The sequence below is a fragment of the Marmota monax genome, unplaced genomic scaffold (genome assembly GCF_021218885.2).
Source record: "Marmota monax isolate L192 unplaced genomic scaffold, Marmota_monax_Labrador192_F-V1.1 WCK01_AAM20220418_F8-fsc00230, whole genome shotgun sequence".
Classification (NCBI taxonomy): Eukaryota; Metazoa; Chordata; class Mammalia; order Rodentia; family Sciuridae; genus Marmota; species Marmota monax.
Window position 1 is genome coordinate 28,279 of NW_026693365.1, and position 69,974 is coordinate 98,252.

At 57.2% G+C, this 69,974-nt stretch overlaps 1 protein-coding gene across 1 annotated transcript; it reads left to right on the forward strand.

The window, feature by feature from the left end:
* Window positions 1-34,046: 34,046 nt before the first annotated feature.
* On the forward strand, window positions 34,047-35,488 carry LOC124101173 (olfactory receptor 9S13-like). The gene has a single exon (XM_046456957.2). The coding sequence runs from the start codon at window positions 34,047-34,049 to the stop codon at window positions 35,007-35,009; it is 963 nt and encodes a 320-aa protein (XP_046312913.1). The 3' UTR covers window positions 35,010-35,488.
* The last annotated feature ends 34,486 nt before the right edge of the window (window positions 35,489-69,974 follow it).

The following is a 69,974-nucleotide window of genomic DNA, read 5'->3' on the forward strand; positions in this document are numbered from 1 at the left end:
TGTGCACCAGAGCCAGCCTTTCTGCCACCCCTGGGAAGCTAGAGTCTGCCCAGTGACTCCGACTTCAGTGGTTTCGAGCCATCATTCTCCCATGAAGCCCCCACCTGGTTGGCTTCATTGATTCTGATTACCTAAGAGTCTGCCTTCCTTGCCCTCGGATACAGTCCCAGGTCCCCAGAGGCTTTACCTTTCCTCCGTCTGCTCAGCCCAGCTGTGCAACCTGGATGTGTCGCTGCCAGCTCAAAACCTCCTCTTTATGCAGGGGCTGGGGACCAGGAAGGAAACGTCACCTGCCTGAACTGTCAAACTGAATATCTCATTCCCAGCCAGAGGACTGTGGGCTTTTGTAGCCCTGCGGGCAGCAGAGTTACGGGATCAACTTGTGAGACTTGGATCCAAGATCAAATTGAGAGAAAAGCATCCTTGTGCAGTCTGTTTCTACAGCATTCAGGACTGAGAATCAACCTTGGCACTTGGAACAAACCCACAAGAGAGCGGGTGTCTGCCACTGGACCCATGGAAGCTTCCTGTCCTGGGGTAGTGTGGGTGAGCCCAGAGCTGCCCCAGCAGTCCAGCTGGCAGGAGTCACAGAATGACTGTTGAGCAAAGTCACAGGCAGAAAGTGTGGGGCTGAGCTGGACCTGTCTCCAAACCAGAGCTTTGGGGCTTATGCAGAGCCTGTCTCTAGTCTGGAAGGAGAGTGTCCCAGCCCAAGGGATGCCATCTAAAATGCCAAGGGGCCCTGAGCTATGAGAATGCACCTCTCTGCACAGACCCCCACAGTGCCCGAGACCACCCTGCCTCTCCGAGTCAGTGCAGATTCCTGGCCCGGCCCGTGAGGTCTGCCATCCCATGGGACACTACCTGTCCAGGGGGCCGGTTCCTTTGTTTTTCCTCTCCACCCCAGGGTGCTTCAGGGGTGCTGGGAAACTTGCTCACCCACATGTTTGGGGATTCTGCACCTAAAGATCCCCAGCTCCACCCCAGTTTGCCCACAGATCCCCATCCTAATGGCTGAGGCCCATTCTTTCTCTAACAATCCCCTAAATTTACCCAGAGACCCACAGAGGCAGCAAATTCAACTTGCATGATGATGCAGACACCCACCAGATTAGACTTTGGGTTTCATTTTCAGAAACCTGGTCCCTGTGGCTACAGGAGGTAACAGGTTCTCTTGGGGGCAGCTGCTTTGGGGTCTCCAAAACCACAATTCACTAAGAGAACACACAGGACTCGTCACGGGGATGCGCTCATGGTTGGTTTTATTACAACAGTCAGACACAGAGGGAAATCTGCAGGGGAGCAGGCCCAGGCCTCCCGTGTCAGAGGAGGAGAGAGCTGCCCAGGGCCATGGCTCCCGCCCTGCTGAGATGGCATCCCAGGCTGATGTCAGGAAAAGCACACCCGACAGCAGTCGCTGTATCTTCACGACTCCGTTCCTGATAGAGGACTGTGTCAAACATCTAGGAAGACGGACAGGGATGGTGTTTGGTGGTGGGGGACTAGAGGTGCACATAGGTTTTGTCTTCTCTTTCTGTACCTATTGTAGATAATTTATCTCATGTCAGGAAGTCTAAACAGCAGCAGCAGCAGCTCCCTGTGACTGGCCTCCACGTGGAGGCCCTGCCCTCTACACCCCTTGCCCCATCCACTGGTCCTCCCCCACCCCGCTCTCCTGCAGTGGGCCAAGAAAGTCCTGGAGGGGGTTTGCCCCCCACCCCGTGTGTTCTGGTTTGGGCGGGAGAGAGATGTCCTCATCTTTAGGCATCTCCAGGGATTCTGTGGAAACTCAGGTTCTGACTGGGTGGTGGAGCAGGGGGTGCTCGGCATCACTACCAAGCTGCAGGGCCCCGGAGCACACCTGGGGTGGTGAGGCTCAGCAGGGTCCAGGCTGAAGGCCCTGGAGGACCTGACAAAGTGCAGTTGCCACCGGCTCCTCCCCCTCGGAGCTCTGAGTGAGCCCAGCGTGGGCTGCGTTTCCAACTTGTTCCCTGTCAATCCTCAGCAGGGTGGTCAGCATCTGTGCCTCTGGATCACGTGGGAACGAGCAAGACAGCTTAAAATACCTGAGTGTCCACCTCCCGGCGTGAATTCTAACTCAGCGGTGGACCCTGGTACCGTTGGGTTTGGAATTTGTCCAGCAACTGCTCTGAAGCCTGGTTGACCACTACTCCCTGGATTGGGGTCTTCCCTGTCCCAACTCCTGTCCCTGCAGGGCATAGGGCCCTCCCTATGGAGGCATCAGAGGCCTCACGAGGTCCACTGTCTGGAGTAAGAAAGTGCTTGGGCTGCATAAGGCCATTCTGGGTGGACAACGGCTACCCTGTACCCTCTAGTGATAACGAGAAGGCGCCGGCTGGCGGCAACATCAGCGTGGCACAGATAAGGTCTCTGGCGCCCCCTCCCGCCCACCCCGGAAACAGCAGGCGTGGCCTGGGTCTTGCAGCCCCCAGATGCCCAGGCCAGTGCCCCACAGGGCCACCTGCTCTCTTAGGAGACTCAGGTCTCACTGCAACTCTGCCCCAGGCCCTCCTCCCTTCCTGCCCTGTGGAGTGTGTCCAGTGTCGGTGCTGGGGCCTGCTCATTGCTCGGACCCCTGCCCTCTCCAGCCAAGAGCTGCACCTCCCTCCTCTGCAGGCCTTGCTGCCCCATGTATCCCCTAGCCTGTCACTCTGTCCTGTGTCCTCTGTCCTGGCAGGTGGCCCTCTTGCCCAACTGTGTCCCTGGGCTCCTGAGAGAGCCTGGTGTCCAGGGCCTGAGCAGTTGCTGGCTCAGTGGGCAGTGCTTGGAGCAGTTGCTGGTGAAGAGTGGCTCTCTGCCTTGGTCCAGCTAGCAAGGGTTCCAGCCCAGAGGCCCCTCAGCTGTCCCCTGCTGCCCCTCCTGCATCACAGGACATGCCATTCCAGTGGCTTTGGCCCACAGACCTCAGTACTGTGCCATATTGCCCCCAAACCTGCTGAGACCCCGGGCCTGGGTCCTTGGGAAGCAGCCCCTGCTCCAGGAGTGGGAGGGACGTCTTCTAATGTCACCTACACTCGTTCCCAAACCCACAGGTTCTGCTCATGTTGTTAGCTCAATAAAGGAACTTAAATATCATGAAATTAATGAACATGAATAGGCAGACTTTGGAATGAAAGCCACGGTGACTTAGAAAGACACCTGATGGAGCAGGGTCCCAGACCCTCCCTGCGGCCTTTAGGGGAGGAGGGCCAGGGCAGACCCCACAAGGTCTCTCCAGGTCTGACCCGCTGGGGTTCTGGGAACCAGCATGTCTGGAACGGGGCCCAAAGTGCCTTGGAACAGCAGAACCAGGAGAGGGCACTGCCGCAGGCTGCACAGGGCTGGGCCCTTGGGAGTCCCTCCTGGACATGGTCCCGATGACTGCGGGGTGGGCTGGCCTCAGCAGGAGTGGGAGGGCTGGACAGAGGGGCCGCAGTGTTGTTGGGGTAGTGGAGGGAGGAGTCGTGGGGCAGGGACATGACCCAAGGCTGAGACGGCCCACAAGATGGGGCAATGGTCCAGGGACCACCCTGGGACCCATGGGCAGCTGGGGATGCCAACAGATGTCCTCCTGCGGTTGGGGATGGACCTAGCCAGCAATGGACTGCTGGGGATGGTGGACACTCCTCCCCAACTCTGACAGGCATCAGTTTCTGCTGCTCCCAGACAGGGCCAGGGCTCCAGGACTGCAGTCGAGGCCCCTGACTGCAAGGGACCCTTCAGCCAGTCTCTGCGGCCGGTGACCTCTTCACTGCCACAGAGAAGCTGATCCTAGGGAACTGTGCGTTTCTCAGCTGCCGGAGGTGCCCAGGCCACAGCGTCCCGCCACCCCCCAGGGTGCCCGGCCTCTCAGCCTCTGAGGGTCTCTGCTGGAGAGTCCAGCCTTCATAGCTTCCCCGCAAACGGCCCGCTGCCCTCCTCCCTCGGAGCCTCCAGCTCTCTCTCCACAATGCTGAAGGACAGGAGAGGTCTCCACCCCGGCTGCTGTCCCAGATTCCAGACCTGTTGATTCACACGAGAAGGTGTTGTGAGCCCAGAGGGCGGGGAGTGAGGTGGCCGTTGCTGGGCAGGGTCCAGCTGGGCCAGGAGCTCGTCCTGAATTAAAGGGCTGGTCGTGCCTTTGGAAGCCCTGGTGAATCTGTCTCCTGGCCCGGCTGGGAGGTGGCTGTCCAGCCCAGAGCCTGGACAGCAGAGCCCATCCCCCATCTGGCTCCCAGGAGATGTCAGCCTGGCTGTGGGGGAGGACAGAGAGGCCCTTCCAGAGTGAAAGAGGAATGAAGACCACCGCCCCTCCAGCCCTAGGCCTCCCTGTCCCAGTGAGGCCATGGTGGCCATGACAGGCCTCGATCACACACGTGAATCATAAGCCCATTTTCTCACTGAGTGACATATTTTGGAGGTCTGCCAGGTCAATATGTATGAGGCCCACTCGTCCTTCCTAACAGCAACAGCACTTTGATTCCAGTTCCCAACTTCAGCACGATGGACCTCGGGTAGAACGCTAGATGTCCAGCAGCACCCCAGCCTCCACCCACCTCAGCCTCCACCACCTCAGGCCTCTACCCACCTCAGCCTCCACCCACCTCAGCCTCCACCACCTCAAGCCTCTACCCACCTCAGCCTCCACCCACCTCAGGCCTCCACCCACCTCAGGCCTCCACCACCTCAGGCCTCCACCCACCTCAGGCCTCTACCCATCACATGCCAGCCCCAACCCTGGTCAGGACCACCCTGACTGACACACACCCAGGGGCACCTTGGGTTGGGGACCCTGCCCTGCTGTAGCACGCTGTGTCGATTCAGTCATTTTCCTGGATGGACATCTGGGTTTCCAAGACCTGACCACTCTGAGCAGCAATGCTGTGACCATCTTCACATGCATCTGACGTTCTTGGTTTTAGTGTCACAGTTCTAACCCAGACGAGAGCTTAGAGTGGACACAGGGGGCAGCTGATGGAAACAGTGTGAGTGGACTCCATAGACTCCTGCCACTGGCCTCTGTGAGTGAGGCCCCTGCCCATCCCTGCCCTCTGGTGACGTGGAGCGGCCTGGCATGGACGCTGTCAATCCTGCTTCTGTCCAGGACCCGGAGTCCTCAGCTGTGGCCATGCAGTGTCCTGGGCTCTAAGCCAGCCTGGCTCTCCCCTGCCCTTGCTCTCTCCCCAAGGGGCAGCCTGGACAGCAGTGCACCCCTCGACCTGCTGGGGTGATGTTGCCAAGAGCAAGCCCGGGGCCGAGGGGTGGCTCTGGGACTGACTGCTGCAGAGGGTCTGGATGCCGCGTGTTTCCAGAACTTGCGTGAACAGAGGCGTCCTGTCCTGCCCTGTGGTGCCAAGGCAGGGGGCCTCCGTGGGGCCTTATGCCTGCTTCCAGTCCAGGTGGCCTGGACGAGCAGACGCCAAGGTGGCTCACAGCAACGCAGCCATCCCCAGCAGGCCTTGCTGGGCGCTGCCAGGCCCAGGCCCCGCCCGCCGCCCAGGCCCCGCCCTCCTCAGGGCCAGGCCTGACTGATTCTTCATCATCAGGGCTCCATCTCCAGGGCAGCTCAGCTTGACTCTCCCCAACGTGGGGACCCCAGGCCACGCGTGGGCCTGCCTGTGCCCAGTTCTGACATGGTTCCTGAAGCAGGCAGTTCCACCGTCAGGCCAGGTTCCAGCTCTGTCAGCACGGCCGAGCCCACCCCGGCCTGGCTGGACCACTGCTCCTGAATGTCGGGGAGGCCCTGGAGCCAGCAGGACTCTGGGGAGCCCAGCCTGCCGCCAGGAAGGCTCTCGGGGCTGGGGCGCCCTGGGTCCAGGGTAGCGTCAATGAGCCATCGCTCTGTGGCTGAAGGTGTGTCCCAGGGACGGGCCACCCGTGGGTGACCCCAAGATCACTGTGGCTGTAGGAACCAGGCTTGGCCTCAGGACACTGGGTGAGCCAGACCACACTGCTGAGCACAGAGCACAGGAGACGGTGCCCACCGCTGTGCCCTGCGGGCTTGCAGGCCAGTTTCTGAGAAGTCATTGGCAGGTGTCCTTCAGACCTCAACCCTGCCTCCTGCCACCCGCCCTGCCCGGGCACTGGGTCCCACAGGAGCTGGTCCAAGGCTCTGGGCGCAGGGCAAGGCTGCAGGCTCATTCCCATACCCACTTCTGTGTCCCTCCTGCGGCTCCCTCAGAGCCCACTGGCTGGCCAGCCGAGGAAAGGAAAGACCAGGGGATGTCACACAGGCGGCCATGACTGCCAGGGCAGCTCAGAACGTTCCGTCCTTGTTGGAGGAAAAGCTGAGGTCTGGTGCCATGCTGATGGGTGAGCGCTTGAGCCAGTGCTTGAGGAATCCCAGAGGACCGTGCTCTGTCACCACCTGTGTGTCTCCAGAGGGCGCTCTCACCGCCTGTGTGTCTCCAGAGGGTGCTCTCTCCAAGCAGACGCAGATGAGGAAGGAAGGGAGGGTCCTCAGTGGCCACCCATGAAGTTTCTGCCACAGGGAAGTGGCCTGGAGTGTGCAGGTGCAGACAGTCATACACACCTGCACACACAGACACGGCTGCACACACGTGCGCATACACATGTACACATTACCCGCGCACACGTGCGTATCCACACATGTGCGCACTACCCCCCCACACACACTTTCACACATGCGTGTGCACGTACACACACATACACAGTGTAAGTACACCACGTGCAAACACACACTCCCCCGTTGCGTGCATCTCCTCAGGAAGGGCTGAACGGTTTCCTGCACCCTCACCCCTCACCTCGGGACTGGCACGTGCCCAGCCCTGTCTTTAGGGGAACAAGAAAGCTCTGCTGTCCTGTGCGGGGACCAGGCAAGCTCAGCCCCCACCTTCTGCGTGAGCACAGCCCCACCCTGAGTCACAACCTGAGTCCCAGTTACCTTCCCCAGAGCCCCAGAAACTGCGCCCTCAGCTTGACGGCCACAGGATAGAATCAGGACAGGTCACTGGGTGGGGTGGTCAGGGCCACGCCTGATGCATCCCTCGGCATCCCAGCACAGGGTTGGGTCCAGGACACCAACCAGCTCCCTCAGTTCTGTGAATAGACAGATGACCTGGGGTCCCTGAGACAGCCTCTGGTTCTTGGCCCTTCCTCCTCAACCTCAACTGGACCCTGTCCATATCTAGAGACCTTGCTCACCCAACCCCTCAGTGTAGGTGCTCAGCTGACCTGGAGCCTGGGTCCTGGTCCTGACCTGAGAGGCAGGAATGGGGGTGTCGCAGAGCAGAGGGGAGGTCCACAGGGAGGGCCTGCCCTTTGCCATGCCCCAACCGCAGGCAGCTCCTCCAGGGAGTCCTCTCCATGCGGTCAGGACCCCTGGCTTCCTGTCTTGGGTGGCCCAGGGTCCATGCTGTCGCCTGTGTGCGGCTCTGCCCCCAGGAGTGCCACCCGGGGGCCCAGCCTTGCAGCTGGCCTCTGAGCAGGGCAGCAGCGTGGCCTGCCCTCTGTTCACTCTCTGCTCTGGACAGAGAGGCCGAGGCTGTCCAGCTCCTGGTGAGCTGGAGGCTCAGGAGCAAGGCCACTCTCAGCACTGGCCTTGGTTGGGAGAGCTAAGGGCTGTGCTGCCAATGTTGGAGCTTGGCTCTCGAATCCCTCTCTGTGCTCCCTCCCAGGCTCCCACAGGCACCCAACCTTGGCCTCAATGCCCCTCTGGCCTCATCCCCTGCAAACCTGACCCTGTCCACCTTCAGCCTGCATTCAGTGGCTCTCTCATCAGAACAACTGCCTGAAACTCTTAGAGTGAGCCCCCGCACTGGACCTGGACTATCCACAGCCCAGTTGCTGGACAGTGAGGTAGCTTTCTGAGAGACCAAAGAAAGTCCCCAGACTCAGCAAGCTCGAGTCCTCAGTGCTTATGGGGAAGGTCCAGTGGCCACAGGCTGGACAGAGAGCACCCCTGCCCCTCAGAGTCAGAGATTATCACAGCCTGTGCTGCTCACGTGAGGCCAGGTCACCAGAGCAAGGGGAGAGGAGCCTGGCTGAGGGAGACTCAAGACACACAGCCACATGTAGCCTTTAGTGGCATCCTGGCTACAAGGACATTTAGGGGACTTTAGCAAAATTCCTGACTCAGTTCAGACAGCTGCCCTGGGCTGACATTACTGACCAGATATGGCAGCTCCCTGTAAGGGTCCCGCGAAACGTCGGAGAAAGAGACCACCAAGTGACCACTCATGCAATTGTCAGAAGGGGATTTATTGAACCAGCATGCTGGGGCTCCGTGCCCACTCAAGAAGGGAGAACAGCCCAGAGCCCCGAGCAGGGGCTGAGCACTGCTTAAGTACACTTTTTGGGGAGGGCGGAGGGCTTTGTATACATCAGAACAAATCATCATGAGGCGCAGGAAAATCGAACAACTCCTAAACCTGATTAGTTCATTCATTGGCGGGAACAGGTCAGGCTGGAGTGACAGGTCATTTCTAAACGGGGTACACATTCAAACTGATGGGTTTTAGGGCCTAGAGGACTATGTGACCAGTTACACAGAGTCCCTAGTTATTGGACAACCACGGAATCAGTGGGAATATTTACTGGGCAGTTCCAAGCACTGTCCTAACAGCTACAGGGATTTCAGGTTTTGCAGGTAGCATAGAAACCTAACAATACCTAATCCTTTACATTTTAACTCAGACCTTGCAGCTTAGAAACTTTACAACACCCGGTCTTTTACCCTTTAACTTTTACGCTTTAACTTCAATTTCTTTTACCCTTACACTCCCGTGGAGATGTGTTTGGACACATGCTGCTCTGAGACCACGTGTGTGGGCCTATCTGTCCCCCACCCCTGATCTCTTCCTGCAGGCCCAGGGGAGGACCAGCAGGCGCCCACAGCTGTGCAGAAAGGAGGGAGGGACCTTACCCCCAGCGAGACAGCAGCTTGCAACCCGCTGAGACTTGGGAAAGCAGACAGCAGCAGGGCCGCCGCCGAGACAGCTTTCTCCAAAGTCATTGATGCTGATCCCAGAAAGACCCCCCTCCAGCCAGGGGGCTGCTTCCCACCCTGCTGCCCGGACCCAGTGGTCAGAGGCAGGCTCTGCCTCCATGATCTCAGTCACCCTGGGCTGGCCCTCCCCACTCCCCCACTCCAGAGCTTCCCGACAGCCCTGCACTGGGCCTGTCTTGGACGCCATGGGGAAGAATCAGGGTAATGGCACCCGTCTCCCAAGCCGCCATGGGCTATGACAGGTGCTGTCACCATGACACTGCTCCCATGGCCCAGGTCAAGAAGATTCAGGAAAGCTGTGAATCCAAGGAGGGAGACCTGTGGGGAGGGAGGGGTGCAACCTGCTGATGGCCCCCACAGCCTCAGAGCACAGGCCATCCCAGCTGGCCGACACCGGGGCCCCAAGGGCCAGAGGTCAGCAATGTGCTCATCCAGTGCCTAAAGACCGAATGGGCACTGGTCACCAGAGACTTCCTTCTCGACTCACCTCATGACTGAGCCTCAAACCTGCACCAGCAGCAGCTCGGCCAGCAGGGCTGGGACACACAGCAGCCAGGGTCGCAGCCTAGTGACCTGGGCTCCCGGCTGTTCCCATGAGGGTCCATCACATGGACAACAAGCAGGCCAGGTAAACGAATGGGGCCTGGCCCCTGCAGCAGAGGAGGGGCCCAGCACGGCTGCTGGCTGCCCGTCAGTGAGGGCAGAGAGGCAGATAGCCCCTGGAGGCTCATGGCCAGGAGTGGTCTTCAGACTGGGCCTGTTCATCAGTTTGCCTCGGTCAAGACCCCACCGGACGGGCCCCAATGAGGCGATCTCCCCCAGCATGGTTTCTGGACAGGGAGTCTGCCTGCCACCCCGAGGTCCTACTATGTGCTGGCCCGTGGGCAGCGTGTCCAGCTCTACAGCACCCCAGGCAGTAGGCACTGCTGCCCTGTGAAACTCCCGGTCGGAACACACTTGCGCAGGGACCCCAGGAATCCGCTCTGGCTCCACCCTCCCCTGGACTAGAGGGGAGAGCTGCTGGGCTGTACAGACCTCCCCGAGCACCTCCTCCCACATCAGCCCACGGGTCAGCCCTGCCGAGGGAGGGCACAAGCAGAGGCCACAGGAGCTTGTGTGGGGAGAGGCCCGTGTGGGAGGAGGCCAGTGCCGGCAGCTCCAGGGCAAGCGTGTCTCCCCGTCGGGGACAGGGGCAGGGCCGGCGGCCTGGCCAGCCCACCTCAGGACATCCCATCTGGTCCCATATGGTCTCATCTGGTCCTCGGTGCCCAGCAGAGCCAGGGAAGGAGCGGGACTATCCTCTGCTCTTTTCCAGCGCTGGGGACTCACCAGGGCAGTCCCTCGGGGCACACAGTGCATCGGATATGAGTGCACCCCAGGAAGGGCCGTGACCCACACACAGGCTGGCCCCCTGTCCTGGTCTGGCCTCTCGCTTGGAGAGCCCCTAGGGTGGGCGCTGGGGCGTGGTCCCTGCCACCTCCTCGGATGGGTTCTGGAGTGGACTTGTGGCAGGTGGACGGGGGCTGGGGTGCAGTCCGAAGCTGACCCTGGCAGGATGGGCAAGAGGCCACTGGCCGACCTGCCCTGGCAAGGACAGGCAGGACGGCCGGGGCCTGGCCTGGGACCCCCTGAAGGAAGCCTGAACCAGAGTCCAGCCCCTGCATTTGTCAGTGGTCTGACTGGGGGCTACCTGACCTCTCCTTACCTATCCCCAGGTAAGGACACGGCTACCCTGTGGTGCCGAGAGGACGTGGCGGGGCACTCAGCGACATCAGCCATCACAGTGGGGGCCAAAGAGGACCCAGGGCCTCACCTGGGGGGATGGTGTGAGAAGGAGACCCTCCCCATGTGCCTGGTGCACAGAAGAGCCCAGAGATTCTGACAGTCCCCAGGTGCCAGCAGGACTGGCAGCAAGGCCACCTGGGGCTGCACAGGTGACAGACAGCTGTCCCTCCCTCACTCCTCCAAGTCTTAGCTCAGGTTGCTGATAAATGCCAAGAACCAGGTGCAGACAGCAGACCTTGCTCCACCCAGGGCCAGAGCAGGGCACACAGGTGCACCATGACTCAGGGCCTGCTTCCCAGTCCACAGGTGGCACCTCCTGCTGCCTTCACATGGTGGGGGGGCAGCTTTCTGGTCACTCCTGTGAGGGCTCCAATCCCATCACCAGGCCTCCACCCTTTCGAACTAACTGCCTCCTGAGGGCCCTCCCTGTCCCTACCTCTGCCCACGTCCTGGGCGTGGCCCCAGCCTGTGGGCAGTTCCCACCACTGCCCTGCCATGTTCTGGGGGCACTCACAAAGGGCAGTGTCACGGCTCTAGGCGACTTCCCTAGGCAGTCCAAGCCTTGGCGGAGAGGACTGGTCAGACTGGTGGCCAGGTGCTCTGCCCTCTGGGTCAGCTCTCTGTTCCTGGTCCATGGATTCTGGGTGGCACCCAAGCCTTCAGGCTGAGGGGCTTCCAGGACATCTCACGGCACCGGGGGCCACCGCCTGCGTGCCAGGACAGTTTCCGCCAGCCCAAGCAGTCCTGCGTGGCAGAGAGGCTCCTCGGAGGAGGCCGTGTGTCTGCGCCCTTCTCCTGGGGTCCTAGGGAAGGGACCAGACTCTCTCCCCTGTCCTGAGCTGCCAGGCAGCAGCACTGGGCAAACCCGCTGCCAAGAGGGAGGATGGCTGCGGTGGGCGGGTGAGACACCGGGGCATCTGTGCTCTCCCTTCAGACACTCCCAAAACAACAGGGGGGGGCAGCCAAGGAACCTCCTGCTTCTCAGTTTATTCATATAAATTGCCTCCTTGGTGTTGAGAGCCACAGTTTAGTCAGAATGACGCCTGGCATTTTGCTAGAGGGAATGGTTGAAAGGTGACCCTGCTCCGGGAATAGGGCAGCTCGGGATTAGGGTGGATCCTGCTGCCTCAGGCGCCCGCTACTTTGGAGTTCCCGTTGAGTTCTCTCGGGGGTTCCGGGAGAATTGGCGCGCGGAGCCCGGTGGAGGGAGTGTGTTCCCGGGAAGTGTGTGTAGAGTGCTGGTGAGAGTTTGTGAATAAAGAGTTGCTGTTTGAACCTAAAGGCTTTGTGGCGGCTCGTTTATTTTGTGCCCAGCCAGACTGCGGCATTTGAAATATCTAGAAAGTCCACCATAGTTGCAGATATTTCCCCTGTAAATTGGAAATATTGTGGTTATTCAGTGACTACAAATAGAATACCTGCTTGACAAAAAATGCTCAAACTTCATGGAAGTATACGACACAGAAAATGAAATCCTGCACGACCCAGCCTTGCAGAGACCACAACAGTCACTCTACTGTCTTGTGCATGATTCGTGTAATAAGAATGAACTCCTGCTCTGTGTCGGTCCTCTAACTTGCTTATTTTACTTAGTATGTCTTGGACATCTTCCTGTGTGTGGGGGCCTCTCAAGGTTCCATTTTGGCACTAGCTAAACTTGGAGTTGAAACATCAATCAGGGAGTAGGGGTTGGGGTGGGCTTGATGGTGGAGCTCTTGCCCAGGAGGTGTAAGTCCCTGCACTCCGTCCCCGTGACGACAGGGCAGGGGACAGGAAAGCAGATTCTTAACCTGCCTGTGGGAATTTCCCCCCTTAGACTTCTGTCCCTCTTTCAAGGTTCGAAGTACATGATCAGTAATCCAGAATTCTCTGGTTTATTAAACTTTCCTACCAAAATTTCTTTAAAAAATCAGTGTGAACTAAAATGATGACGCATTGGCCCCGTCTCATGTCCTCCCCCTCCTGCATCCCGTTCTAGCATCCCCAGGAGAACGGAAGGGGCAGGGAGGGAGGCTGGGCTCCACTCCCGGGCTGCACCCCGAGTCACCACCTGCGGCACAAGGTGGGGCTGCAGATGGAGACTCCAGAGAGGTGGGCGGGATGCTGGTTTTTCCTGAGGCCCTTTTGGGATCCGACCCTGAGAATCCTCCCCACAGAGGCTGGGGGAGGCTGTGAAGCAGGGATTTCCTTGAGCGCATCCACGCAGGGGCACGGCGGCTAGGAAGAGAGCCGTCAAGCTCGGTGAACCACAGGGTGCGCCCACTGGAGAGGCCGCTCTCAGGGGTGCCAGCCGAGGGGCACCCAGCAGGGCGCCTGTCCAAAGCTGGTGAGCCCTGCTCCTGGAACTGGGCGTGCCAAGGAAGCGGCAGCATGGTGCCTCCTGGGATGCTGGCGGGGGCCAGGGGCATGGGAGCAAGGCGCAGAGAGCTGACCTCCAACAGGCTCCCCGCTGCACGCCCAGGAGCTCTCCTCCCAGGAGTGTTGGCAGTGTCCGTGGATGGTCAGGCCATCTACACGGGGACCTAGACCCTTGACTCCTCCCTTCAACTTGCCGCGCTGACCATCAGCTCCGTGTGGTGCTGCCTGGGGACGCAGGAGGACGGAGTCTGATCTCAGAAGCCCTAGTGTGAGGCCCGGGCTGGCGGGGGCTCCGCGGATGTCCTTTTTGAGGCTCTGTCCCTCCTCCCACAGGTGCTTTTGCAGGAGTGAACACTGGACCTTGTCCAATGCCCCGGCAACATCTGTTGACATGATCATTGTCAAACATTTTTAATTTTATTTTTAGTTTAATAGTATCTTTAAAATGTTGAACCAAGCTGCGATGCTTGGGGTAACACTCCTGGTCAGGGGCTCATCCTTACCTCCTTCTGGGATGCAGCTGCCCGCGATTCGGCTCAGAACCCTGCTGTGTGCCTCTAGGTCAGGCCAGCCCCTCTCCCTCACCTCCTGTGTGTCTCTTGGTCAGGTCAGTCCCTCTCCCTCACCTCCTGTGTGTCTCTTTGTGAGGTCAGCCCCTCTCCCTCACCTCCTGTGTGTCTCTTTGTGAGGTCAGTCCCTCTCCCTCACCTCCTGTGTGTCTCTTGGTCAGGTCAGCTCCTCTCCCTCACCTCCTGTGTGTCTCTTGGTCAGGTCAGTCCCTCTCCCTCACCTCCTGTGTGTCTCTTGGTCAGGTCAGCCCCTCTCCCTCACCTCCTGTGTGTCTCTTGGTCAGGTCAGTCCCTCTCCCTCACCTCCTGTGTGTCTCTTGGTCAGGTCAGCCCCTCTCCCTCACCTCCTGTGTGTCTCTTGGTCAGGACAGTCCTGCTCCCTCACCTCCTGTGTGTCTCTTGGTCAGGTCAGCCCCTCTCCCTCACCTCCTGTGTGTCTCTTGGTCAGGTCAGTCCCTCTCCCTCACCTCCTGTGTGTCTCTTGGTCACGTCAGTCCCTCTCCCTCACCTCCTGTGTGTCTCTTGGTCAGGCCAGCCCCTCTCCCTCACCTCCTGTGTGTCTCTTGGTCAGGTCAGTCCCTCTCCCTCACCTCCTGTGTGTCTCTTGGTCAGGTCAGCCCCTCTCCCTCACCTCCTGTGTGTCTCTTGGTCAGGCCAGCCCCTCTCCCTCACCTCCTGTGTGTCTCTTGGTCAGGTCAGTCCCTCTCCCTCACCTCCTGTGTGTCTCTTGGTCAAGACAGTCCTGCTCCCTCACCTCCTGTGTGTCTCTTGGTCAGGTCAGCCCGTCTCCCTCACCTCCTGTGTGTCTCTTGGTAAGGCCAGCCCCTCTCCCTCACCTCCTGTGTGTCTCTTTGTGAGGTCAGCCCCTCTCCCTCACCTCCTGTGTGTCTCTTGGTCAGGTCAGCCCCTCTCCCTCACCTCCTGTGTGTCTCTTGGTCAGGCCAGCCCCTCTCCCTCACCTCCTGTGTGTCTCTTGGTCAGGTCAGCCCCTCTCCCTCACCTCCTGTGTGTCTCTTGGTCAGGTCAGCCCCTCTCCCTCACCTCCTGTGTGTCTCTTGGTCAGCACAGTCCTCTCCCTCACCTCCTGTGTGTCTCTTGGTCAGGTCAGCCCCTCTCCCTCACCTCCTGTGTGTCTCTTGGTCAGGTCAGCCCCTCTCCCTCACCTCCTGTGTGTCTCTTGGTCAAGACAGTCCTGCTCCCTCACCTCCTGTGTGTCTCTTGGTCAGGTCAGCCCCTCTCCCTCACCTCCTGTGTGTCTCTAGGTCAGGTCAGTCCCTCTCCTCACCTCCTGTGTGTCTCTTGGTCAGGTCAGCCCCTCTCCCTCACCTCCTGTGTGTCTCTTTGTGAGGTCAGCCCCTCTCCCTCACCTCCTGTGTGTCTCTTGGTCAGGTCAGTCCCTCTCCCTCACCTCCTGTGTGTCTCTTGGTCAGGACAGTCCCTCTCCCTCACCTCCTGTGTGTCTCTTGGTCAGGTCAGTCCCTCTCCCTCACCTCCTGTGTGTCTCTTGGTCAGGACAGTCCCTCTCCCTCACCTCCTGTGTGTCTCTTGGTCAGGTCAGCCCCTCTCCCTCACCTCCTGTGTGTCTCTTGGTCAGGTCAGCCCCTCTCCCTCACCTCCTGTGTGTCTCTAGGTCAGGTCAGTCCCTCTCCCTCACCTCCTGTGTGTCTCTTGGTCAGGTCAGTCCCTCTCCCTCACCTCCTGTGTGTCTCTTGGTCAAGACAGTCCTGCTCCCTCACCTCCTGTGTGTCTCTTGGTCAGGTCAGCCCGTCTCCCTCACCTCCTGTGTGTCTCTTGGTCAGGCCAGCCCCTCTCCCTCACCTCCTGTGTGTCTCTTTGTGAGGTCAGCCCCTCTCCCTCACCTCCTGTGTGTCTCTTTGTGAGGTCAGCCCCTCTCCCTCACCTCCTGTGTGTCTCTTGGTCAGGTCAGCCCCTCTCCCTCACCTCCTGTGTGTCTCTTGGTCAGGTCAGCCCCTCTCCCTCACCTCCTGTGTGTCTCTTGGTCAGGCCAGCCCCTCTCCCTCACCTCCTGTGTGTCTCTTGGTCAGGCCAGCCCCTCTCCCTCACCTCCTGTGTGTCTCTTTGTGAGGTCAGCCCCTCTCCCTCACCTCCTGTGTGTCTCTTGGTCAGGTCAGCCCCTCTCCCTCACCTCCTGTGTGTCTCTTGGTCAAGACAGTCCTGCTCCCTCACCTCCTGTGTGTCTCTTGGTCAGGTCAGCCCCTCTCCCTCACCTCCTGTGTGTCTCTTGGTCAGGTCAGTCCCTCTCCCTCACCTCCTGTGTGTCTCTAGGTCAGGCCAGCCCCTCTCCCTCACCTCCTGTGTGTCTCTTTGTGAGGTCAGCCCCTCTCCCTCACCTCCTGTGTGTCTCTTGGTCAGGTCAGTCCCTCTCTCCCTCTCCCTCACCTCCTGTGTGTCTCTTTGTGAGGTCAGCCCCTCTCCCTCACCTCCTGTGTGTCTCTTGGTCAGGTCAGTCCCTCTCCCTCACCTCCTGTGTGTCTCTAGGTCAGGTCAGCCCCTCTCCCTCACCTCCTGTGTGTCTCTTGGTCAAGACAGTCCTGCTCCCTCACCTCCTGTGTGTCTCTTGGTCAGGTCAGCCCCTCTCCCTCACCTCCTGTGTGTCTCTTGGTCAAGACAGCCCTGCTCCCTCACCTCCTGTGTGTCTCTTGGTCAGGTCAGCCCCTCTCCCTCACCTCCTGTGTGTCTCTTGGTCAGGTCAGTCCCTCTCCCTCACCTCCTGTGTGTCTCTTGGTCAGGTCAGCCCCTCTCCCTCACCTCCTGTGTGTCTCTTGGTCAGGTCAGCCCCTCTCCCTCACCTCCTGTGTGTCTCTTTGTCAGGTCAGCCCCTCTCCCTCACCTCCTGTGTGTCTCTTGGTCAGGTCAGTCCCTCTCCCTCACCTCCTGTGTGTCTCTTGGTCAGGTCAGCCCCTCTCCCTCACCTCCTGTGTGTCTTGGTCATCAAGACAGTCCTGCTCTTTCTCTTGGTCAGGTCAGGAGGTAGAGACACACAGGAGGTGAGGGAGAGGGGCTGGCCTGACCAAGAGACACACAGGAGGTGAGGGAGAGGGGCTGACCTGACCAAGAGACACACAGGAGGTGAGGGAGAGGGGCCGTCCTGACCAAGAGACACACAGGAGGTGAGGGAGCAGGACTGTCTTGACCAAGAGACACACAGGAGGTGAGGGAGAGGGACTGACCTGACCTAGAGACACACAGGAGGTGAGGGAGAGGGGCTGACCTCACAAAGAGACACACAGGAGGTGAGGGAGAGGGGCACAGGAGGTGAGGGAGAGGGGCTGGCCTTACCAAGAGACACACAGGAGGTGAGGGAGCAGGACTGTCTTGACCAAGAGACACACAGGAGGTGAGGGAGAGGGGCTGACCTGACCAAGAGACACACAGGAGGTGAGGGAGAGGGGCTGTCCTGACCAAGAGACACACAGGAGGTGAGGGAGCAGGACTGCCTTGACCAAGAGACACACAGGCGGTGAGGGAGAGGGGCTGACCTGACCAAGAGACACACAGGAGGTGAGGGAGCAGGACTGTCTTGACCAAGAGACACACAGGAGGTGAGGGAGAGGGGCTGACCTGACCAAGAGACACACAGGAGGTGAGGGAGCAGGACTGTCTTGACCAAGAGACACACAGGAGGTGAGGGAGAGGGACTGACCTGACCAAGAGACACACAGGAGGTGAGGGAGAGGGGCTGACCTGACCAAGAGACACACAGGAGGTGAGGGAGAGGGGCTGACCTCACAAAGAGACACACAGGAGGTGAGGGAGAGGGGCTGGCCTGACCAAGAGACACACAGGAGGTGAGGGAGAGGGGCCGGCCTGACCAACAGACACACAGGAGGTGAGGGAGAGGGGCTGACCTGACCAAGAGACACACAGGAGGTGAGGGAGAGGGGCTGACCTGACCAAGAGACACACAGGAGGTGAGGGAGAGGGGCTGACCTGACCAAGAGACACACAGGAGGTGAGGGAGAGGGGCTGACCTGACCAAGAGACACACAGGAGGTGAGGGAGAGGGGCTGACCTCACAAAGAGACACACAGGAGGTGAGGGAGAGGGGCTGGCCTGACCAAGAGACACACAGGAGGTGAGGGAGACGGGCTGACCTGACCAAGAGACACACAGGAGGTGAGGGAGAGGGACTGACCTGACCAAGAGACACACAGGAGGTGAGGGAGAGGGGCTGACCTGACCAAGAGACACACAGGAGGTGAGGGAGAGGGGCTGACCTCACAAAGAGACACACAGGAGGTGAGGGAGAGGGGCTGGCCTTACCAAGAGACACACAGGAGGTGAGGGAGAGGGGCTGACCTGACCAAGAGACACACAGGAGGTGAGGGAGAGGGACTGACCTGACCAAGAGACACACAGGAGGTGAGGGAGAGGGGCTGACCTGACCAAGAGACACACAGGAGGTGAGGGAGAGGGCCTGATCTGACCAAGAGACACACAGGAGGTGAGGGAGAGGGGCTGACCTGACCAAGAGACACACAGGAGGTGAGGGAGAGGGGCTGACCTGACCAAGAGACACACAGGAGGTGAGGGAGAGGGGCTGACCTGACCAAGAGACACACAGGAGGTGAGGGAGAGGGGCTGACCTGACCAAGAGACACACAGGAGGTGAGGGAGAGGGGCTGACCTGACCAAGAGACACACAGGAGGTGAGGGAGAGGGGCTGACCTGACCAAGAGACACACAGGAGGTGAGGGAGACGGGCTGACCTGACCAAGAGACACACAGGAGGTGAGGGAGAGGGGCTGTCCTGACCAAGAGACACACAGGAGGTGAGGGAGCAGGACTGTCTTGACCAAGAGACACACAGGAGGTGAGGGAGAGGGGCTGACCTGACCAAGAGACACACAGGAGGTGAGGGAGAGGGGCTGACCTGACCAAGAGACACACAGGAGGTGAGGGAGAGGGGCTGTCCTGACCAAGAGACACACAGGAGGTGAGGGAGCAGGACTGTCTTGACCAAGAGACACACAGGAGGTGAGGGAGAGGGGCTGACCTGACCAAGAGACACACAGGAGGTGAGGGAGAGGGGCTGTCCTGACCAAGAGACACACAGGAGGTGAGGGAGAGGGGCTGTCCTGACCAAGAGACACACAGGAGGTGAGGGAGAGGGACTGATCCTGACCAAGAGACACACAGGAGGTGAGGGAGAGGGACTGACCTGACCAAGAGACACACAGGAGGTGAGGGAGAGGGACTGACCTGACCAAGAGACACACAGGAGGTGAGGGAGAGGGGCTGACCTCACCAAGAGACACACAGGAGGTGAGGGAGAGGGGCTGGCCTGACCAAGAGACACACAGGAGGTGAGGGAGAGGGACTGACCTGACCAAGAGACACACAGGAGGTGAGGGAGAGGGACTGACCTGACCAAGAGACACACAGGAGGTGAGGGAGCGGGACTGTCCTGACCAAGAGACACACAGGAGGTGAGGGAGAGGGGCTGACCTCACAAAGAGACACACAGGAGGTGAGGGAGAGGGGCTGACCTCACAAAGAGACACACAGGAGGTGAGGGAGAGGGGCTGGCCTTACCAAGAGACACACAGGAGGTGAGGGAGACGGGCTGGCCTGACCAAGAGACACACAGGAGGTGAGGGAGCAGGACTGTCTTGACCAAGAGACACACAGGAGGTGAGGGAGAGGGGCTGACCTGACCAAGAGACACACAGGAGGTGAGGGAGAGGGGCTGACCTGACCAAGAGACACACAGGAGGTGAGGGAGAGGGGCTGACCTCACAAAGAGACACACAGGAGGTGAGGGAGACGGGCTGACCTGACCAAGAGACACACAGGAGGTGAGGGAGCAGGACTGTCTTGACCAAGAGACACACAGGAGGTGAGGGAGAGGGACTGACCTGACCAAGAGACACACAGGAGGTGAGGGAGAGGGGCTGACCTGACAAAGAGACACACAGGAGGTGAGGGAGAGGGGCTGACCTGATCAAGAGACACACAGGAGGTGAGGGAGAGGGACTGACCTGACCAAGAGACACACAGGAGGTGAGGGAGAGGGGCTGGCCTGACCAAGAGACACACAGGAGGTGAGGGAGAGGGACTGACCTGATCAAGAGACACACAGGAGGTGAGGGAGAGGGACTGACCTGACCAAGAGACACACAGGAGGTGAGGGAGAGGGGCTGACCTGACCTAGAGACACACAGGAGGTGAGGGAGCAGGACTGTCTTGACCAAGAGACACACAGGAGGTGAGGTAGAGGGGCTGACCTCACAAAGAGACACACAGGAGGTGAGGGAGAGGGGCTGACCTGACCTAGAGACACACAGGAGGTGAGGGAGCAGGACTGTCTTGACCAAGAGACACACAGGAGGTGAGGGAGAGGGACTGACCTGACCAAGAGACACACAGGAGGTGAGGGAGAGGGGCTGACCTGACCTAGAGACACACAGGAGGTGAGGGAGCAGGACTGTCCTGACCAAGAGACACACAGGAGGTGAGGGAGAAGGGCTGACCTGACCTAGAGACACACAGGAGGTGAGGGAGAGGGGCTGACCTGACCAAGAGACACACAGGAGGTGAGGGAGAGGGACTGACCTGACCAAGAGACACACAGGAGGTGAGGCAGAGGGGCTGACCTCACAAAGAGACACACAGGAGGTGAGGGAGAGGGGCTGACCTCACAAAGAGACACACAGGAGGTGAGGGAGAGGGGCTGGCCTGACCAAGAGACACACAGGAGGTGAGGGAGAGGGGCTGGCCTGACCAAGAGACACACAGGAGGTGAGGGAGAGGGGCTGACCTGACCAAGAGACACACAGGAGGTGAGGGAGAGGGACTGACCTGACCAAGAGACACACAGGAGGTGAGGCAGAGGGGCTGACCTCACAAAGAGACACACAGGAGGTGAGGGAGAGGGGCTGACCTCACCAAGAGACACACAGGAGGTGAGGGAGAGGGGCTGGCCTCACCAAGAGACACACAGGAGGTGAGGGAGAGGGGCTGGCCTTACCAAGAGACACACAGGAGGTGAGGGAGACGGGCTGACCTGACCAAGAGACACACAGGAGGTGAGGGAGACGGGCTGAACTGACCAAGAGACACACAGGAGGTGAGGGAGCAGGACTGTCTTGACCAAGAGACACACAGGAGGTGAGGGAGAGGGGCTGACCTGACCAAGAGACACACAGGAGGTGAGGGAGAGGGACTGACCTGACCAAGAGACACACAGGAGGTGAGGGAGAGGGGCTGGCCTGATCAAGAGACACACAGGAGGTGAGGGAGAGGGACTGACCTGACCAAGAGACACACAGGAGGTGAGGGAGAGGGGCTGGCCTGACCAAGAGACACACAGGAGGTGAGGGAGAGGGGCTGGCCTGACCAAGAGACACACAGGAGGTGAGGGAGAGGGGCTGGCCTGACAAAGAGACACACAGGAGGTGAGGGAGACGGGCTGACCTGACCAAGAGACACACAGGAGGTGAGGGAGAGGGGCTGACCTGACCAAGAGACACACAGGAGGTGAGGGAGAGGGGCTGACCTCACAAAGAGACACACAGGAGGTGAGGGAGAGGGGCTGACCTCACAAAGAGACACACAGGAGGTGAGGGAGAGGGGCTGGCCTTACCAAGAGACACACAGGAGGTGAGGGAGACGGGCTGACCTGACCAAGAGACACACAGGAGGTGAGGGAGCAGGACTGTCTTGACCAAGAGACACACAGGAGGTGAGGGAGAGGGACTGACCTGACCAAGAGACACACAGGAGGTGAGGGAGAGGGACTGACCTGACCTAGAGACACACAGGAGGTGAGGGAGAGGGGCTGACCTGACCTAGAGACACACAGGAGGTGAGGGAGAGGGGCTGACCTCACAGGAGGTGAGGGAGAGGGGCTGGCCTGGGGCTGGCCTGACCAAGAGACACACAGGAGGTGAGGGAGAGTGGCTGACCTGACCAAGAGACACACAGGAGGTGAGGGAGCAGGACTGTCTTGACCAAGAGACACACAGGAGGTGAGGGAGAGGGGATGACCTCACAAAGAGACACACAGGAGGTGAGGGAGAGGGGCTGACCTCACAAAGAGACACACAGGAGGTGAGGGAGAGGGGCTGGCCTTACCAAGAGACACACAGGAGGTGAGGGAGACGGGCTGGCCTGACCAAGAGACACACAGGAGGTGAGGGAGCAGGACTGTCTTGACCAAGAGACACACTGGAGGTGAGGGAGAGGGACTGACCTGACCAAGAGACACACAGGAGGTGAGGGAGAGGGGCTGACCTGACCTAGAGACACACAGGAGGTGAGGGACAGGGGCTGGCCTGACCAAGAGACACACAGCAGGTGAGGGAGCAGGACTGTCTTGACCAAGAGACACACAGGAGGTGAGGGAGAGGGGCTGACATGACCAAGAGACACACAGGAGGTGAGGGAACAGGACTGTCTTGACCAAGAGACACACAGGAGGTGAGGGAGAGGGACTGACCTGACCAAGAGACACACAGGAGGTGAGGGAGAGGGGCTGACCTGACCAAGAGACACACAGGAGGTGAGGGAGCAGGACTGTCTTGACCAAGAGACACACAGGAGGTGAGGGAGAAGGGCTGACCTCACAAAGAGACACACAGGAGGTGAGGGAGAGGGGTGACCTCACAAAGAGAAGACACACAGGAGGTGATAGAGACACACAGGAGGTGAGGGAGAGGGGCTGACCTGACCAAGAGACACACAGGAGGTGAGGTAGCGGGACTGTCTTGACCAAGAGACACACAGGAGGTGAGGGAGAGGGACTGACCTGACCAAGAGACACAGAGGAGGTGAGGGAGAGGGGCTGACCTGACCAAGAGACACACAGGAGGTGAGGGAGAGGGGCTGACCTGACCAAGAGACACACAGGAGGTGAGGGAGAGGGGCTGGCCTGACCAAGAGACACACAGGAGGTGAGGGAGAGGGACTGACCTGACCAAGAGACACACAGGAGGTGAGGGAGAGGGGCTGGCCTGACCTAGAGACACACAGGAGGTGAGGGAGAGGGGCTGACCTGACCAAGAGACACACAGGAGGTGAGGGAGAGGGACTGACCTGACCTAGAGACACACAGGAGGTGAGGGAGCAGGACTGACCTGACCTAGAGACACACAGGAGGTGAGGGAGAGGGGCTGGCCTGACCAAGAGACACACAGGAGGTGAGGGAGAGGGGCTGACCTGACCAAGAGACACACAGGAGGTGAGGGACAGGGGTCAGAGACACACAGGAGGTGAGGGAGAGGGGCCGGCCTGAACAAGAGACACACAGGAGGTGAGGGAGAGGGGCTGACCTGACCAAGAGACACACAGGAGGTGAGGGAGAGGGGCCGACCTGACCAAGAGACACACAGGAGGTGAGGGAGAGGGGCTGACCTGACCTAGAGACACACAGGAGGTGAGGGAGAGGGGCTGACCTGACCTAGAGACACACAGGAGGTGAGGGAGAGGGGCTGACCTGACCAAGAGACACACAGGAGGTGAGGGAGAGGGACTGACCTGACCAAGAGACACACAGGAGGTGAGGGAGAGGGGCTGACCTGACCTAGAGACACACAGGAGGTGAGGGAGCAGGACTGTCTTGACCAAGAGACACACAGGAGGTGAGGGAGAGGGGCTGACCTGACAAAGAGACACACAGGAGGTGAGGGAGAGGGACTGACCTGACCAAGAGACACACAGGAGGTGATGGAGAGGGGCTGACCTCACAAAGAGACACACAGGAGGTGAGGGAGAGGGGCTGGCCTGACCAAGAGACACACAGGAGGTGAGGGAGAGGGGCTGACATGACCAAGAGACACACAGGAGGTTAGGGACAGGAGTCAGAGACACACAGGAGGTGAGGGAGAGGGGCCGGCCTGAACAAGAGACACACAGGAGGTGAGGGAGAGGGGCTGACCTGACCAAGAGACACACAGGAGGTGAGGGAGAGGGGCTGACCTCACAAAGAGACACACAGGAGGTGAGGGAGAGGGGCTGACCTCACAAAGAGACACACAGGAGGTGAGGGAGAGGGACTGACCTGACCAAGAGACACACAGGAGGTGAGGGAGAGGGGCTGACCTGACCAAGAGAGACACAGGAGGTGAGGGAGCGGGACTGTCTTGACCAAGAGACACACAGGAGGTGAGGGAGAGGGACTGACCTGACCAAGAGACACACAGGAGGTGAGGGAGAGGGGCTGACCTGACCAAGAGACACACAGGAGGTGAGGGAGAGGGGCTGACCTGACCAAGAGACACACAGGAGGTGAGGGAGAGGGACTGACCTGACCTAGAGACACACAGGAGGTGAGGGAGTGGGGCTGGCCTGACCAAGAGACACACAGGAGGTGAGGGATAGGGGCTGGCCTGACCTAGAGACACACAGGAGGTGAGGGAGAGGGGCTGACCTGACCTAGAGACACAGGAGGTGAGGGAGAGGGGCTGACCTGACCTAGAGACACACAGGAGGTGAGGGAGAGGGGCTGACCTGACCTAGAGACACACAGGAGGTGAGGGAGAGGGGCTGACCTCACAAAGAGACACACAGGAGGTGAGGGAGAGGGGCTGGCCTTACCAAGAGACACAAAGGAGGTGAGGGAGCAGGACTCTCTTGACTAAGAGACACACAGGAGGTGAGGGAGCAGGACTCTCTTGACCAAGAGACACACAGGAGGTGAGGGAGAGTGACTGACCTGACCAAGAGACACACAGGAGGTGACGGAGCAAGAGTGTCTTGACCAAGAGACACACAGGAGGTGAGGGAGAGGGACTGACCTGACCAAGAGACACACAGGAGGTGAGGGAGAGGGGCTGGCCTGACCAAGAGACACACAGGAGGTGAGGGAGAGGGGCTGACCTCACCAAGAGACACACAGGAGGTGAGGGAGAGGGACTGACCTGACCAAGAGACACACAGGAGGTGAGGGAGAGGGGCTGACCTGACCAAGAGACACACAGGAGGTGAGGGAGAGGGGCTGACCTGACCAAGAGACACACAGGAGGTGAGGGAGAGGGACTGACCTGACCTAGAGACACACAGGAGGTGAGGGAGAGGGGCTGACCTCACAAAGAGACACACAGGAGGTGAGGGAGAGGGGCTGACCTCACAAAGAGACACACAGGAGGTGAGGGAGAGGGGTGGCCTTACCAAGAGACACACAGGAGGTGAGGGAGAGGGGCTGACCTGACCAAGAGACACACAGGAAGTGAGGGAGCAGGACTGTCTTGACCAAGAGACACACAGGAGGTGAGGGAGAGGGGCTGACCTCACAAAGAGACACACAGGAGGTGAGGGAGAGGGGCTGACCTCACAAAGAGACACACAGGAGGTGAGGGAGAGGGGCTGGCCTTACCAAGAGACACACAGGAGGTGAGGGAGACGGGCTGAACTGACCAAGAGACACACAGGAGGTGAGGGAGCAGGACTGTCTTGACCAAGAGACACACAGGAGGAGAGGGAGAGGGACTGACCTGACCAAGAGACACACAGGAGGTGAGGGAGAGGGGCTGGCGTGACCAAGAGACACACAGGAGGTGAGGGAGACGGGCTGAACTGACCAAGAGACACACAGGAGGTGAGGGAGCGGGACTGTCTTGACCAAGAGACACACAGGAGGAGAGGGAGTGGGGCTGGCCTGACCAAGAGACACACAGGAGGTGAGGGAGAGGGGCTGGCGTGACCAAGAGACACACAGGAGGTGAGGGAGAGGGGCTGACCGGATCAAGAGACACACAGGAGGTGAGGGAGAGGGACTGACCTGACCAAGAGACACACAGGAGGTGAGTGAGAGGGACTGACCTGACCAAGAGACACACAGGAGGTGAGGGAGAGGGGCTGGCCTGACCAAGAGACACACAGGAGGTGAGGGAGAGGGGCTGACCTGACCAACAGACACACAGGAGGTGAGGGAGAGGGGCTGACCTCACCAAGAGACACACAGGAGGTGAGGGAGAGTAGCTGACCTGACCAAGAGACACACAGGAGGTGAGGGAGAGGGGCTAGCCTGACCAAGAGACACACAGGACGTGAGGGAGCAGGACTCTCTTGACCAAGAGACACACAGGAGGTGAGGGAGAGTGACTGACCTGACCAAGAGACACACAGGAGGTGAGGGAGCAAGACTCTCTTGACCAAGAGACACACAGGAGGTGAGGGAGAGGGACTGACCTGACCAAGAGACACACAGGAGGTGAGGGAGATGGGCTGGCCTGACCAAGAGACACACAGGAGGTGAGGGAGAGGGGCTGACCTCACCAAGAGACACACAGGAGGTGAGGGAGAGGGGCTGACCTGACCAAGAGACACACAGGAGGTGAGGGAGAGGGGCTGGCCTGACCTAGAGACACACAGGAGGTGAGGGAGAGGGGCTGGCCTGACCAAGAGACACACAGGAGGTGAGGGAGAGGGGCTGGCCTGACCTAGAGACACACAGGAGGTGAGGGAGAGGGGCTGACCTGACCAAGAGACACACAGGAGGTGAGGGAGAGGGGCTGACCTGACCAAGAGACACACAGGAGGTGAGGGAGAGGGGCTGGCCTGACCAAGAGACACACAGGAGGTGAGGGAGAGGGGCTGACCTGACCAAGAGACAGACAGGAGGTGAGGGAGACGGGCTGACCTGACCAAGAGACACACAGGAGGTGAGGGAGAGGGGCTGACCTGACCAAGAGACACACAGGAGGTGAGCGAGCAGGACTGTCTTGACCAAGAGACACACAGGAGGTGAGGGAGAGGGGCTGACCTCACAAAGAGACACACAGGAGGTGAGGGAGAGGGGCTGACCTGACCTAGAGACACACAGGAGGTGAGGGAGAGGGGCTGGCCTGACCTAGAGACACACAGGAGGTGAGGGAGCAGGACTGTCTTGACCAAGAGACACACAGGAGGTGAGGGAGAGGGGCTGGCCTGACCAAGAGACACACAGGAGGTGAGGGAGAGGGGCTGACCTCACAAAGAGACACACAGGAGGTGAGGGAGAGGGGCTGGCCTGACCAAGAGACACACAGGAGGTGAGGGAGAGGGGCTGACCTGACCAAGAGACACACAGGAGGTGAGGGAGCAGGACTGTCTTGACCAAGACACACACAGGAGGTGAGGGAGCAGGACTGTCTTGACCAAGAGACACACAGGAGGTGAGGGAGAGGGACTGACCTGACCAAGAGACACACAGGAGGTGAGGGAGATGGACTGACCTGACCAAGAGACACACAGGAGGTGAGGGAGAGGGGCTGACCTCACAAAGAGACACACAGGAGGTGAGGGAGAGGGGCTGCCTGACCAAGAGACACACAGGAGGTGAGGGAGCAGGACTGTCTTGACCAAGAGACACACAGGAGGTGAGGGAGAGGGGCTGACCTGACCAAGAGACACACAGGAGGTGAGGGAGCAGAACTGTCTTGACCAAGAGACACACTGTGTATGTGCCAAAGTGCACCACAACTCAGGAAGCCTTCCTGCCACCAGAGAAACACAGGGTGTGGGGTCAAGCAAATGTGGAAGATTGTGACCCCACTGTACTTGGTCAATGAGAACCCGGTGAGGGGCCTTGTGCATGAGGGGATTACCTGCTGACTGTCCCTACTCTGGGTGCGCCCACTCCTCCGACACAACATCCTGCAAGACCATCACTGAAATCCTCACTTTCTCTGTACCTTTCGTCTCTTGGTTCATTCTTCAGGTTTGGGCGGGTGAGCTCATTTCTCACATGGCTGGTTTTGGAACTCATACAACTTATAAAGGTGCGCCTTATGCACCTCCTCCCTTTTTGACCCAATCTGACTAAGTGAACTTTCAGTTTCCAGGTTCTGTGATTCTGGTCCCAAGGGATATTGAGCCATGCAGAGCCCAGGACTCTGGTGGCTTGGGCAGGTGGATGCCTCCGGGGCCTGTGGATTATGAGACTGACCTGGGCAGACATTGGTGGTTTGGCAATCTGAACCTTCCAGGAGAGGAGAGGCAGTCTGCCAGCCTGGCTCCCTGGGGCCAGTTCGGAAGCCCGAGCTCATTAGGAGGTGCAGGTTGATGTGCTCACTGGGAGCTGGGGGTTAGCCAAGCCTCACTCATTAGGATCCCCTGATAGCCTGGCTGCTTCCCTTCCTGGCTGGCTCAGAATCCAAATTCTCCAAGCGCCTTTCCTTGGCCAAGTCACCATGTTGGATGAACTCATTAGAGCCTCGGTAACAAGGCAGAAGTTTCCAGCCTGCTAGCACAGAGGTCGTTAGGAGATAGAACCCTGGGGAGCCGCCCCTCAGGGCTGGGAAAACCGCTCTGGTACTGTTAGTAAACAGCCCAAGGTGAGGGCGGCTCACTTGCAATAGCTGGAACAGAGGCAGATGGCCTGAGGCAGCTTTCACAGGAAGGTAGTGCAGGGCTTGGGTTCAGAGGACCTGTTTGGGGCCCCAGGCAGTGCAGTCACCAGCAGAACCCTCTACACCGGACATTGCAACCACTATTAATATGTGACTCACAGTTGTAGAATGAAGTTAAATAAATATGTGAGTGCCTCTTCAGTTCTACAGTATCATAAAGAATAAGTTGGTTAACATTATTATTTTGGAATATGAATTTAAATATAGTAGTTTGAAAGATAATATGGTGATACTTATGTGTTCAGAAATTTTAAAGTCCATCTTTAATCCTTTGTATCTTTTTGAGCTCCATCTAAATTAAAAAAAATAAATTGAAAGTTAATGAAAACTCATCTTAGAACTCCAAATACTTAGCTGACATAGGTGTCCATTAATGCTATGAAAATTAAAGTTGTATCAGGTCAAGTCTGATGAGTACATTTGTCTTTTCTCTCTCCCACCCCCGATCCTGTTAAATAATTCAAAAAGTAGTTTCTAAAAAAGTAATAAATCTACTGTTTGGAGATAGTAAAGAATGTCATCACCAAGAAGGCATTTTGAAGGATTCTTCAGAAAGGAAAAGATCTGTAGGGTACCCAGTGCAGGGCAGATCCAAATGCCAATGCTTAGGAGCAGAGGGGTGTGTGGGCGGGGAGTGGGGCAGGCACTGTGCCACAGAGGCAGGGAGTGGAAAGAAAGGGTCTTAGGCATTTATCATGTGACTAACCTTGGGGTCTGTCAGTCCCCAGAGTCCTCAGAGTCCACAGCAAGCCCGCCCCCCTTAAGGTTAAAACTAGTGTTTTGCAGGAAGTGGTACCGAGAGGTTGGCCCCGTGTAGGTAGGCATAGACCCCCAAAGCCAAGGCTCCAGCACAACTTGTTTATCCAACAAACAACAAGAGAGTTGTACTCATGCATTCTAGAAAAATAGGCAATGATAGACCCAGGCTGATTCCCTCTTAAAATTGGGAGCCATCTCACCACAAAGCCATGAAAAGATAATTTCGGCTTCACTATAAATTACTGCAAATTCTGAACTGGCTTGGAATGCCTGCCCGTGCCTTGAACTCACCCGTGCCTGGCTCTCTCTTACCAGACAGCAGCCCTCTCTGAAACTTTAGTGATGCCTCGTAAATCTTGGCCTTCCCTGGCCAGATAACGACCCTCTCTGAGGCTCTAATGACCTTCATAAATTCTGATGTTGGGGCCAGCGAAAGTGTAAACTAGCCTTTGTGTTATGCTCCTCAGAGTTTTGTTATCTTAACCCCGCTTTGTGTAACTTTCTGGGCTATAAAGCTGGGCTGCAGGAAAGATGCAGGGCTGTCTAGTTCCCGTAGTTTTTGTTGGGAGAGGCAGCCTGGCTGGTTGAAATAATAAGCTTGCTTTAATTTGATTTTAATTGGAGTCAGTGGTCTTTCCTTGCATCCTGGTCTAACAGTAACTCCAAGGAAAAGACAGGGACAAAAGACATTTCGGTGAAAGATAAGACAGTAAAACATATTTCTAAGTGTCATGACTTTTCATATAAAACATTTCAGACAACCCCTCCTTTGGAACACTAAAGAGTTTAAAGTACATTTTAAATGGCTGGAAACCACCAGAACCACAGGGTAAGAGTCCGGGCTAAGGGGAGATTTGAATGAGGCAAAGACGTGAGGTGGAGTTTGCTGGAGCCCTTCCCTGAGGCAGCTGTGAGCTCCTAAGGCAGACACTGGATGCTGAGAGCAATGGGCATTCGGGGCCTGGGGGTAAGGGATTGGCATTGTGGGTCACAAGTTTGGGGGGCAGAATCCTAGAAGAGGCAGAGGAAGGGAAGGAGACTGTTACGGAGCAGACCACTCAGAAAACATGCCAAGTCCATTTTGTTCAAATTGGAGAGTCTTTATTTAGCCAGCCGACGGACAGGAAAGTGAGGAACCAGGAGATGAGTGAGCGAGGAATGAACGACGCAGACCAGGCAGAGATACACACGGGGGTGTATTAGTCAGAGCTCACAAACAGGCACACCTCTCCATAGACGGAGAGAGGCAAAACAGGCTTGGGTTTGGGACTTTTATGGGGCAGGCTCAGGGATTAGAGCCAGGCAGGTCCTAAGGGTGGGGTTGGGATGAGGGAGAGGTGAGCCTTTCTCAGAAATGCCCTTGGGTGGGAAAGCAAAATTTTTCTTACAATGGCGGCTGTCACTTAAGATGGCCGTCAAGATGCCTAAGCAAGGACCTTACATTTTCCTCTTTTCTGTTTGTTATTGGGCCCCTAAAGGGACAGGGGGCAAAGATCAATCTTCTGTAGCTTCTTCCTGCTGGGAAGAGGTGGACTCTGGACACTTGTTAGGGACTCAGAGTGTCATTGAGGCAATGGAGAGGGTCAGGGGGTGCCAGGCATGCTGACTCCAGACGGCCCAAGCTTGGTGAGGGGTTGGAAGCCCTGTGACAGCAGCTGGTTCACGGTTTGGTTAGAGATCCTTTGCATCTAGGCTTGAAGAAATGGTGCAGGGGGCAAGCATTAGCAGAAGGCCTGTGGCAAGGAGAGAGGTCAGGAAAGGAAGTGCCACTGGAGAAGGGGTTCCTTAGCTGCCGTCCTCAGTTCCAGTGCCAGAGGGAAGCTCTGAGGCCTAAGGAGATCGGAGGTAAAGGGGCATTAGTAATGAAGTTCCCTTGGTGGTAAGGAATCCGCGCTCCTTCCAGATAGCAGAGTGGGAGAGAAGCATGTGGACGGGGTATTGGGAGTCAGTGTAGACATGGAGGGAGGCTCCCTTTGCCTCAGTGAAGGCTCTGGTGAGGGCGACCAGTTCAGCCTGCTGAGTGGAGGGTTACTGGGGAGGGGAGCTGCTTCCACAACGGAGGCTAGGGAGACTGTAGCAGACCCTGCCCCACAGACTCCCTCCTGAAGGAAGGAGGAGCCATCTGTGAACCATGCGTGTGTGGCCCCAAGCAGGGGCCTTCCTGTGTGTGGGAGAAGCTCCTCCAGAGTTTCAATGCATGAATGGGTAAGAGAAGGAGAGGTGGGAGTCCTGAGCAGCGGGGAGGAGAGTAGCAGGGTTTAAAGGTGGACAGTAAGACTGGGATCTTCCACCAGGGAAACCCGTAGAGATAAAAGGCCACAGTAGGTAAGGAATGCAAGCCCGTGTAGGTGAGGAGTTTCTTTAGGTGCTGGGGAGCCAGGATGTTGAGTGGGGCCCCAGAGGTGAGTTTCTTTTACTCATTAATGAGTAGAAAGGCTGCAGCCAACAGTCATAGGCAAGGGGCCCATCCCGAAAGGGTCAAGACCCTTCAGTAGATAAGCTACAGGGGCAAAGGTTGGCCCCAGCATGTGTCTGAGGACACCTAAGAGCAAATCCCTGCTTTTCAGCTGCATAAAGGTGAAATAGGTGTGTGAGGTCAGGGAGATAGAGATAGGCCCCTAGTTCCTTAATCAAACTCCTATAGTGCAGGAATTAAAATAAAGAATTAATAAATGGATGGATTCAAACTGTAAAGCTTCTTCTCATCAAAAGAAACAATCAGTGAGGTGAATAGAGAGCCTATAGTTTGGAGGCAAATTTTTACCCCTCATACATCAGATAGAGCACTAATCTCTAGGGTATATAAAGAACTCAAAAAGGTAAACTCCAAAAAAACACATAACCCAATCAATAAATGGGCCAAGGAACTGAACAAAGACTTGTCAGAAGGTGATATACAAATATATAAAAAAATGTTCAACATCTCTAGCAATTGGAGAAATGCAAATCAAAACCACTCTAAGATTTCATCTCACTCCAGTCAGAATGGCAGCTGTTAAGAATACAAACAACAATAAGTGTTGGCGAGGATGTGGGGGAAAATGCACACTCATACACTGCTGGTGGGACTGCAAAATGGTGCAGCCAATATGGAAAGCAGTATGGAGATTCCTTGGAAAACTTGGAATGGAACCACCATTTGATCCAGCTATCCCTCTCCTCGTTCTATACCCAAAGAACTTAAAAAGAGCATACTACAGGGACACAGCCACATCAGTGTTTATAGCAGCACAATTCACAATAACTGTGGAACCAACCTAGGTGCCCTTCAGTAGTTTAATGGATAAAGAAACTGTGGCATATATACACGATGGAATATTACTCAGGAATAGCAGAGAATGAAATCATGGCATTTGCAGGTAAATGGATGGAGTTGGAGAAGATAATGCTAAGCAAAGTTATCCAATCCCAAAACACAAAATGCCAAATGTTTTCTCTGATATAAGGAGGCTGATTCATAGTGGGGTAGGGAGGGGGAGCATGGGAGGAATAGATGAACTCTAGATATGCAGAAGGGTGGGAGGGGTGGGAGGGGCCAGGGGGTTAGCAAGGACAGTGGAATGAGATGGACACCATCACCCTAAGTACATGTATGAAGACATGAATGGTGTGACTCTACCTTGTGTACAACCAGAGATATGAAAAATCGTGCTCTATATGTGTAATATGAACTATAATGCATTCTGCTGTCATATATTACAAATTAGAATTTTTTAATATGTATTTTCTTTTTAAAATATCTTTATTTTATTTTTATGTGATGCCGAGAATTGAACCCAGTGCCTCACACATGCTGGGTGAGCACGCTACCACTTGAGCCACATCTCCAGCCCACAAATTAGAATTTAAAAACATAAAGCCCACCAGCACATGCATACGCTGTGGGGTCAGCGTGACTGGCCACAGATGAGACTCTGCACCCTGGGATTTCCTCAGGCTGGTGCTCACTTTAAGTGTGTCACAAATAGAGTTCTAAGGATGTTTGTAAGAAACCAATGTAGGAAGGAGTGCAAAGGGACCTGACCTAATACCTGCCTGATTCAGTGGCACAGTGATCGGCCAAGAACGTGGAGCACAGCAGGGGGGCCAGGTGCCTTGGGCGGGAGAGCAGGAGGGTGGGCAGGCACGAGAGCTGGCGGGAGACCTCAGCACATGGGGCAGCTGCTCTGCTCCTGGTGACTCTCCAACACTCCTGTTTGCCCTTTGGGACTTGGAGGGACTTCTAGCCCTATGGTGAGGGTGAATTGGACAAGATAAGAGGCAGAGCTCCCAGTAGACCCCAAGCCCCAGCCCTGCAGAGGTCAGAACTTCTTAATTGGCCACCTGAGGCCCCGCGTCCCAGCCCTGCCAGGGGCAGTGTACCTGAGACAGTGCCAACACACCACTGGGGACATGGAGGAGGGACCTCCCCTGCCTCTTCACAAGGACCAGGAGCCGCTGCAGGCAGAATCTGGACCTCAGACCCTCACTGGACCCAGGTAGCCGCAGCTGCCCTGCCACGTCCCTCGACTGCCTGAGGCCAGAGATGAGCTGTGTCCAGTCCTGTGTGCTGTTGACAGGAGGCAGTGCTGGAGTGGGGTGTGCACTGACTGGGGCCTCAGAGACGGACCCCAGCAGCACCTGAGCTCTGAGCACTGCCTGGGCTCCGGGGACTGCAGCAGGGCCTTTCACAGTCCAGGAGCAGGAAGCCCCTGTCACCTGAGGGTCAGAGAGCTCCAAACAGGAACACTGGAGACTTTCTCAGTGCTGCCAAGGTGGGTGCAGGGTCCTGCAGGGGCACACACAGGGGCTCCACGCCAGCCTGGGCAGGGTGCACTCCTGCTCTGTGCCTAGGACGCAGATGGAGTGACCACCTGTGGAAGACCTGTGCTCCAGGGCCCATGTCCTGATTGGTGAGTTAGAAAGCTTTGGGGCGTGCAGGATGGACACAGGAGCCAGGGGTGCAGGGGCATCACTCAGGGCATCCTTGGTGGGTGGGAGCGGCAGGCTGAAGCTTCCTGCACTGAGAGTCACTCAGCTCTGGATGCCTGCTGGCAACCACAGAGCAGGGTTCTGTGTCCTGCACAGGACAGGCTCAGCACATGCTCGAGGATCAAGTGCATCAGAGGACATGACCTTTTCAGCCTAGGGCCAGCTCATCAGAAGGAGAACAGGTCTGCTGGTGCCTGTGGCAGGTGTGAGCGTGGCACAAGTGATCCCTGTGCACCACGGTGATGTGACTGGGAGACCTTGGCCCAGCTCCACTGTCCTCTCTGCCTGCTGTCCCAGCGCAGGGCCATGCCGACCCTCAGAAACGGAACCCTCTCAGCACTGCCCTGGCGGGAGTTTGTGCTGGAGGGCTTTAGAGGAGGGGTGGAGGTTCAAGCTCTGCTCTTTGCTGTCTTCCTGGCCCTCTATGTGCTGACCGTCCTGGGCAATGTCACCAAGATCGTGGTCATCACCCGGGATGCCCGCCTGCACTCCCCCATGTACTTCTTCCTCAAGAACCTGTCCTTCCTGGACCTCTGCTACTCCTCCGTCATCGCCCCCAATGCCCTGGCCAACTTCCTCTCCTCCAAGGCCATCAGCTTTAGGGGATGTGCCACCCAGCTGTTCTTCTTCTCCTTACTGGCTACCACTGAGGCTTTCCTCTTGGCTGTGATGGCCTATGACCGCTTCTTGGCCATCTGCAGCCCCCTGCAGTACCCTGTGACCATGTGCCCTGCTACGTGTGTCCGCCTGGTGCTCGGAGCCTACTGTGGAGGCTGCCTCAACTCCATCATAGAGACCAGCCTCACCTTCCAGCTGCCCTTCTGCAGCTCCAACCGCGTAGACCACTTCTTCTGTGACGTGCCCCCCCTGCTCCGGCTGGCCTGTGCCAACACGGCTGTCAACCAGCTGGTCATGTTCGGCCTCTGTGGGCTCATCATTGTGGGCACCACTCTCGTGGTCCTGGTCTCCTATGGCTACATCGCAGTGACCATCCTCAGGATGCGCTCAGGATCTGGGCGGCACAAGCTCTTCTCTACCTGTGGCTCCCACCTGACAGCCGTGTCTCTATTTTATGGAACTGTGTTTGTGATGTACGCCCAGCCAGGAGCCGTGGGGTCCATGGAGCAGGGCAAGGTGGTCTCCGTCTTCTACACCCTGGTCATCCCAGTGCTCAACCCCCTCATCTACAGCCTGTGGAACAAGGACGTGAAGGATGCCCTGAGGAGGCTGGGACAGGTACACAGCCAGGCCGAGGATGGTGTCCCCTGAGACACAGTGTCCAAGGGCCTAGATGGGCGGATCAAAGGGCTCTAGAACTACACTCTGTCCCCTCCACCTTTCCTGCTTCCTCTTCTTTCTTCCTCCTTTGTCCACCCTGCGTCCCGCCCTTCGTCCCAGCACATGGGGACTAGCAGTCGCTAAGCAGGAGAGTGAGTCCTGCCTGCTCTGACCTTCAGAAGTGTCCTGAGCAGGGCTGGGCAAGGCTGCTCCCCTCGATGGGAAACACCTGTGGGCACTTTCCTCGGTGCCTCCACAGGACCCCTTCATGGGGCAAGCAGACCTGGGGGGCGCCTCTGTGGCCACTTGGAGGAGACGAGTCAACATCCCTAGCAACTTTCACAGACAGTCCCTCTCCCCGACAGCCAGGTGGCCACTGCAGGGCCTCCTGCCCGCACCTCTCTCTTTAGGCTCCTGATCCACCCCACTGTCAGAGAGATGGGTTTCAAGTGACTCTCCCAACTCAGGCCAGCTTTCCTTAGGGTGCGCTGCAGTCTGCAGGGCCTGGGCCCACAGAGGCCGGGTCTGCACGGGCTGCCTCTCAAGAAGGAGTGGGCCAGCGTGGTGGCCGTCACACAGGGGCAGGCGTGTGCTCTCATCCACCATGCACAGCTCAGGTAACACCACCCAGCTCACAGACAGACACTGACCCAGTGCCCAGAGTCCACCTGCTCCCTCCCGCGTCCCCTCCCAGACTAAGCCGTGACCAGACTCAGCCACAGTGCCCATGACCCACAGGGACTTCCTAGGTGGAGCCCACGCAGGGGCATCGTCTCTGTGAGCTGAGTCCCTGTGGCCATGTGTCCAGCTCCTGCTGGCCTCCTAGGGCTGCACCAGACGAGGCCGTCCTCTCTGCCCCACTTGGGGACACAGGCTCGTTGCAGGTGTCCTCTTGGATGCTCTGGCGTGGACTCCTCTCTGGGAGCTCGTGGTACTTGGGGGCTGGGGAGGCAGAGCTCAGATGCTGCCAGAGTTAGTTCTGGCCCTTGGGCCCCTGGCTGCGTCCTCGTCTCCCCGCTGGCTGAGGAGGGAGCCTCCTTTCAGACATTCTGACCTTGTGATTGGGGCAGTCTTGCTCCCGGTGCCCCATCCTCCCTGGTGCTCCTCAGCCAGCAGCTGCCTGGCTGCCGTCTGTGCCTCCACCTCACACATGCCTCTTCCTCCCATCCCTGTGCCTCTGTGACCTTTCTTCCTGCAGGTTCTAGGTGTTGGTTTAGGGCCCACCCAGGATATATGACCTCAGGTAACTAATCTATCTGCAAAGGTCCTATCCAGGTTGGGTCACATTCTGAGTTTCCAGGGGACACAACCCATTCAAGTCAGGGATGGCCCAGAAGCTTTGGGGAATTCATATCTTGAATTTGCTCCTGTTGGGCTCTCTGTGTGCCAGGCAAGTCCTGTGCTGATATACTCAGTTCTAACCTGTGGCTACTAAGTCTGATTTCTCTCACCAGTTCCTGAGAGAGTGTGGAGGAATTTCACTCTGACTTGGATGCATGCATGTCATCTTAAACTCCATGTTTTTGCTTTCCGTTTTAAATCTTCATTACTTACATGCAAATTCAAATGTTCATATGATTGGGTTGGATGAAACATTTTCATTATTAAATATCTCTTTATAAATAAAAAATGTATTTTAAAATTGTGCCTGGCATAAAATTTGTATAGCCAAACCACCTCGTGGTACAACTGATTTTGTTCTTGACTTTCATGCTTCCCATAGTCTTAGATTAGAATCACGTCTGTTTCTCGATTTCTGTATCTTTTTCAATAAGTAGATCTACCCTGATTTCATTGAGTGTGGTGCTAACTTGAGGAGGGTTCCAGTGGTCAGAGACAGGATGTTTTACCAGGTAAACTCATAACCCGAATAGATTAACACATCCAAGTTGGTTTGAAGGTCTGATTCTGTACAGTAAATCATATCCATTTCTGGAAGAAGCTCATTGATTTGAAATGGTTCTTAAAAGGGGAAAAAAACAAACTCTTATCCTGTTTTTTCTATCTGAGTGGACCCCAGAGTACATGGTGGCTTGTAAATACAGGTTCTCTGTCCACCCAGGCCCATAGTGAGCCAAAGTTGCTTCTCAAATATAGGTAGTGCTTATCTGTCCGTCAGTTTTCACAATGTACGGCAGCCATGAAGGAATCACAGGATTGCTGAGGACCAATGTTTGGCCAAACCCAGTGAGTGAGGGAACCGGGCAGAGCTCTTCAGTGACTGAGCTGTCGCAGAAGAAGGTGGGGCACCACGTTTCTCTGGAGGGAGGAGTGCCACACCTCCACAGTGTTCTGATGCAGAGTTCAGGCAGTGGCAACCATAAGAGCACGTCATAATGTGACTGGATTCCAGTTGAGCCTCTCGACCCCACCACTGATCAACAAGAGCACACACCTAGAGGGGCATGAGGGCTCACCAGTGGAGGAGGCCGCTCAGCCAAGCCAAGGGGAGTCACAAGGGCCAAGCGCTAGTTAAGAACTCAACATCAACAGCAGCATGACCTCAGGGAGTGAGTGAAGGGCAGCTAGAGATGCAAAGAGAAGTGTCCATGATTCTCTCCTCAGAATGTATTTTGGATATTAATTCAATCGTCGTGTCTAAAAAAAAACACAGTCGTTCCACATATGGGCATTGGACATTTGAATAATGATAGATGTTTGATGATATTATGGAATTAATCTCCTTTACATATGATAATGAGACTGTGCACATGTTTTTGAAAATAAAAATTCTCATATTTTATAGATAACAGCTAAACTATGCACAGAAGATCATATCATATTTGACAGTTGCTCGGGAATACCAGAGGACTGTGGGAGAGGGCAGAGGAAGCAGTGTGCAGCTGACCAGGGGTTGGCGGAGGTTTGACCAAGAGACACACAGGAGGTGAGGGAGAGGGGCTGACCTCACAAAGAGACACACAGGAGGTGAGGGAGAGGGGCTGACCTCACAAAGAGACACACAGGAGCAGGACTGTCTTGACCAAGAGACACACAGGAGGTGAGGGAGAGGGGCTGGCCTGACCAAGAGACACACAGGAGGTGAGGGAGAGGGGCTGACCTGACGAAGAGACAGACAGGAGGTGAGGGAGAGGGACTGACCTGACCTAGAGACACACAGGAGGTGAGGGAGAGGGGCTGACCTGACCAAGAGACACACAGGAGGTGAGGGAGAGGGGCTGACCTCACAAAGAGACACACAGGAGGTGAGGGAGAGTGGCTGACCTGACCAAGAGACAGACAGGAGGTGAGGGAGAGGGACTGACCTGACCTAGAGACACACAGGAGGTGAGGGAGAGGGGCTGACCTGACCAAGAGACACACAGGAGGTGAGGGAGAGGGGCTGACCTGACCAGGAGACACACAGGAGGTGAGGGAGAGGGGCTGTCCTGACCAAGAGACACACAGGAGGTGAGGGAGCAGGACTGTCTTGACCAAGAGACACACAGGAGGTGAGGGAGAGAGACTGACCTGACGAAGAGACACACAGGAGGTGAGGGAGAGGGGCTGACCTGACCAAGAGACACACAGGAGGTGAGGGAGAGGGGATGACCTCACAAAGAGACACACAGGAGGTGAGGGAGAGGGGCTGGCCTTACCAAGAGACAGACAGGAGGTGAGGGAGACGGGCTGACCTGACCAAGAGACACACCGGAGGTGAGGGAGAGGGGCTGACCTGACCAAGAAACACACAGGAGGTGAGGGAGCAGGACTGTCTTGACCAAGAGACACACAGGAGGTGAGGGAGAGGGGCTGACCTGACCAAGAGACACACAGGAGGTGAGGGAGAGGGGCTGACCTGACCAACAGACACACAGGAGGTGAGGGAGAGGGGCTGACCTGACCAACAGACACACAGGAGGTGAGGGAGAGGGGCTGACCTGACCAACAGACACACAGGAGGTGAGGGAGAGGGGCTGACCTGACCAAGAGACACACAGGAGGTGAGGGAGAGGGGCTGACCTGACCAAGAGACACACAGGAGGTGAGGGAGAGGGGCTGACCTGACCAACAGACACACAGGAGGTGAGGGAGAGGGGCTGACCTCACCAAGAGACACACAGGAGGTGAGGGAGAGGGGCTGACCGGACCAACAGACACACAGGAGGTGAGGGAGAGGGACTGACCTCACAAAGAGACACACAGGAGGTGAGGGAGAGGGGCTGGCCTGACCAAGAGACACACAGGAGGTGAGGGAGAGGGGCCGGCCTGACCAAGAGACACACAGGAGGTGAGGGAGAGGGGCTGACCTGACCAACAGACACACAGGAGGTGAGGGAGAGGGGCTGACCTCACAAAGAGACACACAGGAGGTGAGGGAGAGGGACTGACCTGACCAAGAGACACACAGGAGGTGAGGGAGCAGGACAGTCTTGACCAAGAGACACACAGGAGGTGAGGGAGAGGGACTGACCTGACCAAGAGACACACAGGAGGTGAGGGAGAGGGGCTGGCCTGACCAAGAGACACACAGGAGGTGAGGGAGAGGGGCTGACATGACCAAGAGACACACAGGAGGTGAGGGAGAGGGGCTGGCCTGACCTAGAGACACACAGGAGGTGAGGGAGAGGGGCTGACCTGACCTAGAGACACACAGGAGGTGAGGGAGAGGGACTGACCTGACCAAGAGACACACAGGAGGTGAGGGAGCAGGACTGTCTTGACCAAGAGACACACAGGAGGTGAGGGAGAGGGACTGACCTGACCAAGAGACACACAGGAGGTGAGGGAGAGGGACTGACCTGACCAAGAGACACACAGGAGTTGAGTTAGAGGGGCTGACCTCACAAAGAGACACACAGGAGGTGAGGGAGAGGGGCTGACCTGACCAAGAGACACCCAGGAGGTGAGGGAGAGGGGCTGACCTCACAAAGAGACACACAGGAGGTGAGGGAGAGGGGCTGACCTCACAAAGAGACACACAGGGGGTGAGAAAGACGGGCTGACCTGACCAAGAGACACACAGGAGGTGAGGGAGAGGGGCTGACCTGACCAAGAGACACACAGGAGGTGAGGGAGCAGGACTGTCTTGACCAAGAGACACACAGGAGGTGAGGGAGAGGGACTGACCTGACAAAGAGACACACAGGAGGTGAGGGAGAGGGGCTGACCTGACCAAGAGACACACAGGAGGTGAGGGAGAGGGGCTGACCTGACCAAGAGACACACAGGAGGTGAGGGAGAGGGACTGACCTGACCTAGAGACACACAGGAGGTGAGGGAGTGGGGCTGGCCTGACCAAGAGACACACAGGAGGTGAGGGAGAGGGGCTGGCCTGACCAAGAGACACACAGGAGGTGAGGGAGAGGGGCTGACCTGACCAAGAGACACACAGGAGGTGAGGGAGCAGGACTGTCTTGACCAAGAGACACACAGGAGGTGAGGGAGAGGGACTGACCTGACCAAGAGACACACAGGAGGTGAGGGAGAGGGGCTGGCCTGACCAAGAGACACACAGGAGGTGAGGGAGAGGGGCTGACCTGATCAAGAGACACACAGGAGGTGAGGGAGAGGGGCTGACCTGACCAAGAGACACACAGGAGGTGAGGGAGAGTGGCTGACCTCACAAAGAGACAGGAGGTGAGGGAGAGGGGCTGGCCTTACCAAGAGACACACAGGAGGTGAGGGAGACGGGCTGACCTGACCAAGAGACACACAGGAGGTGAGAGAGAGGGGCTGACCTGACCAAGAGACACACAGGAGGTGAGGGAGCAGGACTGTCTTGACCAAGAGACACACAGGAGGTGAGGGAGAGGGGCTGACCTCACAAAGAGACACACAGGAGGTGAGGGAGAGGGGCTGACCTCACAAACAGACACACAGGAGGTGAGGGAGAGGTGGTGGCCTTACCAAGAGACACACAGGAGGTGAGGGAGACGGGCTGACCTGACCAAGAGACACACAGGAGGTGAGGGAGCAGGACTGTCTTGACCAAGAGACACACAGGAGGAGAGGGAGAGGGACTGACCTGACCAAGAGACACACAGGAGGTGAGGGAGAGGGGCTGGCGTGACCAAGAGACACACAGGAGGTGAGGGAGAGGGGCTGAACGGATCAAGAGACACACAGGAGGTGAGGGAGAGGGACTGACCTGACCAAGAGACACACAGGAGGTGAGGGAGAGGGACTTACCAGACCAAGAGACACACAGGAGGTGAGGGAGAGGGGCTGGCCTGACCAAGAGACACACAGGAGGTGAGGGAGAGGGGCTGACCTGACCAAGAGACACACAGGAGGTGAGGGAGAGGGACTTACCAGACCAACAGACACACAGGAGGTGAGGGAGAGGGGCTGACCTGACCAAGAGACACACAGGAGGTGAGGGAGGGGGGCTGACCTGACCAACAGACACACAGGAGGTGAGGGAGAGGGGCTGACCTGACCAACAGACACACAGGAGGTGAGGGAGAGGGGCTGACCTGACCAAGAGACACACAGGAGGTGAGGGAGAGGGGCTGACCTGACCAAGAGACACCCAGGAGGTGAGGGAGAGGGGCTGACCTGACCAACAGACACACAGGAGGTGAGGGAGAGGGGCTGACCTCACCAAGAGACACACAGGAGGTGAGGGAGAGGGGCTGACCTGACCAAGAGACACACAGGAGGTGAGGGAGAGGGACTGACCTCACAAAGAGACACACAGGAGGTGAGGGAGAGGGGCTGGCCTTACCAAGAGACACACAGGAGGTGAGGGAGAGGGGCCGGCCTGACCAAGAGACACACAGGAGGTGAGGGAGAGGGGCTGACCTGACCAACAGACACACAGGACGTGAGGGAGAGGGGCTGACCTCACAAAGAGACACACAGGAGGTGAGGGAGAGGGACTGACCTGACCAAGAGACACACAGGAGGTGAGGGAGTAGGACTGTCTTGACCAAGAGACACACAGGAGGTGAGGGAGAGGGACTGACCTGACCAAGAGACACACAGGAGGTGAGGGAGAGGGGCTGGCCTGACCAAGAGACACACAGGAGGTGAGGGAGAGGGGCTGGCCTGACCAAGAGACACACAGGAGGTGAGGGAGAGGGGCTGGCCTGACCTAGAGACACACAGGAGGTGAGGGAGAGGGGCTGACCTGACCTAGAGACACACAGGAGGTGAGGGAGAGGGGCTGGCCTGACCAAGAGACACACAGGAGGTGAGGGAGAGGGGCTGACCTGACCAAGAGACACACAGGAGGTGAGGGAGCAGGACTGTCTTGACCAAGAGACACACAGGAGGTGAGGGAGAGGGACTGACCTGACCAAGAGACACACAGGAGGTGAGGGAGGGGGACTGACCTGACCAAGTGACACACAGGAGTTGAGTTAGAGGGGCTGACCTCACAAAGAGACACACAGGAGGTGAGGGAGAGGGGCTGACCTGACCAAGAGACACACAGGAGGTGAGGGAGAGGGGCTGACCTCACAAAGAGACACACAGGAGGTGAGGGAGAGGGGCTGACCTCACAAAGAGACACACAGGAGGTGAGGGAGACGGGCTGACCTGACCAAGAGACACACAGGAGGTGAGGGAGAGGGGCTGACCTGACCAAGAGACACACAGGAGGTGAGGAAGAGGGGACTGTCTTGACCAAGAGACACACAGGAGGTGAGGGAGAGGGACTGACCTGACCAAGAGACACACAGGAGGTGAGGGAGAGGGGCTGACCTGACCAAGAGACACACAGGAGGTGAGGGAGAGGGGCTGACCTGACCAAGAGACACACAGGAGGTGAGGGAGAGGGGCTGACCTGACCAAGAGACACACAGGAGGTGAGGGAGAGGGGCTGACCTGACCAAGAGACACACAGGAGGTGAGGGAGAGGGGCTGACCTGACCAAGAGACACACAGGAGGTGAGGGAGCAGGACTGTCTTGACAAAGAGACACACAGGAGGTGAGGGAGAGGGACTGACCTGACCAAGAGACACACAGGAGGTGAGGGAGAGGGGCTGACCTGACCAAGAGACACACAGGAGGTGAGGGAGAGGGGCTGACCTCACCAAGAGACACACAGGAGGTGAGGGAGAGGGACTGACCTGACCAAGAGACACACAGGAGGTGAGGGAGAGGGGCTGACCTCACAAAGGTACACACAGGAGGTGAGGGAGAGGGGCTGACCTTACCAAGAGACACACAGGAGGTGAGGAAGAGGGACTGACCTGACCAAGAGACACACAGGAGGTGAGGGAGCAGGACTGTCTTGACCAAGAGACACACAGGAGGTGAGGGAGAGGGGCTGGCCTGACCAAGAGACACACAGGAGGTGAGAGAGAGGGGCTGACCTCACAAAGAGACACACAGGAGGTGAGGGAGAGGGGCTGACCTGACCAAGAGACAGACAGGAGGTGAGGGAGAGGGACTGACCTGACCTAGAGACACACAGGAGGTGAGGGAGAGGGACTGACCTGACCAAGAGACACACAGGAGGTGAGGGAGAGGGGCTGACCTCACAAAGAGACACACAGGAGGTGAGGGAGAGTGGCTGACCTGACCAAGAGACACACAGGAGGTGAGGGAGAGGGACTGACCTGACCTAGAGACACACAGGAGGTGAGGGAGAGGGGCTGACCTGACCAAGAGACACACAGGAGGTGAGGGAGAGGGGCTGACCTGACCAAGAGACACACAGGAGGTGAGGGAGAGGGGCTGACCTGACCAAGAGACACACAGGAGGTGAGGGAGCAGGACTGTACTGACCAAGAGACACACAGGAGGTGAGGGAGAGGGGCTGACCTGACCAGGAGACACACAGGAGGTGAGGGAGAGGGGCTGTCCTGACCAAGAGACACACAGGAGGTGAGGGAGCAGGACTGTCTTGACCAAGAGACACACAGGAGGTGAGGGAGAGGGACTGACCTGACCAAGAGACACACAGGAGGTGAGGGAGAGGGGCTGACCTGACCAAGAGACACACAGGAGGTGAGGGAGAGGGGCTGACCTCACAAAGAGACACACAGGAGGTGAGGGAGAGGGGCTGGCCTTACCAAGAGACACACAGGAGGTGAGGGAGACGGGCTGACCTGACCAAGAGACACACAGGAGGTGAGGGAGAGGGGCTGACCTGACCAAGAGACACACAGGAGGTGAGGGAGCAGGACTGTCTTGACCAAGAGACACACATGAGGTGAGGGAGAGGGGCTGACCTCACAAAGAGACACACAGGAGGTGAGGGAGAGGGGCTGACCTCACAAAGAGACACACAGGAGGTGAGGGAGAGGGGCTGACCTGACCAAGAGACACACAGGAGGTGAGGGAGAGGGGCTGACCTGACCAAGAGACACACAGGAGGTGAGGGAGAGGGGCTGACCTCACCAAGAGACACACAGGAGGTGAGGGAGAGGGACTGACCTGACCAAGAGACACACAGGAGGTGAGGGAGAGGGGCTGACCTCACAAAGATACACACAGGAGGTGAGGGAGAGGGGCTGACCTGACCAAGAGACACACAGGAGGTGAGGAAGAGGGACTGACCTGACCAAGAGACACACAGGAGGTGAGGGAGCAGGACTGTCTTGACCAAGAGACACACAGGAGGTGAGGGAGAGGGGCTGGCCTGACCAAGAGATACACAGGAGGTGAGAGAGAGGGGCTGACCTCACAAAGAGACACACAGGAGGTGAGGGAGAGGGGCTGACCTGACGAAGAGACAGACAGGAGGTGAGGGAGAGGGACTGACCTGACCTAGAGACACACAGGAGGTGAGGGAGAGGGGCTGACCTGACCAAGAGACACACAGGAGGTGAGGGAGAGGGGCTGACCTGACCAAGAGACACACAGGAGGTGAGGGAGAGGGGCTGACCTGACCAAGAGACACACAGGAGGTGAGGGAGAGGGGCTGACCTGACCAAGAGACACACAGGAGGTGAGGGAGAGGGGCTGACCTGACCAAGAGACACACAGGAGGTGAGGGAGAGGGACTGACCTGACCAAGAGACACACAGGAGGTGAGGGAGAGGGGCTGACCGGACCAAGAGACACACAGGAGGTGAGGGAGAGGGGCTGACCTCACAAAGAGACACACAGGAGGTGAGGGAGAGGGGCTGGCCTTACCAAGAGACAGACAGGAGGTGAGGGAGACGGGCTGACCTGACCAAGAGACACACCGGAGGTGAGGGAGAGGGGCTGACCTGACCAAGAGACACACAGGAGGTGAGGGAGCAGGACTGTCTTGACCAAGAGACACACAGGAGGTGAGGGAGAGGGGCTGACCTCACAAAGAGACACACAGGAGGTGAGGGAGAGGGGCTGACCTCACAAAGAGACACACAGGAGGTGAGGGAGAGGGGCTGACCTGACCAAGAGACACACAGGAGGTGAGGGAGAGGGGCTGACCTGACCAAGAGACACACAGGAGGTGAGGGAGCAGGACTGTCTTGACCAAGAGACACACAGGAGGTGAGGGAGAGGGACTGACCTGACCAAGAGACACACAGGAGGTGAGGGAGAGGGGCTGACCTGACCAAGAGACACACAGGAGGTGAGGGAGAGGGGCTGACCTGACCAAGAGACACACAGGAGGTGAGGGAGAGGGACTGACCTGACCTAGAGACACACAGGAGGTGAGGGAGTGGGGCTGGCCTGACCAAGAGACACACAGGAGGTGAGGGAGAGGGGCTGGCCTGACCAAGAGACACACAGGAGGTGAGGGAGAGGGGCTGGCCTGACCAAGAGACACACAGGAGGTGAGGGAGAGGGGCTGGCCTGACCAAGAGACACACAGGAGGTGAGGGAGCAGGACTGTCTTGACCAAGAGACACACAGGAGGTGAGGGAGAGGGACTGACCTGACCAAGAGACACACAGGAGGTGAGGGAGAGGGGCTGACCTGACCAAGAGACACACAGGAGGTGAGGGAGAGGGACTGACCTGACCTAGAGACACACAGGAGGTGAGGGAGAGAGGCTGGCCGGACCAACAGACACACAGGAGGTGAGGGAGAGGGGCTGACCTGACCAAGAGACACACAGGAGGTGAGGGAGAGGGGCTGGCCTGACCAAGAGACACACAGGAGGTGAGGGAGAGGGGCTGACCTGACCAAGAGACACACAGGAGGTGAGGGAGCAGGACTGTCTTGACCAAGAGACACACAGGAGGTGAGGGAGAGGGGCTGACCTCACAAAGAGACACACAGGAGGTGAGGGAGAGGGGCTGACCTCACAAAGAGACACACAGGAGCAGGACTGTCTTGACCAAGAGACACACAGGAGGTGAGGGAGAGGGACTGACCTGACCAAGAGGACTGTCTTGACCAAGAGACACACAGGAGGTGAGGGAGAGGGACTGACCTGACCAAGAGACACACAGGAGGTGAGGGAGAGGGGCTGGCCTGACCAAGAGACACACAGGAGGTGAGGGAGAGGGGCTGACCGGATCAAGAGACACACAGGAGGTGAGGGAGAGGGGCTGGCCTGACCAAGAGACACACAGGAGGTGAGGGAGAGGGGCTGACCTGATCAAGAGACACACAGGAGGTGAGGGAGAGGGGCTGACCTGACCAAGAGACACACAGGAGGTGAGGGAGAGGGGCTGACCTGACCAAGAGACACACAGGAGGTGAGGGAGCAGGACTGTCTTGACCAAGAGACACACAGGAGGTGATGTGTCCCAGTGAGTGAGGGAACCGGGCAGAGCTCTTCAGTGACTGAGCTGTCGCAGAAGATGGTGGGGCACCACGTTTCTCTGGAGGGAGGAGTGCCACACCTCCACAGTGTTCTGATGCAGAGTTCAGGCAGTGGCAACCATAGGAGCACGTCATAATGTGACTGGATTCCAGTTGAGCCTCTCGACCCCACCACTGATCAACAAGAGCACACACCTAGAGGGGCATGAGGGCTCACCAGTGGAGGAGGCCGCTCAGCCAAGCCAAGGGGAGTCACTAGGGCCAAGCGCTAGTTAAGAACTCAACATCAACAGCAGCATGACCTCAGGGAGTGAGTGAAGGGCAGCTAGAGATGCAAAGAGAAGTGTCCATGATTCTCTCCTCAGAATGTATTTTGGATATTAATTCAATCGTCGTGTCTAAAAAAAAACACAGTCGTTCCACATATGGGCATTGGACATTTGAATAATGATAGATGTTTGATGATATTATGGAATTAATCTCCTTTACATATGATAATGAGACTGTGCACATGTTTTTGAAAATAAAAATTCTCATATTTTATAGATAACAGCTAAACTATGCACAGAAGATCATATCATATTTGACAGTTGCTCGGGAATACCAGAGGACTGTGGGAGAGGGCAGAGGAAGCAGTGTGCAGCTGACCAGGGGTTGGCGGAGGTCTGCCCCTCCGTCACTGTTCTCTCCACGTTCCCCACATGGTGACAGCCCTCCAGGACAGGGCTCGGTGTGGAGTGCCCTTCCCCTCCCACCCCCCAGTTTACATCGGCCATCGCATCAGCATTCATCTACTCATTCACTATAGGAAAATCATTTTATGTCTTTAAAGATATTTTTCTCTCGTTTGTCTTATTCACAGTTAAATTAATTATTTCTGTAATGGGTCATGAATAATTGACCTCCATGCCTCATGATTTCCATCTAGCACTGATTTTATTTGTCTGTACTAATGATTCTTCAAGACTCTATTCCGTTAATTCAGCTTTTAGCCCTGTCCTTCCTTCCACACACTGTTTCTTCCTGTTTATTGCGAAAACACTAAGAAGTCAAAGGAATTATTTTGAAAGTACATGGTGGGGGTTTCAAGATAGCAGAATAGAGGAGGCCGCTTTCCTGGCTGCTCTGTGGCATGAAACCAAGAAGGAAGACAGGTGGCTTCTCAGCAAGGTGGGTGATAAGAAGGAAAGGTAGGGAGAGTCCAGTGGAACTTAGTACTGGACATTCAAGCAGGTTAGGGACTGAGGAGGTTGGATATAATAAGGAAGAGGCCAGGTTGGGGTTATAGCTCTGTTGGTAGAGGCCCTGGGTTCAATCCCCAGCCACACACACACACACACACACACACACACACACACACACACAGTGCCACAGCTGCAGCTGGAGAAACCAGCCAGAGTTGTCCCTCTGTGAGCAAAGGGGAGGGATAAGGGAGTTACCAGAATGTCCATTTATAGGGGCCTGAGGCATGCTGCATGTGGAGAGTTTAGAGACCAAAGACACTGCCCAATGTCCTTGTGTGGGACAGAAGTGCCATCTGTCCTGGCTGTGTGCAGAGGATGGAGGCGAACCATTCTGCAGCTGTGGGCCAGGGGCCAGCAGCTGGGGAGCTGACTCCTAGAACACCCCAGTTTGACCACAATACAGGCCTAGAACACCCGCACGGTATGACGTGGAGGGTGCCTAATGACCAGGAGAAAATCAAACATGGAGAGAGGTTTGCACAGGAGACTACTGGACATGGAAACCCACCAAGCTCTCCTCTTCGCCCTGCAATCAGGCTACTTGCTGACCAGGTTGGAGAGATGTGCCTGGCTGGGAGTTGGGGGTGGGGTAGGGGCAGGAGAGACTGAGTTTGAAGACTGAATCTGAGGCCAGGAAACGTAGCGGAGTGGTGATGGAGTGGACTAAGAACTGGCTCCTCTACTACTCCAGGAGTGGAAACCAGGGGTGCAGTCTTCCACTGTGGACCAGCAATTGCTGGGCCCTGGAGGCACACCGATTTGAGGTCTTTGGACCAGTTGACATTCAGCGAAGAGCCTGGAGCATACCTAAGCCTAAGCCTGCCCCAAGGTGGTCCACCCATGGGATCACCTCTCTCACACCAGCACCCCACCCTGAGGGTGGAGCAAGCATCACACTCCACAAGCCCTCGCCTGACTCTGCTGAGAGGGAAGCTGAGGGTCTTGTGAACTCCAACAGAAACAGAGAGGACAGTGGAGCTGGGCCAAGGTCTCCCAGTCACATCACCGTGGTGCACAGGGATCACTTGTGCCACGCTCACACCTGCCACAGGCACCAGCAGACCTGTTCTCCTTCTGATGAGCTGGCCCTAGGCTGAAAAGGTCATGTCCTCTGATGCACTTGATCCTCGAGCATGTGCTGAGCCTGTCCTGTGCAGGACACAGAGCCCTGCTCTGTGGTTGCCAGCAGGCATCCAGAGCTGAGTGACTCTCAGTGCAGGAAGCTTCAGCCTGCCGCTCCCACCCACCAAGGATGCCCTGAGTGATGCCCCTGCACCCCTGGCTCCTGTGTCCATCCTGCACGCCCCAAAGCTTTCTAACTCACCAATCAGGACATGGGCCCTGGAGCACAGGTCTTCCACAGGTGGTCACTCCATCTGCGTCCTAGGCACAGAGCAGGAGTGCACCCTGCCCAGGCTGGCGTGGAGCCCCTGTGTGTGCCCCTGCAGGACCCTGCACCCACCTTGGCAGCACTGAGAAAGTCTCCAGTGTTCCTGTTTGGAGCTCTCTGACCCTCAGGTGACAGGGGCTTCCTGCTCCTGGACTGTGAAAGGCCCTGCTGCAGTCCCCGGAGCCCAGGCAGTGCTCAGAGCTCAGGTGCTGCTGGGGTCCGTCTCTGAGGCCCCAGTCAGTGCACACCCCACTCCAGCACTGCCTCCTGTCAACAGCACACAGGACTGGACACAGCTCATCTCTGGCCTCAGGCAGTCGAGGGACGTGGCAGGGCAGCTGCGGCTACCTGGGTCCAGTGAGGGTCTGAGGTCCAGATTCTGCCTGCAGCGGCTCCTGGTCCTTGTGAAGAGGCAGGGGAGGTCCCTCCTCCATGTCCCCAGTGGTGTGTTGGCACTGTCTCAGGTACACTGCCCCTGGCAGGGCTGGGACGCGGGGCCTCAGGTGGCCAATTAAGAAGTTCTGACCTGTGCAGGGCTGGGGCTTGGGGTCTACTGGGAGCTCTGCCTCTTATCTTGTCCAATTCACCCTCACCATAGGGCTAGAAGTCCCTCCAAGTCCCAAAGGGCAAACAGGAGTGTTGGAGAGTCACCAGGAGCAGAGCAGCTGCCCCATGTGCTGAGGTCTCCCGCCAGCTCTCGTGCCTGCCCACCCTCCTGCTCTCCCGCCCAAGGCACCTGGCCCCCCTGCTGTGCTCCACGTTCTTGGCCGATCACTGTGCCACTGAATTAGGCAGGTAGTTAGGTCAGGTCCCTTTGCACTCCTTCCTACATTGGTTTCTTACAAACATCCTTAGAACTCTATTTGTGACACACTTAAAGTGAGCAGCAGCCTGAGGAAATCCCAGAGTGCAGAGTCTCATCTGTGGCCAGTCACGCTGACCCCACAGCGTATGCATGTGCTGGTGGGCTTTATGTTTTTAAATTCTAATTTGTGGGCTGGAGATGTGGCTCAAGTGGTAGCGTGCTCACCCAGCATGTGTGAGGCACTGGGTTCAATTCTCGGCATCACATAAAAATAAAATAAAGATATTTTAAAAAGAAAATACATATTAAAAAATTCTAATTTGTAATATATGACAGCAGAATGCATTATAGTTCATATTACACATATAGAGCACGATTTTTCATATCTCTGGTTGTACACAAGGTAGAGTCACACCATTCATGTCTTCATACATGTACTTAGGGTGATGGTGTCCATCTCATTCCACTGTCCTTGCTAACCCCCTGGCCCCTCCCACCCCTCCCACCCTTCTGCATATCTAGAGTTCATCTATTCCTCCCATGCTCCCCCTCCCTACCCCACTATGAATCAGCCTCCTTATATCAGAGAAAACATTTGGCATTTTGTGTTTTGGGATTGGATAACTTTGCTTAGCATTATCTTCTCCAACTCCATCCATTTACCTGCAAATGCCATGATTTCATTCTCTGCTATTCCTGAGTAATATTCCATCGTGTATATATGCCACAGTTTCTTTATCCATTAAACTACTGAAGGGCACCTAGGTTGGTTCCACAGTTATTGTGAATTGTGCTGCTATAAACACTGATGTGGCTGTGTCCCTGTAGTATGCTCTTTTTAAGTTCTTTGGGTATAGAACGAGGAGAGGGATAGCTGGATCAAATGGTGGTTCCATTCCAAGTTTTCCAAGGAATCTCCATACTGCTTTCCATATTGGCTGCACCATTTTGCAGTCCCACCAGCAGTGTATGAGTGTGCATTTTCCCCCACATCCTCGCCAACACTTATTGTTGTTTGTATTCTTAACAGCTGCCATTCTGACTGGAGTGAGATGAAATCTTAGAGTGGTTTTGATTTGCATTTCTCCAATTGCTAGAGATGTTGAACATTTTTTTATATATTTGTATATCACCTTCTGACAAGTCTTTGTTCAGTTCCTTGGCCCATTTATTGATTGGGTTATGTGTTTTTTTGGAGTTTACCTTTTTGAGTTCTTTATATACCCTAGAGATTAGTGCTCTATCTGATGTATGAGGGGTAAAAATTTGCCTCCAAACTATAGGCTCTCTATTCACCTCACTGATTGTTTCTTTTGATGAGAAGAAGCTTTACAGTTTGAATCCATCCATTTATTAATTCTTTATTTTAATTCCTGCACTATAGGAGTTTGATTAAGGAACTAGGGGCCTATCTCTATCTCCCTGACCTCACACACCTATTTCACCTTTATGCAGCTGAAAAGCAGGGATTTGCTCTTAGGTGTCCTCAGACACATGCTGGGGCCAACCTTTGCCCCTGTAGCTTATCTACTGAAGGGTCTTGACCCTTTCGGGATGGGCCCCTTGCCTATGACTGTTGGCTGCAGCCTTTCTACTCATTAATGAGTAAAAGAAACTCACCTCTGGGGCCCCACTCAACATCCTGGCTCCCCAGCACCTAAAGAAACTCCTCACCTACACGGGCTTGCATTCCTTACCTACTGTGGCCTTTTATCTCTACGGGTTTCCCTGGTGGAAGATCCCAGTCTTACTGTCCACCTTTAAACCCTGCTACTCTCCTCCCCGCTGCTCAGGACTCCCACCTCTCCTTCTCTTACCCATTCATGCATTGAAACTCTGGAGGAGCTTCTCCCACACACAGGAAGGCCCCTGCTTGGGGCCACACACGCATGGTTCACAGATGGCTCCTCCTTCCTTCAGGAGGGAGTCTGTGGGGCAGGGTCTGCTACAGTCTCCCTAGCCTCCGTTGTGGAAGCAGCTCCCCTCCCCAGTAACCCTCCACTCAGCAGGCTGAACTGGTCGCCCTCACCAGAGCCTTCACTGAGGCAAAGGGAGCCTCCCTCCATGTCTACACTGACTCCCAATACCCCGTCCACATGCTTCTCTCCCACTCTGCTATCTGGAAGGAGCGCGGATTCCTTACCACCAAGGGAACTTCATTACTAATGCCCCTTTACCTCCGATCTCCTTAGGCCTCAGAGCTTCCCTCTGGCACTGGAACTGAGGACGGCAGCTAAGGAACCCCTTCTCCAGTGGCACTTCCTTTCCTGACCTCTCTCCTTGCCACAGGCCTTCTGCTAATGCTTGCCCCCTGCACCATTTCTTCAAGCCTAGATGCAAAGGATCTCTAACCAAACCGTGAACCAGCTGCTGTCACAGGGCTTCCAACCCCTCACCAAGCTTGGGCCGTCTGGAGTCAGCATGCCTGGCACCCCCTGACCCTCTCCATTGCCTCAATGACACTCTGAGTCCCTAACAAGTGTCCAGAGTCCACCTCTTCCCAGCAGGAAGAAGCTACAGAAGATTGATCTTTGCCCCCTGTCCCTTTAGGGGCCCAATAACAAACAGAAAAGAGGAAAATGTAAGGTCCTTGCTTAGGCATCTTGACGGCCATCTTAAGTGACAGCCGCCATTGTAAGAAAAATTTTGCTTTCCCACCCAAGGGCATTTCTGAGAAAGGCTCACCTCTCCCTCATCCCAACCCCACCCTTAGGACCTGCCTGGCTCTAATCCCTGAGCCTGCCCCATAAAAGTCCCAAACCCAAGCCTGTTTTGCCTCTCTCCGTCTATGGAGAGGTGTGCCTGTTTGTGAGCTCTGACTAATACACCCCCGTGTGTATCTCTGCCTGGTCTGCGTCGTTCATTCCTCGCTCACTCATCTCCTGGTTCCTCACTTTCCTGTCCGTCGGCTGGCTAAATAAAGACTCTCCAATTTGAACAAAATGGACTTGGCATGTTTTCTGAGTGGTCTGCTCCGTAACAGTCTCCTTCCCTTCCTCTGCCTCTTCTAGGATTCTGCCCCCCAAACTTGTGACCCACAATGCCAATCCCTTACCCCCAGGCCCCGAATGCCCATTGCTCTCAGCATCCAGTGTCTGCCTTAGGAGCTCACAGCTGCCTCAGGGAAGGGCTCCAGCAAACTCCACCTCACGTCTTTGCCTCATTCAAATCTCCCCTTAGCCCGGACTCTTACCCTGTGGTTCTGGTGGTTTCCAGCCATTTAAAATGTACTTTAAACTCTTTAGTGTTCCAAAGGAGGGGTTGTCTGAAATGTTTTATATGAAAAGTCATGACACTTAGAAATATGTTTTACTGTCTTATCTTTCACCGAAATGTCTTTTGTCCCTGTCTTTTCCTTGGAGTTACTGTTAGACCAGGATGCAAGGAAAGACCACTGACTCCAATTAAAATCAAATTAAAGCAAGCTTATTATTTCAACCAGCCAGGCTGCCTCTCCCAACAAAAACTACGGGAACTAGACAGCCCTGCATCTTTCCTGCAGCCCAGCTTTATAGCCCAGAAAGTTACACAAAGCGGGGTTAAGATAACAAAACTCTGAGGAGCATAACACAAAGGCTAGTTTACACTTTCGCTGGCCCCAACATCAGAATTTATGAAGGTCATTAGAGCCTCAGAGAGGGTCGTTATCTGGCCAGGGAAGGCCAAGATTTACGAGGCATCACTAAAGTTTCAGAGAGGGCTGCTGTCTGGTAAGAGAGAGCCAGGCACGGGTGAGTTCAAGGCACGGGCAGGCATTCCAAGCCAGTTCAGAATTTGCAGTAATTTATAGTGAAGCCGAAATTATCTTTTCATGGCTTTGTGGTGAGATGGCTCCCAATTTTAAGAGGGAATCAGCCTGGGTCTATCATTGCCTATTTTTCTAGAATGCATGAGTACAACTCTCTTGTTGTTTGTTGGATAAACAAGTTGTGCTGGAGCCTTGGCTTTGGGGGTCTATGCCTACCTACACGGGGCCAACCTCTCGGTACCACTTCCTGCAAAACACTAGTTTTAACCTTAAGGGGGGCGGGCTTGCTGTGGACTCTGAGGACTCTGGGGACTGACAGACCCCAAGGTTAGTCACATGATAAATGCCTAAGACCCTTTCTTTCCACTCCCTGCCTCTGTGGCACAGTGCCTGCCCCACTCCCCGCCCACACACCCCTCTGCTCCTAAGCATTGGCATTTGGATCTGCCCTGCACTGGGTACCCTACAGATCTTTTCCTTTCTGAAGAATCCTTCAAAATGCCTTCTTGGTGATGACATTCTTTACTATCTCCAAACAGTAGATTTATTACTTTTTTAGAAACTACTTTTTGAATTATTTAACAGGATCGGGGGTGGGAGAGAGAAAAGACAAATGTACTCATCAGACTTGACCTGATACAACTTTAATTTTCATAGCATTAATGGACACCTATGTCAGCTAAGTATTTGGAGTTTTAAGATGAGTTTTCATTAACTTTCAATTTATTTTTTTTAATTTAGATGGAGCTCAAAAAGATACAAAGGATTAAAGATGGACTTTAAAATTTCTGAACACATAAGTATCACCATATTATCTTTCAAACTACTATATTTAAATTCATATTCCAAAATAATAATGTTAACCAACTTATTCTTTATGATACTGTAGAACTGAAGAGGCACTCACATATTTATTTAACTTCATTCTACAACTGTGAGTCACATATTAATAGTGGTTGCAATGTCCGGTGTAGAGGGTTCTGCTGGTGACTGCACTGCCTGGGGCCCCAAACAGGTCCTCTGAACCCAAGCCCTGCACTACCTTCCTGTGAAAGCTGCCTCAGGCCATCTGCCTCTGTTCCAGCTATTGCAAGTGAGCCGCCCTCACCTTGGGCTGTTTACTAACAGTACCAGAGCGGTTTTCCCAGCCCTGAGGGGCGGCTCCCCAGGGTTCTATCTCCTAACGACCTCTGTGCTAGCAGGCTGGAAACTTCTGCCTTGTTACCGAGGCTCTAATGAGTTCATCCAACATGGTGACTTGGCCAAGGAAAGGCGCTTGGAGAATTTGGATTCTGAGCCAGCCAGGAAGGGAAGCAGCCAGGCTATCAGGGGATCCTAATGAGTGAGGCTTGGCTAACCCCCAGCTCCCAGTGAGCACATCAACCTGCACCTCCTAATGAGCTCGGGCTTCCGAACTGGCCCCCAGGGAGCCAGGCTGGCAGACTGCCTCTCCTCTCCTGGAAGGTTCAGATTGCCAAACCACCAATGTCTGCCCAGGTCAGTCTCATAATCCACAGGCCCCGGAGGCATCCACCTGCCCAAGCCACCAGAGTCCTGGGCTCTGCATGGCTCAATATCCCTTGGGACCAGAATCACAGAACCTGGAAACTGAAAGTTCACTTAGTCAGATTGGGTCAAAAAGGGAGGAGGTGCATAAGGCGCACCTTTATAAGTTGTATGAGTTCCAAAACCAGCCATGTGAGAAATGAGCTCACCCGCCCAAACCTGAAGAATGAACCAAGAGACGAAAGGTACAGAGAAAGTGAGGATTTCAGTGATGGTCTTGCAGGATGTTGTGTCGGAGGAGTGGGCGCACCCAGAGTAGGGACAGTCAGCAGGTAATCCCCTCGTGCACAAGGCCCCTCACCGGGTTCTCATTGACCAAGTACAGTGGGGTCACAATCTTCCACATTTGCTTGACCCCACACCCTGTGTTTCTCTGGTGGCAGGAAGGCTTCCTGAGTTGTGGTGCACTTTGGCACATACACAGTGTGTCTCTTGGTCAAGACAGTCCTGCTCCCTCACCTCCTGTGTGTCTCTTGGTCAGGTCAGCCCCTCTCCCTCACCTCCTGTGTGTCTCTTGGTCAAGACAGTCCTGCTCCCTCACCTCCTGTGTGTCTCTTGGTCAGGCAGCCCCTCTCCCTCACCTCCTGTGTGTCTCTTTGTGAGGTCAGCCCCTCTCCCTCACCTCCTGTGTGTCTCTTGGTCAGGTCAGTCCTGCTCCCTCACCTCCTGTGTGTCTCTTGGTCAGGTCAGTCCCTCTCCCTCACCTCCTGTGTGTCTCTTGGTCAAGACAGTCCTGCTCCCTCACCTCCTGTGTGTCTCTTGGTCAGGTCAGTCCCTCTCCCTCACCTCCTGTGTGTCTCTTGGTCAGGTCAGCCCCTCTCCCTCACCTCCTGTGTGTCTCTTGGTCAGGCCAGCCCCTCTCCCTCACCTCCTGTGTGTCTCTTTGTGAGGTCAGCCCCTCTCCCTCACCTCCTGTGTGTCTCTTGGTCAGGCCAGCCCCTCTCCCTCACCTCCTGTGTGTCTCTTGGTCAAGACAGTCCTGCTCCCTCACCTCCTGTGTGTCTCTTGGTCAGGTCAGCCCCTCTCCCTCACCTCCTGTGTGTCTCTTGGTCAGGTCAGCCCCTCTCCCTCACCTCCTGTGTGTCTCTTTGTGAGGTCAGCCCCTCTCCCTCACCTCCTGTGTGTCTCTTGGTCAAGACAGTCCTGCTCCCTCACCTCCTGTGTGTCTCTTGGTCAGGTCAGCCCCTCTCCCTCACCTCCTGTGTGTCTCTTGGTCAGGTCAGCCCCTCTCCCTCACCTCCTGTGTGTCTCTTGGTCAGGTCAGCCCCTCTCCCTCACCTCCTGTGTGTCTCTTGGTCAGGTCAGCCCCTCTCCCCCACCTCCTGTGTGTCTCTTGGTCAGGTCAGCCCCTCTCCCTCACCTCCTGTGTGTCTCTTGGTCAGGTCAGCCCCTCTCCCTCACCTCCTGTGTGTCTCTTGGTCAGGCCAGCCCCTCTCCCTCACCTCCTGTGTGTCTCTTGGTCAGGCCAGCCCCTCTCCCTCACCTCCTGTGTGTCTCTAGGTCAGGCCAGCCCCTCTCCCTCACCTCCTGTGTGTCTCTTGGTCAGGTCAGCCCCTCTCCCTCACCTCCTGTGTGTCTCTTGGTCAGGTCAGCCCCTCTCCCTCACCTCCTGTGTGTCTCTTGGTCAGGCCAGCCCCTCTCCCTCACCTCCTGTGTGTCTCTTGGTCAGGTCAGTCCCTCTCCCTCACCTCCTGTGTGTCTCTTGGTCAGGCAGCCCTCTCCCTCACCTCCTGTGTGTCTCTTGGTCAGGTCAGCCCTCTCCCTCACCTCCTGTGTGTCTCTTGGTCAGGCAGTCCCTCTCCCTCACCTCCTGTGTGTCTCTTGGTCAGGTCAGCCCCCCCCCCTCACCTCCTGTGTGTCTCTTGGTCAGGTCAGCCCGTCTCCCTCACCTCCTGTGTGTCTCTTGGTCAGGTCAGCCCCTCTCCCTCACCTCCTGTGTGTCTCTTGGTCAGGTCAGCCCCTCTCCCTCACCTCCTGTGTGTCTCTTGGTCAGGCCAGCCCCTCTCCCTCACCTCCTGTGTGTCTCTTGGTCAGGTCAGTCCCTCTCCCTCACCTCCTGTGTGTCTCTTGGTCAGGTCAGTCCCTCTCCCTCACCTCCTGTGTGTCTCTTGGTCAGGTCAGCCCCTCTCCCTCACCTCCTGTGTGTCTCTTGGTCAGGCCAGCCCCTCTCCCTCACCTCCTGTGTGTCTCTTGGTCAGGCCAGCCCCTCTCCCTCACCTCCTGTGTGTCTCTTGGTCAGGACAGTCCCTCTCCCTCACCTCCTGTGTGTCTCTTGGTCAGGTCAGCCCTCTCCCTCACCTCCTGTGTGTCTCTTGGTCAGGCCAGCCCCTCTCCCTCACCTCCTGTGTGTCTCTTGGTCAGGTCAGTCCCTCTCCCTCACCTCCTGTGTGTCTCTTGGTCAGGACAGTCCCTCTCCCTCACCTCCTGTGTGTCTCTTGGTCAGGTCAGCCCTCTCCCTCACCTCCTGTGTGTCTCTTGGTCAGGTCAGCCCCTCTCCCTCACCTCCTGTGTGTCTCTTGGTCAGGTCAGCCCCTCTCCCTCACCTCCTGTGTGTCTCTTGGTCAGGTCAGCCCCTCTCCCTCACCTCCTGTGTGTCTCTTGGTCAAGACAGTCCTGCTCCCTCACCTCCTGTGTGTCTCTTGGTCAGGTCAGCCCCTCTCCCTCACCTCCTGTGTGTCTCTTGGTCAGGCCAGCCCCTCTCCCTCACCTCCTGTGTGTCTCTTGGTCAGGTCAGCCCCTCTCCCTCACCTCCTGTGTGTCTCTTGGTCAGGTCAGCCCCTCTCCCTCACCTCCTGTGTGTCTCTAGGTCAGGTCAGTCCCTCTCCCTCACCTCCTGTGTGTCTCTTGGTCAGGTCAGCCCCTCTCCCTCACCTCCTGTGTGTCTCTTGGTCAGGTCAGCCCCTCTCCCTCACCTCCTGTGTGTCTCTTGGTCAGGTCAGTCCCTCTCCCTCACCTCCTGTGTGTCTCTTGGTCAGGTCAGCCCCTCTCCCTCACCTCCTGTGTGTCTCTTGGTCAGGCCAGCCCCTCTCCCTCACCTCCTGTGTGTCTCTTGGTCAGGTCAGTCCCTCTCCCTCACCTCCTGTGTGTCTCTTGGTCAGGACAGCCCTCCTCCCTCACCTCCTGTGTGTCTCTTGGTCAGGTCAGTCCCTCTCCCTCACCTCCTGTGTGTCTCTTGGTCAGGCAGCCCTCTCCCTCACCTCCTGTGTGTCTCTTGGTCAGGCAGCCCTCTCCCTCACCTCCTGTGTGTCTCTTGGTCAGGTCAGCCCCTCTCCCTCACCTCCTGTGTGTCTCTTTGTGAGGTCAGCCCCTCTCCCTCACCTCCTGTGTGTCTCTTGGTCAGGTCAGCCCCTCTCCCTCACCTCCTGTGTGTCTCTTGGTCAGGTCAGCCCCTCTCCCTCACCTCCTGTGTGTCTCTTGGTCAGGACAGTCCTGCTCCCTCACCTCCTGTGTGTCTCTTGGTCAGGTCAGCCCCTCTCCCTCACCTCCTGTGTGTCTCTTGGTCAGGTCAGCCCCTCTCCCTCACCTCCTGTGTGTCTCTTGGTCAGGTCAGCCCCTCTCCCTCACCTCCTGTGTGTCTCTTTGTCAGGTCAGCCCCTCTCCCTCACCTCCTGTGTGTCTCTTTGTGAGGTCAGCCCCTCTCCCTCACCTCCTGTGTGTCTCTTGGTCAGGTCAGCCCCTCTCCCTCACCTCCTGTGTGTCTCTAGGTCAGGTCAGCCCCTCTCCCTCACCTCCTGTGTGTCTCTTGGTCAGGTCAGTCCCTCTCCCTCACCTCCTGTGTGTCTCTTGGTCAGGTCAGTCCCTCTCCCTCACCTCCTGTGTGTCTCTTGGTCAGGTCAGCCCCTCTCCCTCACCTCCTGTGTGTCTCTTGGTCAGGTCAGTCCCTCTCCCTCACCTCCTGTGTGTCTCTTGGTCAGGCCAGCCCCTCTCCCTCACCTCCTGTGTGTCTCTTGGTCAGGTCAGCCCCTCTCCCTCACCTCCTGTGTGTCTCTTGGTCAGGTCAGTCCCTCTCCCTCACCTCCTGTGTGTCTCTTGGTCAGGTCAGCCCCTCTCCCTCACCTCCTGTGTGTCTCTTGGTCAGGTCAGCCCCTCTCCCTCACCTCCTGTGTGTCTCTTGGTCAGGTCAGCCCCTCTCCCTCACCTCCTGTGTGTCTCTTGGTCAGGTCAGCCCCTCTCCCTCACCTCCTGTGTGTCTCTTGGTCAGGCAGCCCCTCTCCCTCACCTCCTGTGTGTCTCTTGGTCAGGTCAGCCCCTCTCCCTCACCTCCTGTGTGTCTCTTGGTCAGGTCAGCCCCTCTCCCTCACCTCCTGTGTGTCTCTTGGTCAGGTCAGCCCCTCTCCCTCACCTCCTGTGTGTCTCTTGGTCAGGTCAGTCCCTCTCCCTCACCTCCTGTGTGTCTCTTGGTCAGGTCAGTCCCTCTCCCTCACCTCCTGTGTGTCTCTTGGTCAGGTCAGCCCCTCTCCCTCACCTCCTGTGTGTCTCTTGGTCAGGTCAGCCCCTCTCCCTCACCTCCTGTGTGTCTCTTGGTCAGGTCAGTCCCTCTCCCTCACCTCCTGTGTGTCTCTTGGTCAGGTCAGTCCCTCTCCCTCACCTCCTGTGTGTCTCTTGGTCAGGTCAGCCCCTCTCCCTCACCTCCTGTGTGTCTCTTGGTCAGGCCAGCCCCTCTCCCTCACCTCCTGTGTGTCTCTTGGTCAGGTCAGCCCCTCTCCCTCACCTCCTGTGTGTCTCTTGGTCAGGTCAGTCCCTCTCCCTCACCTCCTGTGTGTCTCTTGGTCAGGTCAGCCCCTCTCCCTCACCTCCTGTGTGTCTCTTGGTCAGGTCAGCCCTCTCCCTCACCTCCTGTGTGTCTCTTGGTCAGGTCAGCCCCTCTCCCTCACCTCCTGTGTGTCTCTTGGTCAAGACAGTCCTGCTCCCTCACCTCCTGTGTGTCTCTTGGTCAGGTCAGCCCCTCTCCCTCACCTCCTGTGTGTCTCTTGGTCAGGTCAGCCCTCTCCCTCACCTCCTGTGTGTCTCTTGGTCAGGCCAGCCCCTCTCCCTCACCTCCTGTGTGTCTCTTTGTGAGGTCAGCCCCTCTCCCTCACCTCCTGTGTGTCTCTTGGTCAGGTCAGTCCCTCTCCCTCACCTCCTGTGTGTCTCTTGGTCAGGTCAGTCCCTCTCCCTCACCTCCTGTGTGTCTCTTGGTCAAGACAGTCCTGCTCCCTCACCTCCTGTGTGTCTCTTGGTCAGGACAGCCCCTCTCCCTCACCTCCTGTGTGTCTCTTGGTCAGGCAGCCCCTCTCCCTCACCTCCTGTGTGTCTCTTGGTCAGGTCAGTCCCTCTCCCTCACCTCCTGTGTGTCTCTTGGTCAGGTCAGCCCCTCTCCCTCACCTCCTGTGTGTCTCTTGGTCAGGTCAGCCCCTCTCCCTCACCTCCTGTGTGTCTCTTGGTCAGGTCAGTCCCTCTCCCTCACCTCCTGTGTGTCTCTTGGTCAGGCCAGCCCCTCTCCCTCACCTCCTGTGTGTCTCTTGGTCAGGTCAGCCCCTCTCCCTCACCTCCTGTGTGTCTCTTGGTCAGGTCAGCCCCTCTCCCTCACCTCCTGTGTGTCTCTTGGTCAGGTCAGCCCCTCTCCCTCACCTCCTGTGTGTCTCTTGGTCAGGTCAGCCCCTCTCCCTCACCTCCTGTGTGTCTCTTGGTCAGGTCAGCCCCTCTCCCTCACCTCCTGTGTGTCTCTTGGTCAGGTCAGTCCCTCTCCCTCACCTCCTGTGTGTCTCTTGGTCAGGTCAGTCCCTCTCCCTCACCTCCTGTGTGTCTCTTGGTCAGGTCAGCCCCTCTCCCTCACCTCCTGTGTGTCTCTTGGTCAGGTCAGTCCCTCTCCCTCACCTCCTGTGTGTCTCTTGGTCAGGACAGTCCCTCTCCCTCACCTCCTGTGTGTCTCTTGGTCAGGTCAGCCCCTCTCCCTCACCTCCTGTGTGTCTCTTGGTCAGGTCAGCCCCTCTCCCTCACCTCCTGTGTGTCTCTTGGTCAGGTCAGCCCCTCTCCCTCACCTCCTGTGTGTCTCTTGGTCAGGTCAGCCCCTCTCCCTCACCTCCTGTGTGTCTCTTGGTCAGGTCAGTCCCTCTCCCTCACCTCCTGTGTGTCTCTTGGTCAGGTCAGTCCCTCTCCCTCACCTCCTGTGTGTCTCTTGGTCAGGTCAGCCCCTCTCCCTCACCTCCTGTGTGTCTCTTGGTCAGGTCAGCCCCTCTCCCTCACCTCCTGTGTGTCTCTTGGTCAAGACAGTCCCTGCTCCCTCACCTCCTGTGTGTCTCTTGGTCAGGTCAGCCCCTCTCCCTCACCTCCTGTGTGTCTCTTGGTCAGGCCAGCCCCTCTCCCTCACCTCCTGTGTGTCTCTTGGTCAGGTCAGCCCCTCTCCCTCACCTCCTGTGTGTCTCTTGGTCAGGTCAGCCCCTCTCCCTCACCTCCTGTGTGTCTCTTGTGAGGTCAGCCCCTCTCCCTCACCTCCTGTGTGTCTCTTGGTCAGGTCAGTCCCTCTCCCTCACCTCCTGTGTGTCTCTTGGTCAGGTCAGCCCCTCTCCCTCACCTCCTGTGTGTCTCTTGGTCAGGCCAGCCCTCTCCCTCACCTCCTGTGTGTCTCTTGGTCAGGTCAGCCCCTCTCCCTCACCTCCTGTGTGTCTCTTGGTCAGGTCAGTCCCTCTCCCTCACCTCCTGTGTGTCTCTTGGTCAGGTCAGCCCCTCTCCCTCACCTCCTGTGTGTCTCTTGGTCAGGTCAGCCCCTCTCCCTCACCTCCTGTGTGTCTCTTGGTCAGGTCAGTCCCTCTCCCTCACCTCCTGTGTGTCTCTTGGTCAGGTCAGCCCCTCTCCCTCACCTCCTGTGTGTCTCTTGGTCAGGTCAGCCCCTCTCCCTCACCTCCTGTGTGTCTCTTGGTCAGGTCAGCCCCTCTCCCTCACCTCCTGTGTGTCTCTTGGTCAGGTCAGCCCCTCTCCCTCACCTCCTGTGTGTCTCTTTGTGAGGTCAGCCCCTCTCCCTCACCTCCTGTGTGTCTCTTGGTCAGGTCAGTCCCTCTCCCTCACCTCCTGTGTGTCTCTTGGTCAGGTCAGCCCCTCTCCCTCACCTCCTGTGTGTCTCTTGGTCAGGTCAGTCCCTCTCCCTCACCTCCTGTGTGTCTCTTGGTCAGGTCAGTCCCTCTCCCTCACCTCCTGTGTGTCTCTTGGTCAGGTCAGCCCCTCTCCCTCACCTCCTGTGTGTCTCTTGGTCAGGCCAGCCCCTCTCCCTCACCTCCTGTGTGTCTCTCTGTGGCTCAGGTCAGTCCCCTCTCCCTCACCTCCTGTGTGTCTCTTGGTCAGGTCAGCCCTCTCCCTCACCTCCTGTGTGTCTCTTGGTCAGGTCAGCCCCTCTCCCTCACCTCCTGTGTGTCTCTTGGTCAGGTCAGCCCCTCTCCCTCACCTCCTGTGTGTCTCTCTTGGTCAGGTCAGCCCCTCTCCCTCACCTCCTGTGTGTCTCTTGGTCAGGCCAGCCCCTCTCCCTCACCTCCTGTGTGTCTCTTGGTCAGGTCAGCCCCTCTCCCTCACCTCCTGTGTGTCTCTTGGTCAGGTCAGCCCCTCTCCCTCACCTCCTGTGTGTCTCTTGGTCAGGTCAGCCCCTCTCCCTCACCTCCTGTGTGTCTCTTGGTCAGGCCAGCCCCTCTCCCTCACCTCCTGTGTGTCTCTTGGTCAGGTCAGCCCTCTCCCTCACCTCCTGTGTGTCTCTTGGTCAGGCCAGCCCCTCTCCCTCACCTCCTGTGTGTCTCTTGGTCAGGTCAGCCCCTCTCCCTCACCTCCTGTGTGTCTCTTGGTCAGGTCAGCCCCTCTCCCTCACCTCCTGTGTGTCTCTTTGTGAGGTCAGCCCCTCTCCCTCACCTCCTGTGTGTCTCTTGGTCAGGTCAGTCCCTCTCCCTCACCTCCTGTGTGTCTCTTGGTCAGGACAGTCCTGCTCCCTCACCTCCTGTGTGTCTCTTGGTCAGGCAGCCCCTCTCCCTCACCTCCTGTGTGTCTCTTGGTCAGGTCAGCCCCTCTCCCTCACCTCCTGTGTGTCTCTTGGTCAGGTCAGCCCCTCTCCCTCACCTCCTGTGTGTCTCTTGGTCAGGTCAGCCCCTCTCCCTCACCTCCTGTGTGTCTCTTGGTCAGGTCAGCCCCTCTCCCTCACCTCCTGTGTGTCTCTTGGTCAGGTCAGCCCCTCTCCCTCACCTCCTGTGTGTCTCTTGGTCAGGTCAGCCCCTCTCCCTCACCTCCTGTGTGTCTCTTGGTCAGGTCAGCCCCTCTCCCTCACCTCCTGTGTGTCTCTTTGTGAGGTCAGCCCCTCTCCCTCACCTCCTGTGTGTCTCTTGGTCAGGTCAGTCCCTCTCCCTCACCTCCTGTGTGTCTCTTGGTCAGGTCAGCCCCTCTCCCTCACCTCCTGTGTGTCTCTTGGTCAGGTCAGTCCCTCTCCCTCACCTCCTGTGTGTCTCTTGGTCAGGACAGTCCCTGCTCCCTCACCTCCTGTGTGTCTCTTGGTCAGGTCAGTCCCTCTCCCTCACCTCCTGTGTGTCTCTTGGTCAGGTCAGTCCCTCTCCCTCACCTCCTGTGTGTCTCTTGGTCAGGTCAGTCCCTCTCCCTCACCTCCTGTGTGTCTCTTGGTCAGGTCAGCCCCTCTCCCTCACCTCCTGTGTGTCTCTTGGTCAGGCCAGCCCCTCTCCCTCACCTCCTGTGTGTCTCTTGGTCAGGCAGCCCCTCTCCCTCACCTCCTGTGTGTCTCTTGGTCAGGTCAGTCCCTCTCCCTCACCTCCTGTGTGTCTCTTGGTCAGGTCAGTCCCTCTCCCTCACCTCCTGTGTGTCTCTTGGTCAGGTCAGTCCCTCTCCCTCACCTCCTGTGTGTCTCTTGGTCAGGTCAGCCCCTCTCCCTCACCTCCTGTGTGTCTCTTGGTCAGGTCAGCCCCTCTCCCTCACCTCCTGTGTGTCTCTTGGTCAGGTCAGTCCCTCTCCCTCACCTCCTGTGTGTCTCTTGGTCAAGACAGTCCTGCTCCCTCACCTCCTGTGTGTCTCTTGGTCAGGTCAGCCCCTCTCCCTCACCTCCTGTGTGTCTCTAGTTCAGGCCAGCCCCTCTCCCTCACCTCCTGTGTGTCTCTTGGTCAGGTCAGCCCCTCTCCCTCACCTCCTGTGTGTCTCTTGGTCAGGTCAGCCCCTCTCCCTCACCTCCTGTGTGTCTCTTTGTGAGGTCAGCCCCTCTCCCTCACCTCCTGTGTGTCTCTTGGTCAGGTCAGTCCCTCTCCCTCACCTCCTGTGTGTCTCTTGGTCAGGCCAGCCCCTCTCCCTCACCTCCTGTGTGTCTCTTGGTCAGGCCAGCCCTCTCCCTCACCTCCTGTGTGTCTCTTGGTCAGGCCAGCCCCTCTCCCTCACCTCCTGTGTGTCTCTTGGTCAGGTCAGTCCCTCTCCCTCACCTCCTGTGTGTCTCTTGGTCAGGTCAGCCCCTCTCCCTCACCTCCTGTGTGTCTCTTGGTGAGGTCAGCCCCTCTCCCTCACCTCCTGTGTGTCTCTTGGTCAGGTCAGCCCCTCTCCCTCACCTCCTGTGTGTCTCTTGGTCAGGTCAGCCCCTCTCCCTCACCTCCTGTGTGTCTCTTGGTCAGGTCAGCCCCTCTCCCTCACCTCCTGTGTGTCTCTTGGTCAGGTCAGCCCCTCTCCCTCACCTCCTGTGTGTCTCTTTGTGAGGTCAGCCCCTCTCCCTCACCTCCTGTGTGTCTCTTTGTGAGGTCAGCCCCTCTACCTCACCTCCTGTGTGTCTCTTGGTCAGGTCAGTCCCTCTCCCTCACCTCCTGTGTGTCTCTTGGTCAGGTCAGCCCCTCTCCCTCACCTCCTGTGTGTCTCTTGGTCAGGTCAGTCCCTCTCCCTCACCTCCTGTGTGTCTCTTGGTCAAGACAGTCCTGCTCCCTCACCTCCTGTGTGTCTCTTGGTCAGGTCAGCCCCTCTCCCTCACCTCCTGTGTGTCTCTTGGTCAGGCCAGCCCCTCTCCCTCACCTCCTGTGTGTCTCTTGGTCAGGTCAGCCCCTCTCCCTCACCTCCTGTGTGTCTCTTGGTCAGGTCAGCCCCTCTCCCTCACCTCCTGTGTGTCTCTTGGTCAGGTCAGCCCCTCTCCCTCACCTCCTGTGTGTCTCTTGGTCAGGCCAGCCCCTCTCCCTCACCTCCTGTGTGTCTCTTGGTCAGGTCAGCCCTCTCCCTCAGCTCCTGTGTGTCTCTTGGTCAGGTCAGGCCCTCTCCCTCACCTCCTGTGTGTCTCTTGGTCAGGTCAGCCCCTCTCCCTCACCTCCTGTGTGTCTCTTGGTCAGGTCAGCCCCTCTCCCTCACCTCCTGTGTGTCTCTTGGTCAGGTCAGCCCCTCTCCCTCACCTCCTGTGTGTCTCTTGGTCAGGTCAGTCCCTCTCCCTCACCTCCTGTGTGTCTCTTGGTCAAGACAGTCCTGCTCCCTCACCTCCTGTGTGTCTCTTGGTCAGGCAGCCCCTCTCCCTCACCTCCTGTGTGTCTCTTGGTCAGGTCAGCCCCTCTCCCTCACCTCCTGTGTGTCTCTTGGTCAGGTCAGCCCCTCTCCCTCACCTCCTGTGTGTCTCTTTGTGAGGTCAGCCCCTCTCCCTCACCTCCTGTGTGTCTCTTGGTGAGGTCAGCCCCTCTCCCTCACCTCCTGTGTGTCTCTTGGTCAGGCCAGCCCCTCTCCCTCACCTCCTGTGTGTCTCTTGGTCAGGTCAGCCCCTCTCCCTCACCTCCTGTGTGTCTCTTGGTCAGGCCAGCCCCTCTCCCTCACCTCCTGTGTGTCTCTTGGTCAGGTCAGCCCCTCTCCCTCACCTCCTGTGTGTCTCTTGGTCAGGTCAGCCCCTCTCCCTCACCTCCTGTGTGTCTCTTGGTCAGGTCAGCCCCTCTCCCTCACCTCCTGTGTGTCTCTTGGTCAGGTCAGCCCCTCTCCCTCACCTCCTGTGTGTCTCTTGGTCAGGTCAGCCCCTCTCCCTCACCTCCTGTGTGTCTCTTGGTCAGGTCAGCCCCTCTCCCTCACCTCCTGTGTGTCTCTTGGTCAGGTCAGCCCCTCTCCCTCACCTCCTGTGTGTCTCTTGGTCAGGTCAGCCCCTCTCCCTCACCTCCTGTGTGTCTCTTGGTCAGGTCAGCCCCTCTCCCTCACCTCCTGTGTGTCTCTTGGTCAGGTCAGCCCCTCTCCCTCACCTCCTGTGTGTCTCTTGGTCAGGTCAGTCCCTCTCCCTCACCTCCTGTGTGTCTCTTGGTCAGGCCAGCCCCTCTCCCTCACCTCCTGTGTGTCTCTTGGTCAGGTCAGCCCCTCTCCCTCACCTCCTGTGTGTCTCTTGGTCAGGTCAGCCCCTCTCCCTCACCTCCTGTGTGTCTCTTGGTCAGGTCAGCCCCTCTCCCTCACCTCCTGTGTGTCTCTTGGTCAGGTCAGCCCCTCTCCCTCACCTCCTGTGTGTCTCTTGGTCAGGTCAGTCCCTCTCCCTCACCTCCTGTGTGTCTCTTGGTCAGGTCAGCCCCTCTCCCTCACCTCCTGTGTGTCTCTTGGTCAGGTCAGTCCCTCTCCCTCACCTCCTGTGTGTCTCTTGGTCAAGACAGTCCTGCTCCCTCACCTCCTGTGTGTCTCTTGGTCAGGTCAGCCCCTCTCCCTCACCTCCTGTGTGTCTCTTGGTCAGGCAGCCCCTCTCCCTCACCTCCTGTGTGTCTCTTGGTCAGGTCAGTCCCTCTCCCTCACCTCCTGTGTGTCTCTTGGTCAGGTCAGCCCCTCTCCCTCACCTCCTGTGTGTCTCTTGGTCAGGTCAGCCCCTCTCCCTCACCTCCTGTGTGTCTCTTGGTCAGGTCAGTCCCTCTCCCTCACCTCCTGTGTGTCTCTTGGTCAGGACAGTCCCTGCTCCCTCACCTCCTGTGTGTCTCTTGGTCAGGTCAGCCCCTCTCCCTCACCTCCTGTGTGTCTCTTGGTCAGGTCAGCCCCTCTCCCTCACCTCCTGTGTGTCTCTTGGTCAGGTCACCCCTCTCCCTCACCTCCTGTGTGTCTCTTGGTCAGGTCAGCCCCTCTCCCTCACCTCCTGTGTGTCTCTTGGTCAGGCCAGCCCCTCTCCCTCACCTCCTGTGTGTCTCTTTGTGAGGTCAGCCCCTCTCCCTCACCTCCTGTGTGTCTCTTGGTCAGGTCAGTCCCTCTCCCTCACCTCCTGTGTGTCTCTTGGTCAGGCAGCCCCTCTCCCTCACCTCCTGTGTGTCTCTTGGTCAGGTCAGCCCCTCTCCCTCACCTCCTGTGTGTCTCTTGGTCAGGTCAGTCCCTCTCCCTCACCTCCTGTGTGTCTCTTGGTCAGGCCAGCCCCTCTCCCTCACCTCCTGTGTGTCTCTTGGTCAGGTCAGCCCCTCTCCCTCACCTCCTGTGTGTCTCTTGGTCAGGTCAGTCCCTCTCCCTCACCTCCTGTGTGTCTCTTGGTCAGGTCAGCCCCTCTCCCTCACCTCCTGTGTGTCTCTTGGTCAGGTCAGCCCTCTCCCTCACCTCCTGTGTGTCTCTTGGTCAGGTCAGCCCCTCTCCCTCACCTCCTGTGTGTCTCTTGGTCAGGTCAGCCCCTCTCCCTCACCTCCTGTGTGTCTCTTGGTCAGGTCAGCCCCTCTCCCTCACCTCCTGTGTGTCTCTTGGTCAGGTCAGCCCTCTCCCTCACCTCCTGTGTGTCTCTTGGTCAGGTCAGCCCCTCTCCCTCACCTCCTGTGTGTCTCTTGGTCAGGTCAGTCCCTCTCCCTCACCTCCTGTGTGTCTCTTGGTCAGGTCAGCCCCTCTCCCTCACCTCCTGTGTGTCTCTTGGTCAGGTCAGTCCCTCTCCCTCACCTCCTGTGTGTCTCTTGGTCAAGACAGTCCCTGCTCCCTCACCTCCTGTGTGTCTCTTGGTCAGGTCAGCCCCTCTCCCTCACCTCCTGTGTGTCTCTTGGTCAGGTCAGCCCCTCTCCCTCACCTCCTGTGTGTCTCTTGGTCAGGTCAGCCCCTCTCCCTCACCTCCTGTGTGTCTCTTGGTCAGGCCAGCCCCTCTCCCTCACCTCCTGTGTGTCTCTTGGTCAGGTCAGTCCCTCTCCCTCACCTCCTGTGTGTCTCTTGGTCAAGACAGTCCTGCTCCCTCACCTCCTGTGTGTCTCTTGGTCAGGTCAGTCCCTCTCCCTCACCTCCTGTGTGTCTCTTGGTCAGGTCAGCCCCTCTCCCTCACCTCCTGTGTGTCTCTTGGTCAGGTCAGCCCCTCTCCCTCACCTCCTGTGTGTCTCTTGGTCAGGTCAGTCCCTCTCCCTCACCTCCTGTGTGTCTCTTGGTCAGGTCAGCCCCTCTCCCTCACCTCCTGTGTGTCTCTTGGTCAGGTCAGCCCCTCTCCCTCACCTCCTGTGTGTCTCTTGGTCAGGTCAGCCCCTCTCCCTCACCTCCTGTGTGTCTCTTGGTCAGGTCAGCCCCTCTCCCTCACCTCCTGTGTGTCTCTTGGTCAGGTCAGCCCCTCTCCCTCACCTCCTGTGTGTCTCTTGGTCAGGTCAGCCCCTCTCCCTCACCTCCTGTGTGTCTCTTGGTCAGGCCAGCCCCTCTCCCTCACCTCCTGTGTGTCTCTTGGTCAGGTCAGCCCCTCTCCCTCACCTCCTGTGTGTCTCTTGGTCAGGTCAGCCCTCTCCCTCACCTCCTGTGTGTCTCTTGGTCAGGTCAGCCCTCTCCCTCACCTCCTGTGTGTCTCTTGGTCAGGCCAGCCCCTCTCCCTCACCTCCTGTGTGTCTCTTGGTCAGGTCAGCCCCTCTCCCTCACCTCCTGTGTGTCTCTTGGTCAGGTCAGCCCCTCTCCCTCACCTCCTGTGTGTCTCTTGGTCAGGTCAGCCCCTCTCCCTCACCTCCTGTGTGTCTCTTGGTCAGGTCAGCCCCTCTCCCTCACCTCCTGTGTGTCTCTTGGTCAGGTCAGCCCCTCTCCCTCACCTCCTGTGTGTCTCTTGGTCAGGTCAGCCCTCTCCCTCACCTCCTGTGTGTCTCTTGGTCAGGTCAGCCCCTCTCCCTCACCTCCTGTGTGTCTCTTGGTCAGGTCAGCCCCTCTCCCTCACCTCCTGTGTGTCTCTTGGTCAGGTCAGTCCCTCTCCCTCACCTCCTGTGTGTCTCTTGGTCAGGTCAGCCCCTCTCCCTCACCTCCTGTGTGTCTCTTGGTCAGGTCAGTCCCTCTCCCTCACCTCCTGTGTGTCTCTTGGTCAAGACAGTCCTGCTCCCTCACCTCCTGTGTGTCTCTTGGTCAGGTCAGCCCCTCTCCCTCACCTCCTGTGTGTCTCTTGGTCAGGTCAGTCCCTCTCCCTCACCTCCTGTGTGTCTCTTGGTCAGGTCAGCCCCTCTCCCTCACCTCCTGTGTGTCTCTTGGTCAGGTCAGCCCCTCTCCCTCACCTCCTGTGTGTCTCTTGGTCAGGTCAGCCCCTCTCCCTCACCTCCTGTGTGTCTCTTGGTCAGGTCAGCCCCTCTCCCTCACCTCCTGTGTGTCTCTTGGTCAGGTCAGCCCCTCTCCCTCACCTCCTGTGTGTCTCTTGGTCAGGTCAGCCCCTCTCCCTCACCTCCTGTGTGTCTCTAGGTCAGGTCAGCCCCTCTCCCTCACCTCCTGTGTGTCTCTAGG

Bases quoted from the DNA above. Each gene is read 5' to 3' on its own strand.
- LOC124101173 (XM_046456957.2), top strand. From the start codon at position 34,047: ATGCCGACCCTCAGAAACGGAACCCTCTCAGCACTGCCCTGGCGGGAG.